The sequence below is a fragment of the Bos indicus genome, chromosome X (assembly GCF_029378745.1).
Source record: "Bos indicus isolate NIAB-ARS_2022 breed Sahiwal x Tharparkar chromosome X, NIAB-ARS_B.indTharparkar_mat_pri_1.0, whole genome shotgun sequence".
Lineage (NCBI taxonomy): Eukaryota > Metazoa > Chordata > Mammalia > Artiodactyla > Bovidae > Bos > Bos indicus.
This window is the reverse complement of record NC_091789.1, coordinates 105,222,004-105,294,092: the sequence shown is the minus strand read 5'-3', so window position 1 is coordinate 105,294,092 and position 72,089 is coordinate 105,222,004. Positions and strand designations below refer to the sequence as shown.

The following is a 72,089-nucleotide window of genomic DNA, read 5'->3' as shown; positions in this document are numbered from 1 at the left end:
TTCCAGTCCATTTCAGTTCGCTGATTCCTAGAATGTCGACATTCACTCTTGCCATCTCTTGTTTGACCACTTCCAGTTTGCCTTGATTCATGGACCTGACATTCCAGGTTCCTATGCAATATTGCTCTTTACAGCATCGGACCATGGTTCTATCACAAGTCACATCCCTAGCTGGGTATTGTTTTTGCTTTGGCTCCATCCCTTCATTCTTTCTGGAGTTATTTCTCCACTGATTTCCAGTAGCATATTGGGCACCTACTGACCTGGGGAGTTCCTCTTTCAGTATCCTATAATTTTGCCTTTTCATACTGTTCATGGGGTTCTCAAGGCAAGAATACTGAAGTGGTTTGCCATTCCCTTTCCAGTGGACCACATTCTGTCAGATCTCTCCACCATGACCTGCCCGTCTTGGGTTGCCCCATGGGCATGGCTTAGTTTCATTGAGTTAGACAAGGCTGTGGTCCTAGTGTGATTATATTGACTAGTTTACTGTGTGTCTGGTTTTAGTGTTCTGCCCTCTGATGCCCTCTTGCAACACCTACCATCTTACTTGGGTTTCTCTTACCTTGGGTGTGGGGTATCTCTTCACGGCTGCTCCAGCAAAGCACAGCCGCTGCTCCTTACCTTGAACAAGGGGTATCTCCTCACAGCTGCCCTTCCTGACCTTCAACGTGGGATAGCTCCTCTAGGCCCTCCTGAGCCCGTGCAGCTACTGCACCTTGGACGTGGAGTTGGTGCTCCTGGCCACCGCCCCTGACCTCGGAAGTGGGGTTGCTGCTCTTGGCCGCCACCCTTCGGGCATGGGGTCCTCCCAGCTTCTGCCCCTGACCTCGGACGTGGGGTAGCTCCTCTTGATCGTGCTTAGTGCGCCGGTCGCAGCCGCCGCCGCCGCAGTGCTTAGCGCGCCAGTCGCAGCTGCCGCCGCAGCAGCGCTTAGTGCGCCGGTCGCAGCCACCAGCATACTTTTTGCTTTCCAATTTGGATGCCTTTTACTTCTTTTTCGTGCTTAATTGCTCTGGCTAGAATTTCTGGAACAATGTTGAATAGCAGCAGCAAAAGCAAACATCCTTGTCTTGTTTCTGATTGTAGGTGCAAAGCTTTTAGTATTTCACCTTGGAGTATATTATCTGCTTAAAAAAAAAAGCCCTTTATTATGTTAAGGAAACTTCCTTCTATTCCTTTTAAAAATTATTTTAATTGGAGGCTAATTGCTTTACAATATTCTAGTGGTTTTTGCCATACCTTGACATGAATCAGCCATGGGTTTACATGTGTTCCCCATCCTGAACCACCCTCTCACCTCCCTCCCTATTCCATCCCTCAGGGTGCCCTGAGCACCCTGTGTCACGCATTGAACCTGCACTGGTGATCCGTTTCAAACATGATAATACACATGTTTCAGTGCTATTCTCTCAGATCATCCCACCCTCGCATTCTCCCACAGAGTCCAAAAGTCTGTTCTGTACATCTGTGTCTCTTTTGCTGTCTTGCATATAGGGTTATCATCACCCTCTTCCTAAATTTCATGTATATGCATTAATATACAGTATTGTTGTTTTTCTTTCTTGCTTACTTAATAACTCTGTAATAGGCTCCAGTTTCATCCACCTCATTAGAACAGATTGAGATGTATACTTTTTAAAGGCTGAGTAATATTCCGTTGTGTATATGTACCACAGCTTTCTTATCCATTCGTCTGCTGATGGACATCTAGGTTGCTTCCATGTCCCAGCTATTACAAACAGTGCTGCGATGAACATTGGGGTACATGTGTCTCTTTCTGTTCTGGTTTCCTTGGTGTGTATGCCCAGCAGTGGGATTCCTGGGTCATATGGCAGTGCTATTTCCAGTTTTTTAAGGAATCTCCACACTGTTCTCCATAGCAGCTGTACTAGTTTGCATTCCCACCAACAGTATAAGAGCATTCCCTTTTCTCCACACTCTCTTTAGCGTTTATTGTTTGTAGATTTTTGGATCACAGCCATTCTGACTGGCATGAGATGGTACCTCATTGTGGTTTTGATTTGCATTTCTCTGATAATGAGTGATGTTGAGCATCTTTTCATGTGTTTGTTAGCCATCTGTATGTCTTCTTTGGAGAAATGTCTGTTTAGTTGTTTGGCCCATTTTTTTATTGGGTTGCTCATTTTTCTGGAATTCAGCTGCAGGAGTTGCTTGTATATTTTTGAGATTAATTATCAGTTGCTTCACTTGCTATTACTTTCTGCCATTCTGAAGGCTGTCTTTTCACTTTGCTTCTAGTTTCTTTCATTGTGCAAAAGCATTTCAGTTTAATTAGGTCCCATTTGTTTATTTTTGCCTTTATTTCCATTACTCTGGGAGGTGGGTCATAGAGGATCCTTCTGTGATTTATGTTGGAGAATGTTTTGCCTATGTTTTCCTCTAGGAGTTTTATAGTTTCTGATCATATATTTATATCTTTAATCCATATTGAGTTTGCTTTTGTGTATGGTGTTAGAAAGTGTTCTAGTTTCATTCTTTTACAAGTAGTTGACCAGTTTTCCCAGCACCACTTGTTAAAGAGATTGTCTTTTTTCCATTGTATATTCTTGCTTCCTGTGTCAAAGATAAGGTGTCCATAGGTGCGTGAATTTATATCTGGGCTTTCTATTTTGTTCCATTGATCTATATTTCTGTCTTTGTGCAAGTACCATACTGTCTTGATGACTGTAGCTTTGTTGTATAGTCTGAAGTTAGGCAGGTTGATTCCTCTAGTTCCATTCTTTTTTCTCAAGATTGCTTTGCCTATTTGAGGTTTTTTTGTATTTCCATACAAACTGTGAAATTATTTGTTCTAGTTCTGTGAAAAATACCATTGGTAGCTTGATAGGGATTGCATTGAATCTATAGATTGCTTTGGGTAGTATACTCATTTTCACTATATTGATTCTTCCAATCCATGAACATGGTATATTTGTCCATCTATTTTTGTTGTCTTCGATTTCTTTCATCAGTGTTTTATAGTTTTCTATATACAGGTCTTTTGTTTCTTTAGGTAGATATATTCCTAAGTATTTTATTCTTTTTGTTGCAATGGTGAATGGAATTGTTTCCTTAATTTCTCTTTCTGTTTTCTCATTGTTAGTGTATAGGAATGCAAGGGATTTCTTTGTGTTAATTTTATATCCTGTAATTTTACTATATTCATTGATTAGCTATAGTAATTTTCTGGTAGAGTCTTTAGGGTTTTCTATGTAGAGGATGATGTCATCTACAAACAGTGAGAGTTTTACTTCTTCTTTTTCAATCTGGGTTCCTTTTATTTCTTTTTCTACTCTGATTGCTGTGGCTAAATCTTCGAAAACTATGTTGAATAGTGGTGGTGAGAGTGGGCACCCGTGTCTTCTTCCTGACTTTAGGGGAAATGCTTTCAATTTTTCACCATTGAGTATAATGTTTGCTGTATGTTTGTCATATATAGCTTTTATTATGTTGAGGGACTGGAATGCAAAAGTAGGAAGTCAAGAAGCACCTGGAGTAACAGGCAAATTTGGCCTTAGAATACGGAATGAAGCAGGGCAAAGACTAATAGAGTTTTGCCAAGAAAATGCACTGGTCATAGCAAACACCCTCTTCCAACAACACAAGAGAAGACTCTACACATGGACATCACCAGAAGGTCAACACCAAAATCAGATTGATTATATTCTTTGCAGCCAAAGATGGAGAAGCTCTATACAGTCAGCAAAAACAAGACCAGGAGCTGACTGTGGCTCAGATCATGAACTCCTTATTACCAAATTCAGACTGAAATTGAAGAAAGTAGGGAAAACCACTAGACCATTCAGGTGTGACCTAAATCAAATCCCTTATGATTATACAGTGGAAGTGAGAAATAGATTTAAGGGCCTAGATCTGATAGATAGAGTGCCTGATGAACTATGGAATGAGGTTCGTGACATTGTACAGGAGATAGGGATCAAGACCATCCCCATGGAAAAGAAATGAAAAAAAGCAAAATGGCTGTCTGGGGAGGCCTTACAAATAGCTGTGAAAAGAAGAGAAGTGAAAACCAAAGGAGAAAAGGAAAGATATAAGCATCTGAATGCAGAGTTCCAAAGATAGCAAGAAGAGATAAGAAAGCCTTCTTCAGCAATCAATGCAAAGAAATAGAGGAAAACAACAGAATGGGAAAGACTAGAGATCTCTTCAAGAAAATTAGAAATACCAAGCAAACATTTCATGCAAAGATGGGCTGGATAAAGGACAGAAATGGTATGGACCTAAGAAAATCAGAAGATATCAAGAAGGGATGGCAAGAATACACAGAACTGTACAAAAAAGATCTTCACGACCCAGATAATCATGATGGTGTGATCACTGACCTAGAGCCAGACATCCTGGAATATGAAGTCAAGTGGGCCTTGGAAAGCATCACTATGAACAAAGGTAGTGGAGGTGGTGGAATTTCAGTTCAGCTATTTCAAATCCTGAAAGACGATGCTGTGAAAGTGCTGCACTCAATATGCCAGCAAATTTGGAAAACTCAGCAGTGGCCACAGGACTGGAAAAGGTCAGTTTTCATTCCAATCCCAAAGAAAGGCAATGCCAAAGAATGCTCAAACTACTGCACAATTGCACTCATCTCACATGCTAGTAAAGCAATGCTCAAAATTCTCCAAGCCAGGCTTCAGCAATATGTGAACAGTGAACTTGCTGATGTTCAAGCTAGTTTTAGAAAAGGCAGAGGAACCAGAGATCAAATTGCCAACATTTGCTGGATCATGGAAAAAGCAAGAGAGTTCCATAAAAACATCTATTTCTGCTTTATTGACTATGCCAAAGCCTTTGACTATGTGGATCACAATAAACTGTGGGAAATTCTGAAAGAGATGGGAATACCAGACCACCTGACCTGCCTCTTGAGAAACCTATATGCAGTTCAGGAAGCAACAGTTGGAACTGGACATGGAACAACAGACTGGTTCCAAATAGGAAAAGGAGTACATCAGGGCTATATATTGTCACCCTGCTTATTTAACTTATATATAGAGTACATCATGAGAAACGCTGGACTGGAAGAAACACAAGCTGAAATCAAGATTGCCAGGAGAAATATCAATAACTTCAGATATGCAGATGACACCACCCTTATGGCAGAAAGTGAAGAGGAACACAAAAGCCTCTTGATGAAAGTGAAAGTGGAGAGGGAAAAAGTTGGCTTAAAGCTCAACATTCAGAAAACAAAGATCATGGCATCCGGTCCCATCACTTCATGGCAAATAGATGGGGAAACAGTAGAAACAGTGTCAGACTTTATTTTTTTGGGCTCCAAAATCATTGCAGATGGTGAGTCCAGTCATGAAATGAAAAGACACTTACTCCTTGGAAGGAAAGTTATGTCCAACCTAGAAAGCATATGGAAAAGCAGAGACATTATTTTGCCAACAAAGGTCCATCTAGTCAAGGCTATCATTTTTCCTGTGGTCATGTATGGATGTGAGTGTTGGACTGTGAAGAAGGCTTAGTGTCGAAGAATTGATGCTTTTGAACTGTGGTGTTGGAGAAGACTCTTGCGAGTCCCTTAGACTGCAAGGAGATCCAACCAGTCCATTCTGAAGGAGATCAGCCCTGGGATTTCTTTGGAAGGAATAATGCTAAAGCTGAAACTCCAGTACTTTAGCCACCTCATGCGAAGAGTTGACTCATTTGGAAAGACTCTGATGCTGGGAGGGATTGGGGGCAGGAGGAGAAGGGGACGACAGAGAATGAGATGGCTGGATGGCATCACAGACTCGATGGACGTGAGTCTGAGTGGACTCCGGTAGTTGGTGATGGACAGGGAGGCCTGGCGTGCTGTGATTCATGGGGTCGCAAAGAGTCGGACATGACTGAGCGACTGAACTGAACTGTACTGAACTGAACTTTCCTTCTATTTCTGCTTTCTGCAGGGTTTTTTTTTTTTTTTTTAATCATAAATGGATGTTGAATTTTGTCAAAGGCTTTCTCTGCATCTGTGGAGATGATCATATTGTCTTTATCTTTCAATTTGTTAATGTGGTGTATCACATTGATTGATTTGCAAATATTAAGAATCCTTGCATTCTTGGGATAAAGCCCACTTCGTCATGATGTATAATCTTTTTAATATGTTGTTGGATTCTGTTTGCTAGAATTTTGTTAAGGATTTTTGCATCTATGTTCATCAGTGATATTGGCCTGTGGTTTTCTTTTTTTGTGTGTGTGGCATCTTTTTCTGGTTTTGGTATTAGGGTGATGGTTGCCTCATAAAATGAGTTTGGAAGTGCACCTTCCTTTGCAATTTTTTGGAAGAGTTTGAGTAGGATAGGTGTTAGCTCTTCTCTAAATTTTTGGTAGAATTCAGCTGTGAAGCTGTCTGGTCCTGGGCTTTTGTTTGCTGGAAGATTTCTGATTACAGTTTTGATTTCTGTGCTTGTGATGGGTCTGTTAAGATTTTCTATTTCTTCCTGGTTCAGTTTTGGAAAGTTATACATTTCTAAAAATTTGTCCATTTCTTCCAAGTTGTCCATTTTATTGGCATGTAATTACTAATAGTAGTCTCTTATGATCCTTTGTATTTCTGTGTTGTCTGTTGTGATTTCTCCATTTTCATTTCTAATTTTGTTGCCTTGATTCTTCTCCTTTTGTTTCTTGATGAGTATGGCTAATGGTTTGTCAATTTTATCCATCTTCTCAAAGCACCAGCTTTTAGCTTTGTTGATTTTTGCTATGGTCTCTTTTGTTTCTTTTCCATTTATTTCTGCCCTAATTTTTAAGATTTCTTTCCTTCTACTAACCCTGAGGTTCTTCATTTCTTCCTTTTCTAGTTGCTTTAGGTGTAGAGTTAGGTTATTTATTTGACTTTTTCTTGTTTCTTGAAGTAAGCCTGTATTGCTATGCAGCTTCCCCTTAGCACTGCTCTTACAGTGTCCCATAGGTGTTGGGTTGTAGTGTTTTCATTTTCATTTGTTTCTATGCATATTTTGATTTCTTTTTTGATTTCTTCTGTGATTTGTTTGTTATTAAGAAGCATGTTATTTAGTCTCCATATGTTGGAATTTTTAATAGTTCTTTTCCTGTAATTGAGATCTACTGCATTGTGGTCAGAAAAGATGCTTGGAATGATTTCAATTTTTTTGAATTTACCAAGGCTAGATTTATGGCCCAGGATGTGATCTATCCTGGAGAAGGTTCCGTGTGCACTTGAGAAAAAGGTGAAATTCATTGTTTTGGGGTGAAATGTTCTGTAGATATCAATTAGGTCTAACTGGTCCATTGTGTCATTTAAAGTTTGTGTTTCCTTGTTAATTTTCTGTTTAGTTGATCTCTCCATAGGTGTGAGTGGGGTATTAAAGTCTCCCACTATTATTGTGTTATTGTTAATTTCCCCTTTCATACTTGCTATTATTTGCCTTACATATTGCGGTGCTCCTATGTTGGGTGCGTATATATTTATAGTTGTTATATCTTCTTCTTGGATTGCTCCTTTGATCATTATGTAGTGTCCTTCTTTGTCTCTTTTCACAGCCGTTATTTTAAAGTCTATTTTATCTGATATGATTTATCTAATTTATCTGATATTGCTACTCCTGCTTTTTTTTTTGGTCTTCTTCTTGGATTGCTCCTTTGATCATTATGTAGTGCCCTTCTTTGTCTCTTTTCACAGCCTTTATTTTAAAGTCTATTTTATCTGATATGATTTATCTGATATTACTACTCCTGCTTTTTTTTGGTCTCTGTTTGTGTGAAATATCTTTTTCCAGCCCTTCACTTTCAGTCTGTATGTGTCCCTTGGTTTGAGGTGGGTCTGTTGTAGACAGCATATATAGGCGTCTTGTTTTTTTATTCATTTGGCCAGTCTTTGTCTTTTGGTTGGGGCATTCAACCCATTTATGTTTAAGGTGATTATTGATAAGTATGATCCCATTACCATTTACTTTGTTGTTTTGGGTTCGAGTTTATGCACCTTTTCTGTGTTTCCTGTCTAGAGAAGACCCTTTAGCATTTGTTGAAGAGCTGGTTTTGTGGCATTGAATTCTCTCAGCTTTTGCTTGTCTGTAAAGCATTTGATTTCTCCTTTATATCTGAATGAGACCCTTGCTGGGTACAGTAAATTGGGTTGTAGATTTTTCTCTTTCATCACTTTAAGTATGTCCTGCCATTCCCTTCTGGCCTGAAGAGTTTCTATTGAAAAATCAGCTGTTATCTTTAAGGGTTATTTGTTGTTTTTCCCTTACTGCTTTTAATATTTGTTCTTTGAATTTGATCTTTGTTAATTTGATTAATATGCGTCTTGGGGTGTCTTGCCTTGGATTGATCCTGTTTGGGACTCTGGGTTTCTTGGGCTTGGGTGACTCTTTCCTTCCCAATTTTAGGGAAGTTTGCAACTGTTATCTCCTCGAGTATTTTCTCATGACCTTTCTTTTTGTCTTCTTCTTCTGGGACTCCTATGATTCGAATGTTGGGGCATTTAACATTGTCCCAGAGGTCCCTGAGGTTGTCCTCATTTTTTTAAATTCTTTTTTTCCTCTCTGCTTCTTTTATTTCTACCTTTTTATTTTCTACCCCACTTATCCTGTCTTCTGCCTCTGTTATTCTACTGTTGGTTCCCTCCAGAGTGTTTTTGATCTGATTTATTGCATTATTCATTATTGATCAACTCTTTTTTATTTCTTCTAGGTCTTTGTTAAACATTTCTTGCATCTTCTCAATCCTTGTCTCCAGGCTATTTATCTGTAACTTCATTTTGTTTTCAAGGTTTTGGATCATTTTTACTATCATTATTCTGAATTCTTTTTCAGATAGACTGCCTATCTCTTCTTTTTTTTTTTTGGTCTTGTGGGCATTTATCATGTTCCTTTACCTGCTGAGTATTTCTCTGCCTTTTCATCTTGTTTAGATTGTTGTGTTTGGGGTGGCCATTCTGTATTCTGGCAGTTTGTGGTTCCTCTTTATTGTGGAGATTCCTCCCTGTGGGTGGGGTTGGACGAGTAGCTTGTCAAGGTTTCCTGGTTAGGGGAGCTTGTGTCAGTGTTCTGGTGGGTGGAGCTGGATTTCTTCTCTCTGGAGTGCAATGAAGTGTATAGTAGTGAGTTTTGAGATGTCTATGGGTTTGGTGTGACTTTGGGCAGCATGTATATTGAAGCTCAGGGCTGTGTTCCTGTGTTGCTGGAGAATTTGTGTGGTATGTCTTGCTCTGGAACTTGTTGGCCCTTGGGTGGAGCTAGGTTTCAGTGTAGGTATGGAGGCTTTTGGATGATCTCTTATCAATTAATGTTCCCTGGAGTCAGGAGTTCTCTGGTGTTCTCAGGTTTTGGGCTTAAGCCTTCTGCCTCTGGTTTTCAGTCTTATTCTTACAGTAGCCTCAAGACTTCTCTATCCATACAGCACTGATGATAAAACTTCTGTGTTAATGGTGAATAGATTCTCCACAGTGAGGGACACCCAGAGAGGTTCACAGAGTTACATGGAAAAGAGGAGGGTGACCAGAGGTGACCAGGAGGAGACGAGGGGGAATCAGAAGGGGAGAGAGCAATCTAACCAGTAAACAATTCCCTATGTGCTCTCCACAGTTTGAAACCCTCAGAGAGGTTAATGGAGTTACATAGAGAAGAGAAGAGGGAGGAATGAGATAGAGGTGACCAGGAGGAGAAGAGGGGGAATCAAAAGGAGAGAGAGAGATCTTGGCAGCACTCTGTTCCCTTAGGGTTCTCCACAGCCTGGAACACACACAGAGATTCACAGTTAAGTAGAGAAGAGAAGGGTAGGGAGGAGATAGAGGTGACCTGGGGGAGAAAAAAGGAGAGCCAAAAGTGGGAGAGAGTAATCAAGCCAGGAACCACACTCCTAAGTAAAAATGAATACTGAAGATTGGATTCTTAAATGTACAAAATATATAACAAATACCATAAAGATTAAAAATCTAGAGTAGAGGTTAGACTCTCAAAAATATAATATTAACAAAACAAACAAACAAAATCACAAAAAGTATAAGAAATATAATTGAAGTTTGCTTTAAAAATAGGGTCCTTTTTTTTTTTTTTTTTTTTGCAAGGTAATCAGTTCAGTTCAGTTGCTCAGTCGTGTCCGACTCTTTGAGACTCCATGAATTGCAGCATGCCAAGCCTCCCTGTCCATCACCAACTCCCGGAGTTCACTCAAATTCACGTCCATTGAGTCGGTGATGCCATCCAGCCATCTCATCCTCTGTCGTACCCTTCTCCTCCTGCCCCCAATCCCTCCCAGCATCAGTCTTTTCCAATGAGTCAACTCTTTGCATGAGGTGGCCAAAGTACTGGAGTTTCAGCTTCAGCATCATTCCTTCCAAAGAACACCCAGGACTGATCTCCTTTAGAATGGACTGGTTGGATCTCCTTGCAGTCCAAGGGACTCTCAAGAGTCTTCTCCAACACCACAGTTCAAAAGCATCAATTCTTTGGCATTCAGCTTTCTTCACAGTCCAACTCTCACATCCATACATGCAAGGTAATAGTAGGTTATAAAAATGAAAATTAGAGTAATAGAGGACTTAAAAAATAGAAAAAAATTTTTTTAAATTAAAAAAAATGATAATAGTAAAAATATGTCTAGGAATTTCTCTGGAGCTGTTGCAGGTAGTGTGGGGTCAGTTTAGTTTCAGATAGTTCCTTGTTCCAACTTACACTTCTCAAGATCTATAGGCCCCTTCCAATGTAGTTGGTGTTAACTACAGGGATTTCAATCTGTTGCACCTGTCACTTCCTAAACGGTTCCCTCTGTTTATTTGTCTTCTTCCGTTTGCTGGTCTCTTCAGTGTCTAATTTTCGCCCTAACAGAAGGGGGCAAAGGTAGTCTCTTGTTTAGGCTCACTTGTTCAGTTGTGCTCTGGGGAGGGAGGAACAATGCAAACACATATCACTGGTGTGCGTGGGGAGTGCTCGCAGTATCTCGGCCACACTGGGTTTGCTCCCTCTTGGGGCGTGTGTGCTTTCCCAGTCTACACTGCACAGGCTCTAGGTTGCTCTGCAGGGAGTGGGCCCTGCACTTCCCAGGTCTAAGCCACCCAGGTTCATGTTCTCAGGTACTCCACAAAGGTGCAGACTTGGTTGGGCCTGCATTTTGTGCCCTTCCCCAGTCTGAGCAGTTCAGGCGACCAGGTGCTTGGTGAGCACACTCTCCCCAGGTGGCAGGCGAGTGCGTCTTATCATCTTTCCAGTCCCAGCTGCTCAGATTCCTGGGTGGCAGTGGGCGCGCCCATCTCCAGTGTGCTGTGTATCTCTTCTGGGGAGCTGATCTCTGGCTGTGACCCTCCTGGCGGATGCCAACCATCCAAAATCCCAGGAAGTCTTGGTTAGAAACTGGAAGCCTGTTTGCAGTTTGATAGGTGATGCCATCTCTGGGGCCGAGTTTACCCCTTTCTGGCTCTGGCTGGCGCCCGCCTATCCCCTGCCTCCATCGGGGGATGGACCTGTCCTCAGCCTGCTAGCTCTCCTCTGGTATTTGCTCAGTCCTTTGTTCTGTGAGCGGGCCCGCAGTGCCTTAGGTTAGGGCTTTTCATGGGATAGTTCTCTCTCTCTCTCTTTTTTTCCCCTCCTCTCTCTCTCTGGCTACCCACAGTTTAGGTTGCTATATCACCTTAGCTCCCTCAGATTGCCGTCAGGGCATTCAGGCCTGGTCTTTACCCTAAGCAATGCAGCCTGCTCCTCCCTATTTAGCCACCGCTTGCTGGTGGTGGATGCGAGCATCTGGGTCACTTCTCTGCTGGGAGTTGCCGTTAGGCACGTAATCTGTGGGTTTTATTTATTTATTTATTTTTCCTCCTGGTTATGTTGTCCTCTGAGATTCCAAAACTCCCCACAGACCTGCCAGTGAGAGGGTTTCCTGGTGTTTGGAAACTTCTCCTCTTTTAAGACTCCCTTCCTGGGATGGATCTCCATCCCTAACTCTTTTTGTCTCTCTTTTTATCTTTTATATTTTGTCCTACCTCCTTTCAAAGACAATGGGCGGCTTTTTTGGGTGCTTGATGTCCTCTGCCAGCGTTCAGAAGTTATTCTGTGGAATATGCTCAACATTCAAATGTTCTTTCAATGAATTTTTGGGCGAGAAAGTGGTCTCCCTGTCCTATTCCTCTGCTATCTTAGAACCACCCTTCTATTCCTAATTTACTGATTTTTTTTTTTCATAAAAGTGTGTTAAGTTATGTTAAATGCTTTTTCTGTATCCATTGAAATTATCATGTGTTTTTCCCTTTATTTTGTTATTATGTCATATTACATTGACTGAATTTCATGTGTTGAATGGCTCTAAATTCTGATTAGTCATGGCGTGTAACCCTTTTAATATGACACTGGATTTTATTACTAGTATTTTGTTGAGAATTTTTCATCTATATTCGATAATGGTCTGTAATTTTCCTTTCTTGGAGTTCCTTTGTGTCCAGTTGGTATAGAGAGACTTAGGAAGTGTTACCTCATCTTCTATTTTTTAAACATTTGGAGAAGAATTGGTGTTATTTATATGTGTTGTAGAATTAACCAGATAAGCCATCTGATCATAGGTTTTCCTTTGTGTGTGTGTGTGTGTGTGTGTGTGTGTTTATACTATAAAAATATTTTTCTTTCTATTAATTACTTTTACAAACTCTTATGTCAAGGGCTGCCTTTTGATAGGTAGCAGTGAAGGAGCTTCTCTGTTACATTTGGAACTCTGACTCAGAAGCAGGTTTAGCTAATGATTTAGCACCAGGTTCCACACCAGGTTCACCAAGAACAGAACAGTTGCAGCCACCTTTCTGGATGCATTCTGAAGAGGCAGCCACCTTTCTGGATGCATTCTGTTTCTGAGGACAGAAGGCACTCCACAATGGGCCCTACATTGAACACATGACAGGCCACAAGGGGATGGTGGGGGACCAACTATCTGAGGCCAGCTGGGGCTCTGGACTTTTCTTTTATTAAAGTTTTTGATTACTGATTCAATCACTTGGTTATTTACCTGTTTGGATTTTTTATAGTGTAGTCACTTACCTAGAGACAGACATCCTGGAGTGTGAAGTCAGACATCCTGGAGTGTGAAGTCAATTGTGCCTTAGGAAACATTACTACAAACAAAGCTCGTGGAGGTGATGAATTCCAGCTGCTGCTGCTAAGTCGCTTCAATCGTGTCCAAATCTGTGCAACCCCATAGATGGCAGCCCACCAGACTTCCCCGCCCCTGGGATTCTCCAGGCAAGAACACTGGAGTGGGTTGCCATTTCCTTCTCCAATGCATGAAACTGAAAAGTGAAAGTGAAGTTGCTCAGTTATGCCTGACTCTTAGCGACCCCATGGACTGCAGCCTACCAGGCTCCTCTGTCCATGGATTTTCCAGCCAAGAGTACTGGAGTGGGGTGCCATTGCCTTCTCCGGAATTCCAGCTAAGCTATTTCAAATCCTAAAAGATGATGCTGTTTGAGTGCTGCACTCAATATGTCAGCAAATATGGAAAACTCAGCAGTGGCCATAGGACTGGAAAAGGTCAGTTTTCATTCCAATCCCAAAGAACAGCAATGCCAAAGAATGTTCAAACTACCATACAGCTGCTAATTTTACATGCTAGAAAGGTTATGTTTAAAATCTTTCCAGCTAGGCTTCGGCAGTACATGAACCGAGAACTTCCAGATGTACAAGGTGGGATTAGACAAGGCAGAGGAACCAGAGATCAAATTGCCAATATTCCTTGGGTCATGGATAATGCAAGGGAATTCCAGAAAAACGTCTACTTTACTGGCTACACGAAAGCCTTAGACTGTGTGGATCACAACAAACTGTGGAAAATTCTTAAAGAGATGGAAATACCAGACCACCGTACCAGCCTCCTTCAAAATCTTTATGCAGGTCAAGAAGCTACAGTTAGAACCAGACATGGGACAGTGGACTTGTTCCAATTTGGGAAAGAGTACGTCAAGGCTGTATATTGTCACCTTGCTTATTTAACTTAAATGCAGAGTACATCATGCGAAATGCTGGGCTGAATGAAGCACAAGTTGGAATCAAGTTTGCTGGGAGAAATATCAGCAACTTCAGTTATGCAGTTGATACCACTCTAATGGCAGAGAGCAAAGAGGAACTAAAAAGCCTCTTGATGAAGGTGAAAGAGGAAAGTGAAAAAGCTAGCTTAAAACTCAACATTCAGAAAACTAAGATCATGGCATCTGGTCCCATCACTTCATGGCAAATAGGTGGGGGAAAAGTGGAAACAGTGACAGATTTTATTTTCTTGGACTCCAAAATCACTGTGGATGTTGACTGCAGACATGAAATTAAAAGACACTTGTTCCTTGGAAGGAAAGCTATGAAAAACCTAGACAGCATATTAAAAAGCATAGATATCACTTTGCTGACAAAGGTCCATATAGATAGAGCTATGGTTTTTCCAGTAGTCATGTACAGATGTGAGAGATGGACCATTAAGAAGGCTGAGCACTGAAGAATTGATGCTTTTGAATTGTGGTGCTAGAGAAGACTCTTTAGAGTCCTCTTGGACAGCCAGGAGATCAAACCAGTCAATCCTAAAGGAAATCAACCCTGAATATTCATTGGAAGGACTGATCCTGAAGCTAAAACTCCAAGACTTTGGCCACCTGATGTGAAGAGCTGAATCACTGGAAAAGACCCTGATGCTGGGAAAGATTGAGGGCAGGAGGATAGGGGACGACAGGAAAAGATGGTTGGATGGCATCACTGGCTCAATGGAAATAAACTTGGGCTAACTCTGGAAGATACTGAAAGACAGGGAATCCTGGTGTGCTGCAGTTCATGGGGTCACAAAGAGTAGGAGACAACTTAGCTACTGAACAACAACAACAGTTTATATATCATACAATTTACCCATTTAAAGTGTACAATTTAATGGTCTAGTAACACCACAGAGTCATACAACTATTACCTACAATCAACTTTAGAACGTTGTTATAAACACAAAAAATAAATCTTGTACCCTTTGGCTGTCACTCTCCCAAAACTCCACTGCCCTCCCCCAGCCCTAGGCAACAACTAATCTGCTTTATGTCTTTATTGATTTGCCAATTCTGGAGATTTCAGAAAAATAAAATATAATAATATAATATTTGGTCTTTTGACTGGCTTCTTTCACTTAGCATTATGTTTTTAAAATTCATCATGTTGTAGCAGATATCAACCATTTTTCTTTTTATGACTGAGTAATATTCCATTGTATGGATACACCATATTTGTCCATTCATCAGCTGATGGACATTTGTTTCCACTTTGGGCTAGTATGAATATTGCTGACATGAATATTCATATACAAGTTTTTGTGTTGACTTGTGTCTTTATTTCTCTTGGATATATGCTTGAAGTTGGGATTGCTGAATCAAATGTTAAGTCTGTGTTTAACTTTTTAAGTTCAATTAGGTCCCATTTGTTTATTTTTGTTTTTATTTCCATTACTCTAGGAGGTAGAGCAAAGAGGATCTTGCTGCGATTTAGGTCAAAGAGTGTTCTGCCTATGTTTACCTCTAAGAGTTTTACACTTCCTGGCCTTATGTTTAGGTCTTTACTTGTGTTTAACTTTTTGAGGAAAGACCAGAATGTTTTCCAAAGTGGCCACATGTAACTTCTGATTTCTGCATATCCTTGCCAACACTTGTTTCTATCTGAGTTTGATAATGGCCATCCTAGCTGGGGTGAACTGATATCTCATTGTCATTTTTATTTGCATTTCCCTGAAGGATAATGATCTTGAGCATCTTTTCATGTACTTATGTGACATCTCTATACCTTCTTTGGAGAAATGTTTATTCAGATCCTTTACCCTTTGCCTTTAGTTTTGAAAGATGGTTTTGCAGGATGTAAAATTCTGGGTAATATTTTTTTTCTTCTGCCACTTTATTTTTTTGGTCTCACCACATAGCATGTGGGATCCTAGCTTTCCCTGACAAGGGATTGAACCTGAACCCCCTGCTTTGGAAGCATAGAGTCCTAACCACTGGACCACTAGGGAAGTCTCTCTTCTGCCCCTTTAAATAAATCATGTCACCACCCTCTGGCCTTCATTATTGCTGATGAGAAGTCACTATGATTCTGTTATATATGATGTGGTTCCCTTTTCCCTGATAAGTCGTTTTTCTCTTGTGGCTTTCAGGATTTTCTCTTGACTTTGAATAGTTTGAATATGATATGTTTAGGTATAGAGTTCTTTGTGTTTATCCTATGGAGAATCCATTGAAATTATCATATATATAGATTAATGTTTTTCATCAAGTTTGGAATGGTTTAGCCATTATTTCTAAAATGATTTTTCTGCACCTTTCTTTCCTTCTGTCCAATTTCCACAGTCCTAAAGAAGTTGGTGGGACTCTTAATGTTTGGTTGGCTTTGTTTTTTTGCAATTTTGTCAGTCTTAACATTGTTTTTTGAGGAACAGATTTGTTGATCTTCTCACTAACTCATTTTGGAAGTCCGATGTCTACAGTAGCTCATTTTAATACCTAATGCTTCTGTGTCAAGGGCTAACAGCAAACAATACTTTGGTCACCTTATGCGAAGAACTGACTTGTTGGGAAAGACCCTGATGCTGGGAAAGACAGAAGGCAGAAGGAGAGGGGGACGACAGAGGATGAGATGGTTGGATGGCATCTCTGACTCGATGGATGTGAGTTTGAGCAAGCTCCGGGAGTTGGTGATCGACAGGGAAGTCTGGCAGGCTGCAGTCCATAGGGTTGCAAATAGTCGGACATGACTGAGTGACTGAACTGAACTGAATAGCAAACAGCTGAAAACAGAAGGCAAGTGTTCCTGAGAAATAGCTGCTTGTTAAAAATTTTTAAAGGGTACTTGAACTGAATTGCCCACTGAATAAAACCTATCCTCTAACAAATCATAGTGGTAAGGAATATTTACTTGTACGATGTGGAAATTCTTCACCAGCTGAACTAGTGTAATCATCTTACTAAAAGTCCTATAGTTCTAAGTTGTTAATCATGTTGACTATAAATAACACTTTGCACAACAAAGTTGAATTGCACATAAATTGTCCATAAGAAACAACAAGCTAAATGACTAAAGTAGACTTGTGTCTATTTCCTTTCTTCTTTACCTGTGTCTTGAAATCATTTACAAAAAGCATTTATCAAGAAGTGACATATGTGAAAGTGGTCTAAGAATAATAAAAAAAATCATAACTAATACATGTAGTACAGATTTTCAACTTCTTCAATGCTGATGTTTCATAGTGTTTTTAATCATTTTAAATGAGGTATTTTCTCATTTGACACCAGGGCACATCTGCCTGCCTATATACAAAAATAGAATAACAGGGACAGTGTTGAAGTGGATAATTTGCGTTTAAATAATGTCCACCTCTGATTTATCTTTGTTTCTTTCTTCCATGCAGGTCCCTTATTCCTCTCTGTTTGACATATTAGTTCTTTAGAATCACTTCTCCCTTTCTTTAAACTCAATACATTAATGTTTGCTTCTCTAGTTTCTAATCTACAGTATAGTATCTAATTAAAATTCATTATTAGGTGTATACAATTTATTATTGTTGTGTCTGACTCTTTTGCAACCCCCTGGACTATATAGCCTGCTGGGCTCCTCTGTCCATGGGATTGCCCAGGCAAGAATACTGGAGTGGGTGGCTATTTCCTTCTCCAGGGGATCTTCCTAACCCAGGAACAAAACCCACTTCTCCTGCATTGGCAGGCGGATTCTTTACCACTGAGCCACCGGGGAAGCTTAATGTACTAACTATACTAGGGACAGTAAATTCACTAGTTCAAGCCAAACATCAATTGAATATATATTCCAAGTTTTCTTGTGGAGCTCAGAGTCCATCTAGTAAGGGAAACAACCTCAAAGAGTTGATAAGAGTTGTTTTAGTGCATGTGTGCACAAGATGCCATGGGAACCCAGAAAGTGAGTCATTAATTCTGTTGAAGGAAATTTATATGTGAGCTTCAAATCTGAGTGCAATATCATAGACTTTGATGTGGGCAAAGGACACTTTCAGGCAGAGAGAACAACTTGAGCTCAGTTTTAGAAGCATCAAACTGCTTGGCATTTTTGCTAAACCCAGAACAGTCTGGTTCTAATATACAGCATAAAACACAGTGGGCCATCAGAACTGGAATGGAGACTGGGAGAGGAAGAGGAAGGAAGTGGTGGAAAGGGAGACTGTAGATATTGGTTTTAGCCAGACTGTGAAACCCTCAGAAGGCATGCTAAAGAGTAATGACAGCTCTATGAAAAAACTTATGAGGTGTGTAGGTAAAGGAGTGTGGACTGGACCTTGTGAGCCTCAGAGAGATGTGTTTTAAAGGTGCTGAGGCAGAGAGGGATGGAAGAAGTGACCAACTGAGAGATGATGAATTACACAAAGTCTGAGAGGAAAAACAGTGTGGATTAATGAGTGGTGGAACCTTACAGGGAAATAGGTCAATGATGAAGGTCTTGGTACACTTCCGGGCTGAGGAAAATAGCTGGATGTCGTGACTGAGAAAACAGGAGAGACATGCACAAGGATGATGGTGATGTTTCTAATTCTGCCATCTTGGTGTGGAAAGATCAGTCAGTTCAGATCAGTCGCTCAGTCGTGTCCGACTCTTTGCGACCCCATGAATCGAAGCACGCCAGGCCTCCCTGTCCATCAACAACTCCCGGAGTTCACTCAAATTCACATCCATCGAGTCGGTGATGCCATCCAGCCATCTCATCCTCTGTCATCCCCTTCTCCTGTCCCCAATCCCTCCCAGCATCAGAGTCTTTTCCAGTGCATCAACTCTTCGCATGAGGTGGCCAAAGTACTGGAGTTTCAGCTTTAGCATCAGTCCTTCCAAAGAACACCCAGGACTGATCTCCTTTAGAATGGACTGGTTGGATCTCCTTGCAGTCCAAGGGACTCTCAAGAGTCTTCTCCAACACCACAGTTCAAAAGCATCAATTCTTTTTTTTTTTAAATTTATTTATTTTAATTGAAGGCTAACTAGCTTTACAATATTGTAGTGGTTTTTGCCATACATTGACATGAATCAGCCATGGGTGTACATGTTTTCCCCATCCTGAACCCCCTTCCCACCTCCCTCCCTATCCCATCCCTCAGGGTCTTCCCAGTGCACCAGCCTTGAGCACCCTGTCTCATGCATCGAACCTGGACTAGTGATCTATTTCCAATATAATAATATACATGATTCAGTGCTATTCTCTCAAATCATCCCATCCTTGCCTTCTCCCACAGAGTCCAAAAGTCTGTTCTTTACATCTGGGTCTCTTTTGCTATCTCACAGATAGGGTCATCATTACTATCTTTCTAAATTCTCTATATATATGTCTTAATATACTGTATTGGTGTTTTTTTTTTCTGACTTACTTCACTATGTATAATAGGCTCCAGTTTCATCCACCTCATTAGAACGGATTCAAATGCATTCTTTTTAATAGCTGAGTAATATTCCATTGTGTATATGTACCACAGAAAAGCATCAGTTCTTCAGCGCTCAGCTTTCTTTATAGTCCAACTCTCACATCCATACATGACTACTGGAGAAACCATAACTTTGACTAGATGGATCTTTGTTGGCAAAGTAATGTCTCTGCTTTTTAATATGCTTTCTAGGTTGGTCATAACTTTTCTTGCAAGAAACAAGCATCTTTTAATTTCATGGCTGCAGTCATCATCTGCAGTGATTTTGGAGCTCCCAAAATAAAGTCTCTTACTGTTGCCGTAGTTTCCCCATCTATTTGCCATGAAATGATGGGACAGGATTCCATGATCTTAGTTTTATGAATGTTGAGTTTTAAGCCAACTTTTTCATACTCCTCTTCAGCTCAGCACATATATTTTTGAATAAATATTGAGATATGAAAAAAATACAAGGGAAAGTCCAGCCATTTTTGAGGAAGTTTGGTCTCCAGGTCCAGAATTTTTAAAGTATTGGACTTCCCTGGTAGTGCAATGGTTAAGAATACACCTACCAATGCAGAGGATATGCGTTCAATCCCTGGTCCAGGAAGACCCCACATGCCATGATGCTACTAAGCTTGTGTGCCACAAGTACTGAGCCCACTCGCCTGAGAAGAAGCCATTGCAATGAGAAGCCTGCACATCATAACCAGAGAGTAGCCCCCACTAGCCGCAACTAGCAAAAGCCCATGTGCAGCAACAATGACCCAGTGCAGCCAAAAAATAAATGAATAAATGCAAATAATAAAGTATTAAAGATGTGATTTCAGCACCCCTGTTTATAATGTTTGAAACCTCATGAAAAAGAGAGAATCAAAAGAAATAATTTTTTCTTTCCCCCTTCTCAACCATTGGTCTCATTTTCCCTCAGCCAGGCCTGCAGATTCTGTTCTCACACTGTCTCTCCATCCCTTCCTTTCCTACTGCCATCTACTTCAGATTCTCCTCCCCTTTTGCCCCAGTACATCTTCTGCCTCCATCTCAATCCACTAGACTCTAGCAAGACTATTTTTGGAATTTTGTTTCTGCTAATATAGTCAGTGGTTTGCTTTCAAAAACCAGATATAAAAGTGCTTCCTCCCAGAAGTCAACTATGTGCTTGACATCATGATAAGTTCTGGCATTCAAGACCTCTAACCACACAATTTACAAGCTTCAACGACTTGAGTCTTTACCCAAAGACCCATTGGAAGCCATGATAGACTCCAAGGTCAGGAGTGACAAGACTGAAATAAATCACTGATTCAAAATCAGAAGAAAGCAGAGTGGAGACAGAGACCAGCTAAGCAGTTTTTACAGGGGACAGAGGGTGCAAACCTGGGCTAAGGTGGGGATAGTGGCAATGAAGAGAAGTAAACATATTAAAGGGCCTTGAAGGGACTTCCCTGGCATCCCAGTGGTTAAGACTCGATGTTTCCAATGCACGGGTGCAGGTATGATCCCTGGTTGGGGAACTAGGATTCCACATGGCATGCAATGTGGCCAAAAAATTTTTTTTTTTAATGAGCTATAAGGAAGTAAAACCAGTCTGCCTTGGCTGATGGATTGGACTGAAGCAGGAGGCAGGACTGAGAAAGAGAGAAGTACCAAGACCAACTCCTATGTTTTTGACTGCATAATAGATAGTTTTCCCATTCACATATTAAACTTGAGATGACCTTGAGGCAACCAAGAGGAATTGTCAAATTGGCAACTAGATTTCTAGGTCTGGAGCTCCAATGAGAAATCTGTGCCAAAAAAAGTCAACCAGGGGTTACTGAACAAACCAGAGAAGAAAAGGGGCCTAAGACTGAGCCTGAAGGAATTCTAAACATTCTAAAACATTGAATAACTAGCCAGAGGAGGGTAAGCTTCTCATGACAATGGCAGTAACTCAGAATACTTGAAGCTTACTCCACATCATGCAATGGGTTTCTATCTATAGCTAGCTAGCTAGCTGTATTACATGATTTAATTCTTACAACAACCTTGCAGTGTAGGTACTATTAGGGTCATGGATATACAAAGCCCAGTCTCCCGAGTGCTGAGATCTTAAAGTGCAGCAGTGAAATGAGAGGAGAGCCAAGCAGGAGGTGATATCATCAAAGCTGAAAGAACAGAGAGTTTGAAGGCAGAAGCTGTCAACAGTGTAAACACTACTGCAAGGTCAATTAGGTGAGACATTGAAAATGTCTCCTGGATTCAAGAATGCAGAAACCATTAACACGTTTTGAAAGAGCTGTTTAGGTAGCAGTGCTGGGTTGGAACCCAGAGTGGACTGTGCTGAGAATGAATAGGAGATGACAGCAGGAAGGGAACAAGTACAGACAACTCCACCAAGAAGTCGGGCTGTGAGGAGCGGGCAGAGAAACTGGTGACAGCGGGACCAGGGTGTGACCAGGATGTCTGACAGGAGGACACAAGAGCAAGCTGGAATCCAGCCAGGCTCTGCATTCTGGATGATAATGTGGGCCTGGGCCTGCAGGCTGAAGGCAGGGGTGCTTTTTACAATGTGGTCAGCCCCCCTTTCTGCAATTCCTCCATCTGGAGGGGCACCTTCTGATTCCCATAAGGGAGTTGAAGGTAAAGCTGTGCTAGATGAGGCTGTGACTCAATGGGACTTTAAAGAGAGACATTTAACTATGCTGAATTCTTACACTGGTGAGAAAAATCTGGCTGAGAGAGTGTGGTTGAATTAACAGGAAAGAGAAATAGGGACTGATAGGGGGACCAGGACCTACACTATTGTAGCAAAATGAAGAAAAAGGGGGTGGCAGTTTCACTAACTTTTTTGTTGTTCAGTTGCTCGGTGATGTCTGACTCTTTGTGACCCCATGGACTGCCACACGCCAGGCTTCCCTGTTCTTCACCAACTCCCAGAGCTTGCTCAAACTCTTGTCTATTGAGTTGGTGATGCCATCTAGCCATCTCATCCTCTGTTGTCCCCTTCTCCTCCTGCTTTCAATCTTTCCCAGCATCAGGATCTTTTCCAATGAGTCAGCTCTTTGCATCAGGTGGCCAAAGTATTGGAGCTTCAGATTCAGTATCAGTCCTTCAGTTCAGTTCAGTTGCTCAGTCGTGTCCGACTCTTTGCCACCCCATAAATCGCAGCACGCCAGGCCTCCCTGTCCATCACCAACTCCCGGAGTTCACTCAGACTCACGGCCATCGAGTCAGTGATGCCATCCAGCCATCTCATCCTCTGTCATCCCCTTCTCCTCCTGCCCCCAATCCCTCCCAGCATCAGTCTTTTCCAGTGCGTCAACTCTTCGCATGAGGTGGCCAAAGTACTGGAGTTTCAGCTTTAGCATCATTCCTTCCAAAGAAATCCCAGGGCTGATCTCCTTCAGAATGGACTGGTTGGATGGATCTCCTTGCAGTCCAAGGGACTCTCAAGAGTCTTCTCCAACACCACAGTTCAAAAGCATCAATTCTTCACTGCTCAGCCTTCTTCACAGTCCAACTTTCACATCCATACATGACCACTGGAAAAACCATAGCCTTGACTAGACGGACCTTTGTTGGCAAAGTAATGTCTCTGCTTTTCAATATGCTACCTAGGTTGGTCATAACTTTCCTTCCAAGAAGTAAGCATCTTTTAATTTCATGGCTGCAGTCACCATCTGCAGTGATTTTGGAGCCCCAAAAAATAAAGTCTGACACTGTTTCCACTGTTTCCCCATCTATTTGCCATGAAGTGATGGGACTGGATGCCATGATCTTCATTTTCTGAATGTTGAGCTTTAAGCCAACTTTTTCACTCTCCACTTTCACTTTCATCAAGAGGCTTTTTAGCTCCTCTTCACTTTCTGCCATAAGGGTGGTGTCATCTGCATATCTGAGGTTATTGATATTTCTCCTGGCAATCTTGATTCCAGCTTGTGTTTCTTCCAGCCCAGCATTTCTCATGATGTACTCTGCATATAAGTTAAATAAACAGGATGATAATATACAGCCTTGATGTACTCCTTTTCCTATTTGGAACCAGTAGTTTGAGCATTCTTTGGCATTGCCTTTCTTTGGGATTAGAATGAAAACTGACCCTCAGCTTCAGCATCAGTCCTTAGGTGGGATAAAAATCACCTTGTAGAAAAAACTTTATGGTTTTGTTAATTGCCTGCTGGGGTGAGACAAGTGACCTTGATGATTCCTAGGGTGTCATAGGATCACTGGGTTTTGGTCCTCATGGTTGCCCTTGAGATGTTGCCATCACTGTCTCTGTGACCCTTGTGCTGCCTCCCACCTATGCCTGGGGCCCAGGAAGGTTTGGGACAGTGCCTCTGATCATCTCTGTAAAAATGAACATGTAGCCACTCCTCCTTGAGTCCTGCTCTTCCTTCATGCATAGCTAGGAAGAACTCACGTTCTCTCTTCTGTGGGGCCATAGACTTTTCTCTCTCCCTTCCTCCATGCCCAGCCTAGGGGAGGAGCCCATGGAGCACTGCTCTTTCCTCTGCTTTTCCAAGATGTTTTATCTAAGTTCTCATACTTCTGTATCAGCTAGCTTTTGCTGTGTAATAGTATCTTAAAATCCACATTTATTATTGCTCATAGCTCTTCCATGGTGGCTCAGATGGTAAAGAATCTGCCTCCAATGCAGGAGACCCGGGTTTAATCCCTGGGTCGGGAAGATCCCCTGGAGAAGGGAATGGCTACCCACTTCAGTATTCTTGCCTGGAGAGTTTCCTGGACAGAGGAGCCTGGCGTGCTACAATCCATGGGGTCACAAAGAGTCGGACACGACTGGGCAACTAACACTACTACTACAACATAGTATGGGTCAGCTTGGTGGTTCTCCTGATTTAGGTCAACTCAAACGGGGCTGGAGCATGTCCAGCCATCCTGCGTGGCATGTGGGATCTTAGTTCCCCAACCAGGAGTTGAACCTGGGCCCCCTGCAGTGGAAGCACAGAGTACTAACCACTGGACTGCCAGGGAAGTCCCTGTCACATCTTTGCAAAGCACACTTCTCAGACCAGCAGCACCCAGGAACTTACTGGAAATGTAGGTGCTCAAGTCCCACTCTAGGCCTAATGAATGAATTTCTGGTTTTTGGCAAGATCACCTGGTGGTTTATGTGTACACTATAGTTTGAGAAGCACTGATCTAAGATATCCTCCCTCACCTGTGTGGCGTTAGCATGCTGGTTGGTCTGGGAGCCTCCGCTGGGATGGCTTACTCTCTGAGCCATGTGGCTAGCCCAGGTTTCTTCACACAGTGATCCCAGAGTTCCCAAGGGCAGAAAAAGGGCAATCCCCATGGTGGAAGCATTTTTTTCAAGACTTTGCTCATATCATATTTGTTAATGTCATCTTGGCCAATGCAAGTCACAAGGCCATCCTAGAGTCAGTGTGTGAAGGCACTACCAAAGGACATGGAAAGAGGAGGGGGAGATTTTGTGGTTGTTTTAAAATACCTACCATACTCTCCAGTACCAGAGTTTAGGCTTTTGGAAGGAGACACCAGCGACCTTGTACATTCTGTCTAGCCACATCCCTCCCTACCAGTGAGCGCAGAGCTCCCTACTTGATTAAAAAAGGGGAGAAAGGAAAAGTGAAAACATAAATAAAAAGTTATAGATTAATATTGGAAAATAATATCCTTGCAAAGGAGAAGATGGGTACAGAAGTAAGTGGATACATGGGTCTGATAGTTGAAAAGTGAGGTTGTCCAGCCATTTCACTTTCTCTATGAAGGAGGAGGTAAGATCATCTGTTTAGAATGGAGAGGCATGTGGAGGGCAAAGAGGGATAACAGAGTAGACCTCTATCCAGAGAAGGTTTTAAATAAACACAATTAATTTGAGGCTGGAACTGGATGGACATGAAAAACATAGGCTATTGGGGACCATTTGAGGTGATGATTATGACTTTATCTTGATGATAATCTGTCCTTTGGGAAAACTTCTTGCAATACTGTTTGTGGGCGCACAGTTCAGTTCAGTTGCTCAGTAGTGTCCGACTCTTTGCGACCCCATGAACCGCAACATGCCAGGCCTCCCTGTCCATCACCAACTCCCGGAGTCCACCCAAACCCATGTCCACTGTGTCGGTGATGCCATCCAACCATCTCATCCTGTGTCATCCCCTTCTCCTCCTGCCCCCAAGCTTTCCCAGCATCAGGGTCTTTTCAAATGAGTCAGCTCTCCGCATCAGGTGGCGAAAGTATTGGAGTTTCAGCTTCAACATCAGTCCTTCCAATGAACACCCAGGACTGATCTCCTTTAGGATGGACTGGTTGAATCTCCTTGCAGCTCAAGGGACTCTCAGAAGTGTTCTCCAACACCACAGTTCAAAAGCATCAATTCTTCGGCACTCAGCTTTCTTTATAGTCCAACTCTCACATCCATACATGACTACTGGAAAAACCATAGCGTTGACTAGATGGACCTTTGTTGGCAAAGTAATGTCTCTGCTTTTTAATATGCTGTCTAGGTTGGTCATAACTTTGCTTCCAAGGAGCAAGCCTCTTTTAATTTCATGGCTGCAATCACCATCCACAGTGATTTTGGAGCCCAGAAAAATAAAGTCAGCCACTGTTTCCCCATCTATTTGCCATGAAGTGATGGGACCAGATGCCATGATCTTCGTTTTCTGAATGTTGAGCTTTAAGCCAACTTTTTCACTCTCCTTTTTCACTTTCATCAAGAGGCTCTTTAGTTCTTCTTCACTTTCTGCCATAAGGGTGGTGTCATCTGCATATCTGAGGTTATTGATATTTCTCCCAGAAATCTTGATTCCAACTTGTGCTTCTTCCAGCCCAGCGTTCCTCATGATGTACTCTGCATATAAGTTAAATAAGCAGGGTGACAATATACAGCCTTGACGTACTCCTTTTCCTATTTGGAACCAGTCTATTGTTCCATGTCATGGAAAGGACAAAAGCTGGGTTTGTCGCTAAGTGAATAATGAAAAGACAGAGGGCCAGAAACTTTAGATTATTGGTAGAAATGTTATAAAAAATAATGGTCTGGGAGTCTCTTAGCTGAATATGAAAAAATTAAGAAAGTGGGGGTAGTGGTCAATGAAATTGGAAAATAGGATTTGAACCAGTGTCTGAAAGGAAAGGGAATTGTGTGCAAGAAACAGGATGCTTGAGCTAGTGATTTCAGAGGTGGAGTCATTTCTCTGATGAAAAAGACCACAGCAGAAGAACTTTGGAGATGTTCTCACTTATCCAGTCTGCACACCTTCCCCTGGTGGAGATGAGTAGTTTTGCTTTCCATCCTCGTTAATCTTAAGACACTTGGAGAAAAGGGACTGTTCATTATCCTCCTGAAACAGGGTAAAAATTAGCCTTCTTAGTTCCTTTTTGGATTTCAGGCCCTCAAAGCTTAATCTGCCTCTTGGACTTCCTGCCACTTTTTCATGCATCCTTGAGTACATGTTCCTCCTTATGGGTTCTGTTAAACACTGAGCTTCTGATAAATTCCACCATCCTACCACTCTGGTTCTATAAATGTATTTTGCCCACGTGTGTCAAAATAGGCTAGGTTATGCTGTGCTAACAAAGGACCCCAAAATCTCAGGCACTAAAACTTATCTGCATTTTACAAATGAGTAAACTGAGGAACACAAGGGTAATGATAGCAATATAAAAAATGTGAATGGCATGCTCCGTATTTTTCCAAAATAGCTCCGGGTCACTGTTTTATATACTCTGTCAAAACAAAAGCATCATTAGAGCCACAGTTCTCCTGTGAGAGGGCCTTCGTGTTGAACCCAACACATTAGCTCAGCAGCGGAAGACTCCTAGTTCTCCGTACTCTTCAGGGATGAGTCGTGTGGCAGTGGAAAAGGCACTTGGGCTAAACCAGCAGTTTGCTTGCCTAGACCCAAACTCATCAGATAATCAGAATGGAGGAAGTATAGCCAGCAAAGGGTGCTATATTCCTCCTCACCTAAGGACCAGAGAAGCTACTAAAGGATTCTATGATAAAGACAGTTCAGGGTGGAGTTCTAGTAAAGATAAGGAAGCATACAGCAGTTTTGGTTCCCATAGTGATTCAAGAGGGAAGTCTAGTTTCTTCAGTGATCGTGGAAGTGGATCAAAGGGAAGGTTTGGTGATTGTGGATGAAGTGACTATGACAACTTTGGCAGTCGTGGTGGCAGAGGTGGCTTTGGCAAATATGAGCATGGAAATAGTCGCTGGTGTGACAAATCAGATGAAGATGATTGGTCAAAGCCACTCTCACCAAATGAATGCTTGGAACAAGAACTTTTCTGGAGGCAACACTGGGGTTAACTTTGAAAATTTTGAGGACATTCCAGTTGGAGCAACAGGCAACAATGGTCCTCCACACAGTGAAAGTTTCAGTGATGTTAGATGGGAGAAATTATTATGGGAAACATTGAGCTTACTCATCACACTCACCCAACTCCAGTGCAAAAGCATGCTATTCCTATTATCAAAGAGAAGAGTGACCTGATGGCCTGTCCCCAAACAGGGTCTGGGAAAACTGCAGCATTTCTCTTGCCCATCTTGAGTCAGATTTATTTTGTGGGTCCAGGCCAGGCTCTGAGGGCCATGAAGGAAAATGGAAGATATGGGTGCTGCAAACAATACCAAATCTCTTTGGTGTTAGTGCCAACTAGAGAATTGGCCATATAGATCTATGAGGAAGCCAGGAAATTTTCATACCAATCTAGAGTTTGTCCTTGTGTGGTTTATGGTGGTGCTGATATTGGTCAGCAAATTTTAGACTTAGAACGTGGATGCCATTTGTTAGTTACCACTCTAGGAAGTCTAGTGGATATGATGGAAAGAGGGAAAATTTGATTAGACTTCTGCAAATAGTTGGTGTTAGGTGAAGCTGATCAGATGTTGGATATGGGGTTTGAATCTCAAATACATAGAATCATTGAACAAGATATGCCACCAAAGGGAGTTCACCACACTATGAAGTTTAGTGCTACCTTCCCTAAGGAAATACAGATGCTTGCTCATGATTTCTTGGATGAATATATCTTTTTGGCCATAGGAAGAGTTGGCTCTCCCTCTGAAAACATCACACAGAAAGTAGTTTGGGTGGAAGAGTCAGACAAACAGTCATTTCTGCTTGACCTTCTAAATGCAACAGGCAAAGATTCACTGACCTTATTGTTTGTGGAGACCAAAAAGGGTGCAAATTCTCTAGAGGATTTCTTATACCATGAAGGATATGCTTGTACCAGTTTCCATGCAGACCAATCTCAGAGAGATAGAGAAGAGGCACTTTACCAGTTCTGCTCAGGTAAAAGCCCGATTCTCATGGCTACAATAGTAGCAGCAAGAGGACTGGACATATCAAACATGAAACATGTTATCAATTTTGACTTGCCAAGTGATATTGAAGAATATGTACATTAGTCTCTCAGTCGTGTCTGACTCTTTGCGACCCCATGGACTGTAGCCTACCAGGCTCCTCCATCCATGGGATTCTCCAGGCAAGAGTACTGGAGTGGATTGCCATTTCCTTCTCCAGGGGATCTTCCTGACCCAGGGATTGAACCTGGGTCTCCCGAATTCCAGGCAGATGCTGTAACCACTGAGCCACCAGGGAAGCCCGTGGACATATCAAACATGAAACATGTTATCAATTTTGACTTACCAAGTGATATTGAAGAATATGTACATTTTATTGGCTGTATAGGATGTGTAGGATACCTTGGCCTTGCCACTTCATTCTTTAATGAGAGGAACATAAATATTACCAAGGGTTTGTTGGATCTTCTTGTTGAAGCTAAACAGGAAGTGCCATTTTGGTTACAAAACATGGCTTATGAATACCACTACAAGGGTAGCAGTCATGGATGATCCAAAAATAGTAGATTCAGTGGAGGATTTGGTGCCAGAGACTATCGACAGAGTAGTGGTGACAGCAGTTCCAGCTTCAGCAGCAGCCACACCAGCAGCAGCCACAGTGCTGGAGGCGGCCATGGAAGCAGCAGAGGGTTTGGTGGAGGTGCCTATGGAGGCCTTTACAACAGTGATAAATATGGAGGAAATTATAACTCCCAGGGGGTTGACTGGTAGGGTAACTGAACCTACTTTGCAGTAGGTCACCCTGCCAAACAAGCTAATATGGAAACCACATGTAACTTAGCCAGACTATACCTTGTGTAGCTTCAAGAACTCACATTACCAACTGAGATTCTCCAATGAATTTTTTTTAAGGGAGCTCAAGGTCACATGGAGAGTCAAATGGAACAATCAGCAGCCATATTCATAAGGTGGTTTGAAGACTTCATTGCTGTAGTTTGGATTAACTCCCCTCCCAACCTCCATCCCAAACTGCATTTATAATTTGTGACTGAGGATCATTTGTTTGTTAATGTACTGTGCCTTTAACTTTATACATCTTTTTATTTTGATGTCCTCTTGGCTCAGTAATACTCAAGATATCAATTGTTTTTGACAAAATAAATTTAATGAACTTGGGCTAAAATCAAACCTTGGCACACAGGTGTGATACAGCTTAACAGGAATCATCAATTCATCCATAAATATTATAAGGGAAAAACCTATGCATTAGCCCCCATTAGGGTTTTTGGATATTTGCAGATTGAGGGGGAAACAGACAACAAATGTCTTTGAAGCATATTAATGGAATTAGTTTCTAATGTGGCGAACTATGTTAAGGTTCTGATTTGTTCACTCTATCCTGGATAGGTATTTAGAATCTGATAGTCTTTAAACAAGCCATTCCAGTCATGATGAGGTGATGTATGAATACATGCATACATTCAAAGCACTGTTTTCAAATGTAATGCAAGTAAATACAGCAATTCCTTTTTCAGTGTTTAGGCAGATCATTAATTATGAGCTAGCCAAATGTGGGCATAATATTACAGGGAAAGTTTAAAGGTCTGATAACTTGAGATAGGGTTTTAGGAGAATTCATCTACTTAAGACTTTTTAAATGCCTGCCATAAGTGAAATTGAAGTGGTAGAATGGCTGACCACAGCAATGACCAGCCCTCATCAGGGCCCTGAATGATTTTCGGTCTAATAACGCATGCTAGTGTTGATGTTAGGAGAAGGCAATGGCAACCCACTCCAGTACTCTTGCCTGGAAAATCACATGGATGGAGGAGCCTGGTGGACTGCAATCCATGGGGTTGCTAAGAGTCAGACACGACTGAGCGACTTCAATTTCACTTTTCACTTTCATGCATTGGAGAAGGAAATGGCAACCCACTCCAGTGTTCTTGCCTGGAGAATCTCAGGGACGAGGGAACCTGGTGGGCTGCCATCTATGGGGTCGCACAGAGTTGGACATGACTGACGCGACTTAGCAGCAGCAGCAATGTTGATGTTTTTTGGTCAAGAGGGTATGAACAGGAAGAATTAAATTCAGCAGGCTTTCTTTTAAATGCTGATTCATATTACCCTGTTCAAGCTGTGTTGAGATGCTAAACTGGCTTACTATAGACTTTGTAAAAACGGTTCCAGAAGAGTAACAAACTGAAATCTTTGAGATCACACAGGTTGGAAATATATACATAACTGCACAAGGTGTCAATTCTGCTACACAGTGCAGTTTTAGTCAGTTTTAGTTGCATGGGTTTCCATTGTATTTATAGTCTGTTTATGCTAAATCTGGCCAAAGATGAGCATTGTCCACCACTAAAATGCCTCTGCCACTTTTGAATTCTGTGCTAATTTTGTGGCCAGAATGTGGTGATCAAAATGCTCAATCTTTTAACAGTGGCATAAGAAGATGGCAAAAATTTCCTAAAGTGCAATAGATTTTCAAGTGTATTGTGCCTTGTTCTAAAACTTTTATTAAGTAGGTGCACTTGACAGTATTGAGGTCATTTGTTATGGTGCTATTTCAATTAGTCTAGGTTTAGGCCCTTGTACATTTTGCCCATAACTTTTTACAAAGTACTTCTTTTATTGCACATTCAGAGAATTTTATATATATATATATATATATATATATATATATATATAGATGTTTTGTGTGCATGTCCTTATACTTCCAATCTTATTTTGTCTCTTGGAGATTGTTGGACACAGCTTGTCTAGGAAGGGGATGGGACTAGATTCTAAAATCTATTTGGGACCATGGGAATTATAGTTGGGAAGAAAACTATTTGCACATGAGAGATTTCTACATAACTTTTTGCTGCTATTTTTATGTTATATTTATTGAACATTTTGACAAATGCTTATTTTTGTAAGCCTAAAAGTGATTCTTTGAAAGTTTAGAAAAGAAACTTGACCAAAAGACAGTACAAGAACATTGGCACTTGAATGTTAAATGTCACCGTATGCGTGGAATTATATATTTCAGGGTAGTGTGAGCTTTTAATGTTAAGTCATATTAAACTCTTAAGTCAAAATTAAGAAGACCTGGCACTGGCAGTGTAGCCATAAATTTCTGGTTTTAGTAAAAATAAATTTCTGGTGACTTTAAATTAAATCATGCCAAGGTTTTGATACACTTTTCTTAAGATATTAATGAAACACTTCAAAACACTGATATGAAGTGTCCGTATTCAAATATTGTGTGTTTTGTTTCATTGTGTATATTTTTTTTTTCAGTAGATGTCTGGCTCATTGCAATCCTAAAACATGTGGTTATCTTTGTTGTATTGGCATAATCAATGACTTGTACATTCAGTGATAGCATTTGAGCAAGTTTTATCAGCAAGCAGTATTTTTAGTTAATAAACAAGGTTTCAAAAATCATGTAAGAATGAATTTAAACTTGCTTAATGTAAAGATTGAACCTCAGGTCACTGTAGCTTTAGTAATTGCTTATTGTATTAGTTTAGATGCTAGCACTGCATGTGCTGTGCATCAGTTCAGTTCAGTTCAGTTGCTCAGTCATGTCTGACTCTTTGCAACCCCATGAATTGCAGCATGCCAGATCTCCCTGTCCATCACCAACTCCCAGAGTTCACTCAGACTCACGGCCATCGAGTCAGTGATGCCATCCAGCCATCTCATCCTCTGTCGTCCCCTTCTCCTCCTGCCCAGGATCCCTCCCAGCATCAGAGTCTTTTCCAATGAGTCAACTCTTCGCATGAGGTGGCCAAAGTACTGGAATTTCAGCTTTAGCATCATTCCTTCCAAAGAAATCCCAGGGCTGATCTCCTTCAGAATGGACTGGTTGGATCTCCTTGCAGTCCAAGGGACTCTCAAGAGTCTTCTCCAACACCACAGTTCAAAAGCATCAATTCTTCAGCACTCAGCCTTCTTCACAGTCCAACTCTCACATCCATACATGACCACAGGAAAAACCATAGCCATGACTAGATGGACCTTTGTTGGCAAAGTAATGTCTCTGCTTTTCAAAATATGCTATCTACTTTGGTCATAACTTTTATTCCAAGGAGTAAGCTTCTTTTATTTTCGTGGCTGCAGTCACCATCTGCAGTGATTTTGGAGCCCCAAAAAATAAAGTCTGACACTGTTTCCACAGTTTCCCCAGCTATTTCCCATGAAGTGATGGGACCAGATCCCATGATCTTTGTTTTCTGAATGTTGAGCTTTAAGCCAACTTTTTCACTCTCCTCTTTCACTTTCATCAAGAGGCTTTTCAGTTCCTCTTCACTTTCTGCCATAAGGGTGGTGTCATCTGCATATCTGAGGTTATTGATATTTCTCCCAGCAATCTTGATTCCAGCTTGTGCTTCTTCCAGCCCAGCATTTCTCATGATGTACTCTGCATATAAGTTAAATTAGCAGGGTGACAGTATACAGCCTTGACGTACTCCTTTTCCTATTTGGAACCAGTCTGTTGTTCCATGTCCAGTGCTAACTGTTGCTTCCTGACCTGCATACATATTTCTCAAGAGGCAGGTCAGGTGGTCTGGTATTCCCATCTCTTTCAGAATTTTCCACAGTTTATTGTGATCCACACAGTCAAAGGCTTTGGCATAGTCAATAAAGCAGAAAGAGATGTTTTTCTGGAACTCTATTGCTTTTTTGATGATCCAGCAGATGTTGGCAATTTGATCTCTGGTTCCTCTGCCTTTTCTAAAACCAGCTTGAACATCTGGAAGTTCACAGTTCATGTATTGCTGAAGCCTGGCTTGGAGAATTTTGAGCATTACTTTACTAGCGTGTGAGATGAGTGCATTGTGCGGTAGTTTGAGCATTCTTTGGAATTGCCTTTCTTTGGGATTGGAATGAAAACTGACCTTTTCCAGTCCTATGGCCACTGCTGAGTTTTCCGGATTTGCTAGCATATTGAGTGCAGCACTTTCACAGCATCATCTTTTAGGGTTTGAAATAGCTCAACTGGAATTCCATCACCTCCACTAGCTTTGTTCGTATTGATGCTTTCTAAGGCCCACTTGACTTCACATTCCAGGATATCTGGCTCTAGGTGAGTGATCATACCATTGTGATTATCTGGGTCATGAAGATCTTTTTTGTACAGTTCTTCTGTGTATTGTTGCCACCTCTTCTTAATATCTTCTGCTTCTGTTAGGTCCATACCATTTCTGTCCTTTATTGAGCCCATCTTTGCATAAAATATTCCCTTGGTATTTCTAATTTTCTTGAAGAGATCTCTAGTCTTTCCCCTTCCATTGTTTTCCTCTGATTCTTTGCATTGATCACTGAGGAAGGCTTTCTTATCTCTTCTTGCTATTCTTTGGAACTCTGCATTCAGATGCTTATATCTTTCCTTTTCTCCTTTGCTTTTCACTTCTCTTCTTTTCTCAGCTATTTGTAAGGCCTCCCCAGACAGCCATTTTGATTTTTTTGCATTTCTTTTCCATGGGGATGGTCTTGATCCCTGTCTCCTGTACAATGTCACGAACCTCAGACCTTTAGAACTAACACCCAAAAAAGATGTCCTTTTCATTATAGGGGACTGGAATGCAAAAGTAGGAAGTCAAGAAACACCTGGAGTAACAAGCAAATTTGGCCTTGGAATACGGAGTGAAGCAACTGAGCATATACACATGCATATATAATGTTATTATAGTTCTATTTAAAATTTGTTTTTATGTTCTCATTTTTTCTTTCTTTTCAATCATTTTTATCTGATTTGTTTTCTTGGCTTTATTCTTTATTTGGCACTCTGGTTTTGTTTTCTGTTTTGAGTTTTTATTAGTTTTGTTTATAATTGATTTAATTTTTGGTTGCTTTTGTTTGTCTTCTTGTTTTCTTACTTTTGTTTTTTAGTTCTATATTTGTTTCCTGTGTGTGTGTGTATGTACTTTTTTCAAATCTTGTTTTTGTTTGATTTTACTTTTACCATTTGCCTGCCATTTTTTCTTTAATCTCCCTATTGCTGTGATGAGTGACATTCGGGGTCTTGGTTCCCTGACCTGAAATCAGGCCTGCATGTCTAGAGTTACAGCACTGAATCCTGAATACTGGACAGCAAGATGATTCCTGGCCCCAGGGAATATTTATCCGTGATAGCTCCCACAAACACCATCATCTGAATCCAAGATCTTGCTCCTCCCAACTGCCTAAAACAAATAGTGATGGATAGCTCATGTCAAGAAAAAGCAGGACAGGAGCACAAACCCAACCATTAGCAGACAGGCTGCCTAAAGTCAAAGTAAGCTAACAGATACCCCAAATACACAACCTGACATGGACCTGCCTATCAGAGGAAAAAGACTCAACTCCACCCACCAGAAAGTAGGCACTAGTCCCTTCCATAACAAAATCTACACAAGTCACAGGACCAACCTCACCCACCTGGAGCAGAGACCAGAAGCCAGAAGAACTATGGCCATGAAGCCTGGGGAAAGAAGACCTGAAGCACAAGAAGGTAGACAAAGTGAAAATATAGAAGGATATCATGTGGACAAAGAATCAAGGTAAAAAATGATAAGACCAAGTAAAGGAAGAGGAATTAGGCAATCTGCCTGAAAAATAATTCAGAGTAATCATATTATAGATGATCCAAAATCTCAGATATAGAATGGAGAAAATGCAAAAAACAAAAATAAAGAGAAAAAACATAAAATTACCTAGGAGAAGTGAAGAAAAAAAGGGATGAACAACACAATAACTGAAATTAAAAATATACTAGAAGGAACCAATAGCAGAATAAATGAGGCAGAAGAACACATAAGTGAGTTGAAAGACAGAATGGTGGAAATAACTGCCAAGGAGCAGAATAAAGAAAAAAATAATGAAAAGAAATGAGGATATTCTCAGAGACCTTTGAGACAACATTTAAGTCACCAAGTTTTGAACTATAGGAATACTAGAAAAAGAAGAGAAATAGAAGGGTCTGAAAAAATATTTGAAGAGACCATAGCTGAAAACTTGCCTAACATGGGAAAGGAAATTGTCAAGTTCATAAATTCAAAGTGACCATATAGGATAAACAGTAAGAGAAACACACCAAGACAAATATTACTGAACCTAACAAAACTAAATACAGAAAAAATATTAAAAACAGCAAAGGAAAAGCAGCAAGTAAGATAGAAGGGAAACCCAATAAAGTTAAGACCTGATCTTTCAGCATAACATTGGCAGGCCAGAAGGGAGTGGAAGTGACAAAAGGGAAAAACCTACAACCAAGATTAGTCTACTTAGAAAGGATCTCATTTAGATTCAACAGAGAAATCAAAAGTATTACAGATAAGAAAAACCTAAGAAAACTCAGCTCCACAGAATGTGCTTTACAATAAATGCTAAAGAAATTTGTCTAGGCAGAAAAAAACAAGAGAAGGAGAGGACCTATAAAAGGAAACTGAAAACAATAAAGAAAATGGTTACATGAACACATGTATCAATAATTACCTTAAATGTAAATGGATTAAATGTTCTAACCAAAATAAACAGACTGGTTGAATGAATAGAAAAACAATACCCCTATGCATCATTTCTGTGGGATACACACTTTAGACATAGAGACACATACAAACTGAAAGTGAGGAGATGGGAAAAAGGATTCCATTACAATGGAAATCAAAAGAAAGCAGGAGTAGCAATACTCACATCAGACAAAATAGTCATTAAAATAAAAATAAAAACTATTACAAGAGAAAAGGAAGAGCACTATATAATGATCAAGGGATCAATCCAAGAAGATATAACAATTGTAAATATTTATGCACCCAGCATGTGAGCACCTCAGTACATAAGGTGAATGCTAACAGACATAAAATGGGAAATTGACGGTAACACAATAGTAGTAAAGGACTTTAACACCCCACTTCCACCAATGCAGATGGATATTTAATAAGGAAACTCAAACCTTAAATGACACATTAGACCAGAAACTGCAGAAATACAAAGGCTCATAAGAGACTATTATGAGCACCTATACCAATACTTTGGCCACCTCATGTGAAGAGTTGACTCATTGGAAAAGACTCTGATGCTGGGAGGGATTGGGGGCAGGAGGAGAAGGGGACAACAGAGGATGAGATGGCTGGATGGCATCACTGACTCGATGGACATGAGTTTGAGTGAACTCCAGGAATTGGTGATGGACAGGGAGGCCTGGCGTGCTGCAGTTCTTGGGGTTGCAAAGAGTCGGACATGACAGAGCAACTGAACTGAACTAATATACCGATAAAATGGACAATCTGGGAGAAATGGACAAATTCTAAGAAAAGTGAAACTTTTGAAGACTGGACCAGAATGAAATAAAAATATGAACAGATCAACTACAGACACTAAAATCCAAACAATGACAAAAAATCTTCCAACATACTAAAGTCCAGGGCCAGATGGATTCACAGGTAAGTTCTACAAAATGTTTAGAGAGGCGCTAACACCTATACTGCTCAAAAACTTTCAAACATGCAGAAGTAGGAACACTCCCAAACATATTCTATGAGGCCACCATCACCCTGATACCAAAACCAGACAAGCACATCACAAAGAAAGAAAATTGGAGGCTAATATCACAGATGAACATAGATGCAATGATCCTCAACCAAATACTAGCAAACAGAATACAAGAACACATTAAAAAATCATACATCATGATCAAGTGAGGTTTAACCAGGGATGCAAGGATTCTTTAATATATGCAAATCAAACAATGTTATACACCATATTAATAAATTGAATGTTAAAGCCCATATGATAATATTAATAAAAGCAGAAGAATTTTAGGTAAGGTTGAATACCAATTTTATGAAAAACTCTCCAGAAAATGGGCATAGAAGGAACCTACCTCAACATAATAAAGGCCATATTCAACAATCCCACAGCAAACATTATTCTCAATAGTGACAAACTGAAAACATTTCCTCTAAGATCAGAAACAAGAGAAGGGTGTCCACTCTTGCCATTATTATTCAACATAGTTTTGTATGTCCTAGACATGACAATCAGAGAAGAAAAATCAAAGTAATCCATATTGGAAAAGAAGTAAAACTCTCACTGTTTGCAGATGACATGATACTATATGTAGAAAATCCTAAACATGGCACCAGAAAACTACTAGAACCAATTAATGAATTTAGTAATGTTGCAGGATATAAAATTAATACACAGGAATCCCTTGCATTCCAATACATTAACAATGAAAAATCAGAAAGAGAAATGAGGACACAATACCATTCACCATTGCAACAAAAGAATAAAATATCTAGTATTAAACCTTGCTATGTATATTGTCACCTTGCTTATAAATTTATATCCAGAGTACATCAGGTGAGATGCTGGGCAGGATGAATCACAAGCTGGAATTAAGACTGTTGGGAGAAATATCAGTGACCTCAGATATGCAGATGACACCACCTTAGTGGCAGAATGTGAAGAGGAACTAAAGAGCCTCTTGAAGAAGGTGAAAGAGGAGAGTGAAAAAGCTGACTTAAAATTCAACATTCAAAAAAACTATGATCATGTCATCCAGTCCCATCACTTCATGGCAAATAGATGGGGAAACAATGGCAACAGTGACAGACTTTATTTTCTTGGGCTCTCAAATCACTTTGGAGGGTGACTGCATCCATGAAATTAAGATATTTGTTCCATGGAAGAGTAACTATGACAAATCTAGACAGTGTATTATAAAGCAGAGACATCACTTTACCAACAAAGGCCCATATAGTCAAAGCTATGGTTTTTCCAGGGACTTCTGTTGTCATATACAGATGTGAGAATTGAACCATAAAGAAGCCTGAGCGTCAAAGCATTGATGCTTTCAAACTGTGGTGCTGGAGGAGACTCTTGAGTCCCTTGGGCAGCAAGGAGGTCAAATCAGTCAATCCTAAAGGAAATAAACCTTGAATATTTATTGGAAGGATTGATACTGAAGCTCCAATTCTTTGGCTAACTGATGCAAAGGGCCAAATCATTGGAAAAGACCCTGATACTTGGAAAGACTGAGGGCAGCCAGAGAGGGTGACAGAGGATGAGACGGTTGGATGGTATCATTCACTCAATGGAAACAAGTTTGGGCAAACTCTAGGAGTTAGTGAAGGACAGGGCAGCCTGGTGTGATTCAGTCCATGAGGTCACAAAGAGTTAGACATGATTGAGCAGCAACAAAGGATACAAAAGACCTATATGCAGAAACTAGAAGATGCTAATGAAAGAAATCAAAGATGACAGATACAGAGAGATAATGGAGATGAAGAGATAATATCATGTTCCTGGATTGAATGAATCAATATTATGTAAATAAGTATACTACCCCAAACAGTCTTGAGATTTAATGCCATCCCTATTAAATAACCAATGACATTTTCCACAGAACAACAACAAAAAATTCCACAGTTTGTATGGTAATATTAAAGACCCCAAATAGCCAAAGCATTATTGAGAGTGAAAAATGGAGCCCAAAGAATCAAGCATCTTGACTTCAGACTATACTACAAAGCAGCAATCAGAAAGACAGACTGTGACAGGCATAAAAACAGAAAAATAGGTGAGTGGAATAGGCTAGGAAGCCCAAAGAAAAACCCATCCTAGGGGCACCTAGTCTTTGAAAAAAGAGGCAAGAATAAACAATGGAGAAAAGACAGCCTCTTCAATAAGTTGTGCTTGGAAAACTGTAGAGTTCAGTTCAGTCGCTCAGTTGTGTCCAACTCTTTGTGACCCCATGAACTGCAGCACGCCAGGCCTCACTGTCCATCACCAACTCCCGGAGTTGACTCAAACTCATGTCCACTGAGTCGGTGATGCCATCCAACCATCTCATCCTCAGTCATCCCCTCCCTTCTCTTCCCGCCTTCAATCTTTCCCAGCATCAGGGTCTTTTCCAAAGGGACAGTTCTTCGCATCAGGTGGCCAAAGTATTGGAGTTTCAGCTTCAGCATCAGTCCCCAATGAACATTCAGGACTGATCTCCTTTAGGATGGACTGGTTGGATCTCCTTACAGTCCAAGGGACTCTCAAGAGTCTTCTCCAACACCACAGTTCAAAAGTGTCAATTCTTCAGCGATCAGCTTTCTTTGTAGTTCAACACTCACATACATATATGACTACTGGAAAAACCATAACCTTGACTAGACAGACCTTTTTGGCAAAGTAATGTCTCTGATTTTTAATATGCTGTCTAGGTTGGTCATAACTTTCCTTACAAGGAGTAAGGGTATTAATTTCATGGCTGCAGTCACCATCTGCAGTGATTTTGAAGCCCTAAAAAATAGTCTCTCACAGTTTCTAGTGTTTCCTTATCTATTTGCCATGAAGTGATGGGTCTGGATGCCATGATCTTAGTTTTGTGAATGTTAAGCTTTAAGACAATTTTTTTCACTCTCCTCTTTCACTTTTATCAAGTGGCTCTTAGTTCTTCACTTTCTGTCATAAGGGTGGTGTCATCTGCATATCTGAGGTTATTGATATTTCTCCCTGCAATCTTGATTCCAGCTTGTGCTTCCTCCAGCCCAGCGTTTCTCATGATTTACTCTGCATATAAGTTAAATAAGCACAGTGACAATATACAGCCTTGACATACTCCTTTTCCTATTTGGAACCAGTCTGTTGTTCCATGTCCAGTTCTAACTGTTGCTTCCTGACCTGCATACAGGTTTCTAAAGAGGCAGGTCAGGTGGTCTGGTATTCCCATCTCTTTCAGAATTTTCCACAGTTTATTGTGATCCACACAGTCAAAGGCTTTGGCATAGTCAATAAAGCAGAAAGAGATGTTTTTCTGGAACTCTCTTGCTTTTTTGATGATCCAGCAGATGTTGGCAATTTGATCCCTGATTCCTCTGCCTTTTCTAAATCCAGCTTGAACATCTGGAAGTTCACAGTTCACGTATTGCTGAAGCCTGGCTTGGAGAATTTTGAGCATTGCTTTACTAGCCTTTGAGATGAGTGCAGTTGTGTGGTAGTTTGAGCATTCTTTGGCATTGCCTTTCTTTGGGATTGGAATGAAAACTGACCTTTTCCAGTCCTGTGGCCACTGCTGAGTTTTCCGGATTTGCTGGCATATTGAGTGCAGCACTTTCACAGCATCATCTGTTAGGATTTGAAATAGCTCAATTGGAAATCCATCACCTCCACTGGAATTCCATCACCTCCAATTCCTTCATAGTGATGCTTCCTAAGGCCCACTTGACTTCATATTCCAGGATGTCTGGCTCTAGCTGAGTGATCACACCATTGTGATTATCTGGGTCGTGAAGATCTTTTTTGTATAGTTCTTCTGTGTATTGTTGCCACCTCTTCCTAAAATCTTCTGCTTCTTTTAGGTCCATACCATTTCTGTCCTTAATTGAGCCCATCTTCGCATGAAATGTTCCCTTGGTATCTCTGATTTTCTTGAAGAGATCTCTAGTCTTTCCCCTTCCATTGTTTTCCTCTATTTCTTTGCACTGATCACTGAAGAAGGCTTTCTTATCTCTCCTTGCTACTCTTTGGAACTCAGCATTCAAGTGGGTATATCTTTCCTTTTTTCCTTTGCTTTTGGCTTCTTTTCTTTTCACAGCTATTTGCAATGCCTCCTCAGACAGCCATTTTGATTTTTTGCATTTCTTTTTCTTGAGGATGGTCTTGATCCCTGTCTCCTGTACAGTATCACAAACCTCTGTCCATAGTTCATCAGTCACTTTATCAGATCTAGTCCCTGAAATTTATTTCTCACTTCCACTGTATAATCATAAGGGATTTGATTAGGTCATACCTGAATGGTCTAGTGGTTTTCCCTACTTTCTTCAATTTAAGTCTGAATTTCAATTTAAGCCAATTTCTTCAATTTAAGTCTGAATTTGGCAAAAAGGAGTTCATGATCTGAGCCACAGGCAGTTCCTGGTCTTGTTTTTGCTGACTGTATAGAGCTTCTCCGTCTTTGGCTGCAAAGAATATAATCAATCTGATTTTGGTATTGGCCATCTGGTGATGTCCATGTGTAGAGTGTTCCCTTTTGTTGTTGGAAGAGGGTGTTTGCCATGATTAGTGCATTCTCTTCACAAAACTTTATTAGCCTTTGCCCTGCTTCATTCTGTATTCCAAGGCCAAATTTGCCTGTTACTCCAGGTGCTTCTTGACTTCCTACTTTTGCATTCCAGTCCCCTATGTTGAGAAGGACATTTTTTGGGGGGGTGTTAGTTCTAATCAACTTCAGCTTCTTCAGCATTACTGGTCAGGGCATAGACTTGGATTACCATGCTATTGAATGGTTTGCCTTGGAAATGAACAGAGATCATTCTGTCGTTTTTGAGATTGCATCCAAGTACTGCATTTTGGACTCTTTTGTTGAGTATGATGGCTATTCCATTTATTCTAAGGGATTCTTGCCCACAGTAGTAGATATAATGGTGATGTGGATGGCTACTCCATTTCTTCTAAGGGATTCTTGCCCACAGTAGTAGATATAATGGTGATGTGAGTTAAATTCACCCATTCCTATTTTAGTTTGCTAATTCCTAAAATGTCGACATTCACTCTTGCCATCTCCTGTTTGACTACTTCCAATTTGCCTTGATTCATGCACTTAACATTCCAGGTTCCTGTGTGTACAGGTGCATGTCAAAGAATTAAATTAGAACACTTCCTAACACTATACACAAAAACAAGTCAAAATGGATTAAAGACTGAAATGTAAGGCCAAATATTATAAAACTTTTAGAAGAAAACATAAGTAGTACACTCTTTGACATAAATGGCAGCAAGATTCTTTGTGACCCTCCTCTAACAGTAATTAAAATAAAAAATAAATTTGAAGCTAATAAAATGTAAAAGCATTTTCAGAGCAAAGGAAACTATAAACAAGTTGAAAAAACAGCCCTCAGAAAGGGAGAAAAATAATTGCAAATGAAGAAACTGACAAAGGATTAATCTTAAAAATATACAAGCAGCTCATGCAGCTCAATATAAAAAACACTAAAAATCTAATCAAAACTGATCAGAAGACATCAACAGACACTTCTCCAAAGAAGACATACAGATGGCCAACACATGAAAAGATGCTCAACATTTATCATTATTAGAGAAATGTAAGTTAAAACTCCAATGAGGTACCATTTCACAGAAGTCAGAATGGCCATCATCAAAATATCTACAAACAATAAATGCTAGAGAGGATATGGAGAAAAGGGAAGCTGCTTTCATTGTTGGTGTAAATTGATACAAACACTATGGAGAACAGTATGGAGGTTTCTTACAAAACTAGCAATAAAACTACCATATGACCCAGCAATTCCATTAGCCCCAGAAAGCTGTAATTCTAAAATACACATGTACCCCAGTGTTAATTGCAGCACTATTTACAATAGTCAGGACATGGAAGCAACTTAGGTGTCCACTGACAGATGACTGGATAAAGAAGATATGATACATATATGCAATGGAATGTTACTAAGCCATAAAAGGAACAAAACTGAGTCATTCACAGTGATGGGCATGAACCTAGAGTCTGTCACAAAGAGTAAATTAAGTCAGAAAGATAAAAACAAATATATTATTTTAATGCTTTTAGCTAGAAAATGTTATTTTTGATCTATTTTCTATATTACAAAATGTAATTTTTCTAGAATCTAGAAAAATCTTACAGATGAAACTATTTGCAGGGCAGGAATAGAGATGCAGACCTAGAGAATGAACACGTGGACAAAGGCAGGAAAGGGGAAGGTGAGACAAATTGGGAGATTAAGATTTACATATATACACTACCATGTGTAAAATAGATAGCTATCGGGAAGCTACTGTGTAGCACAGGGAGCTCAGCTCAGTGCTCTTTGATGACCAAGAGGCAGAGGATGGAGTGGGTGGGAGTGAGGTTCAAGGAGGGAGGGCACATATTTGCACACATAGCTGATTCACACTGGTGTACAGCAGAAACTAACACAACATTGTAAAGCTCTTATACTTCAATTTAAAAAAATATTAAAAATTGAAAAAAAGAAATGTGAAAAGAAGACAGATTAGATAAAATGTTTGCTAGAAAGAACTTTTAAGGATATGAAGAACTTCACTTTGCCCTCAGTAGCATGAGAACAATACCCAAGAAAATGGTAACCTGAAATAATACAAAATTATTATGCAAATACTGATTAATCAGATTACTGTCAATTCACTTTCTCATTCTAAATAAACTTCAAATATATGTTATTAATAATCATGATATAATTAACTTCAAGATTCGTATGCCTTGTAGAATATGAGTGAGTAAGTGAAGTCGCTCAGTCGTGTCCGACTCTTTGCGACCCCATGGACTGTAGCCCCCCAGGCTCCTCCGTACATGGGACTCTCCAGGCAAGAATACTGGAGTGGGTTGCCATTTCCTTCTCTAGGGGATATTCCTGACGCAGGGATCGAACCCAGCTCTCCCGCATTGCAGGCAGATGCTTTACCGTCTGAACTGAAGGGTTTAGAGGCCGTCAAATGGACATGACCTATAAAGGCAATTTTGATGGTTTTACATAGAAATGACCTCTAATGGAAGAGAACACAAATGGGAACTATTTGAGATACACTTCTGTGTAAAATGTAGTTTGCACATAATTCAGCATTTTAAATGAGCACTCTGCCAACCGAGACCAATATCAATCATCTCTTGAGGTTTTCTACTATGTACCAACATCAAATCTACATAGGAACAAATGTTACTCCTGCTTTTCTCTTCTATATCAAATGTCCTGAAGCCTTTGTGTCTCTCTGGAGCGAGGCCGAGTTTCCGAAGGCACATTCCAGTATAAACATCATCGATGGGATAGAGAAGGACCCGGTCAGTCACATTGTACAGTCTCAGGGCCAGGTGGCCGGAGTAGAGGAATTCGCCTCCTCCTGCATAAGGCGGGTAGACGCCAGTGTAAACAACTTCTGGGATGTAGTACTTGAGGTTCTTATCCCGATGAGGTCCAGCATTATGAATCACATCACCAATAAACAAATCTTTGGCTTTGTTCCTGGATAAGCTATTCAAGTAATTCAGGAGATGATGGGTGTTCACAAAAACATCATCATCGCCCTTGAACCCACCTGAGAAAGAGTAAGGCCTGGTAAACAAAAGTTAAAAAAGAGCTGTAGAAAGCACATTAAAGAAAATTACTCTCAATTGCATGCTTGGTACTCAAGAAGAGATATAATCAATATGTGTGTTCATAGAAAAAGGCAGTTATATTAAAAGCAATATAAAAACATTTGCATAAATATTCAAATATTAAATAAATATTATATATTCAAATATTAACATTTGACATTCAAGTATTAAATGAATATTTGAATGTTGCACTAGTCAGCTGGACAGACTGACTGGGCCTTCTCTTCCTAGCTCAGGAATTGTTTAGAAGACATATTTATAATGAAATAATTTTTTATGCTATTGGCTTCTATTTTGAAATAAATGTTACATTAAATACCCTGGCCTAAAATGGGTAATCTTGCCTTTCTCCAGGGCATCTTCCCAACCCAGGGATCGAACCCAGGTATCCTGCATTGCAGACAGATTCTTTACCAACTGAGCTATCAGGGAAGCCCGAATATCCTGCAAAGAATGAGTTCTGGCAAAAATGAGAAGTATGTCCAATATAAAAACAAACAGAAAGAATGAAGAAGATACTTTGAGATTACTGATATCTACATATTCATAGGAATAAATGATGTTTGTGGAAATCCATTTTAGTCTATAGTGCCTAGTTAGCCATTTCAAAAATTATTTCCCTTTGGTCTTTACAAACTTATAAATATATATGGGCATATACGTATATATACATATATAATGTTATTTGTATGTATTTAACATAATACATAAAATTATGTGAACTTCTTCTTCTTCTTCTAAGTCGCTTCAGTCGTGTCCGACTCTGCGCGACCCCATAGACGGCAGCCCACCAGGCTCCCCCGTCCCTGGGATTCTCCAGGCAAGAAAAATGGAGTGGGTTGCCATTTCCTTCTCCAGTACATGAAAGTGAAAAGTGACTAGTACTACATTTTTATATATTATGTAATTAATATATATAATGATATATAGTATGTATTATTATATTAACATATGATACATGTATAGTATGTCACATTGTATAACCTGACATTGTCTGATAATTTGTAACTCTATATTACAGAAACCAAAAAAGAATCTCTAATCTCAGGTTTTACTTCATGATTTATTTTCTCCTATAATACAGTGCTTCAAATAAAGCCACATTTGCACAATCATTTCCGCAAGGAAGAGAATTCTTTATTCTGTCTCAATATTGGTTAGAGTAAAATTTATGCAGCAAGTTAATTTCTTTTTGGTTCTTGGACATACAATCCATTGTTTCCATTTGGAGCATGCCTGTTGAATAGTAAATGAAAAGCAAAAGATGTCTTTTTGGTTTCATCACTGACTATTTGGTTTCACAGATATTTTCTTGGAATTGAACTTTTTCTTCACAGATACATAGAAATAAAATGAAGAGAGTAATTTATGATAGTTTCTACATTCAAAAGATTATTTTCTTTTGCTATTGTTCATCTTTATTGTGTTTAACAGTAGGCCATTAAATGAAATGAGACACCAGAAATTTTCAAAAGGCTAAGCTAGCCTAATTGACAATATCATCAATTTCCTGGATTTTCTAATGATATAAACAGGAAGTTGCAGAATATATATAAAGGGAAGCTCAAAGCTACGCTATCCAGTTTCATTACCATTTGTTCCTCATCCTTTTCAAAGGTAAGGATTTTATAACCAGTTGTTTTCCTGAAGCTCAGTTTTCCACTAGAACCAAAATATACCAAAGTTAATCTGAATGCAATATTTCTTTGAGGTTGTAAACAGATGGAGCCATCATATGGCTGACTGAAAGCATGTCGTTTGAAAATTATAAAATGGCTGGTGAAGACGACATACAAATGAACACCGAAATTGTAACCGGACCACTTCCAGGCATAGGTTCCATCTCTGACAATCCTTTTGCCACATCTCATGCTATATTCTTCAAGTTCGGTTTCAGTGATGTCTCTAGGACCAATTTCCCTGTATTGTTGTGCTCTAAGCAAGGTATACCATTGTCGTTTATAAACACACGATAACCATTCTGAAGGTATTAGAGCATCTTGTTCAATAACTTTTGTGGAGGCCAGGTCACAAATGATATGCTGAAACCTCAAATTTTTAAATACTGGTTGAAATACTATGCCTTGTTTAGTTTCAAGAAAGGAAATGCTACCATCATGTTCCTTGTGCCTGGAAAACCAGTTGTTTGCATTAACTAAAAGCTGTTTCATTGTGCCTTTCCAACCTGGGTTAAGGCGGAGGAACATCCACTGTTTGAGTGTAGTATATATATCGATTTCCTTTTGCATTACGAATAAATTAGAAGAAGAAATGACCAGATTCATAAGATCTGTACTGAGTTCCTTGTAAAGTTCAACGCTTGGATGAGTCATCAGATTGTGGAGAAGCCATTCAAAGCACCCTGTCTTTACAGAATGTAACCCATAGGTCTCTGCTGCCACATAGAAGCTACATACAGTTTTCACATTAATTGTTTCCTTCATGGTCTTATCACACTGCTGAATTAAGTCCTCTACTTGAAGCAGGCACGCGGTTGCCAAAACTCTTGGAACTTGAAGGGGCTTAATTAAGACATATTCATTCCTATACAACGAGCCTAATACAAATTGCAAAGATTCTACATTTATATTCTGGTCATTAATCTCCAGGTCAATAATATCTTTGTGACATTCTTTCCCAGAATCTCTAAACATTGTAGCAAAGTAGTCCGACTGACATAAAAACCTTTTGTGTAAACACCACACTTTCCCCAGAGCACGGATTTTAATGTCACTGGTTTCGCCATTTAAAAATAAAGTTTGGTAAGCATACTCAGATTTGATCTTAACTTTTTTACCCTGTCTTGTCCAGACGACTTGCTGTAGATCCTCCTCCTGGTTGTGACTCATCTCAGACTCTGGGCCTAAGCTGGGACCGGTGCTCTGTTTGCGTTTACGGCTTCCAGACACATAACTGGGGCCTGCCTGGGCTTCTGGCTGCTGCAGTTCCCCTGTGCCAGATTCCCTGCATTGCAGATTCCGACTGTTCAAGGGCCCCATAGATAAAGGCTCTTAGGGCCCCTAAAGAGACTGCTGCAGAGACTTCTCTGCCACAGCATTGCTGTGGCGTGCCACCTCCGCTTAGGCCCTAGTTTCACTTGGGCATTTTAGCACAGTCCCAAACGTCACAGTGGAGGCTCTGCATTCTTCATTCTCTGCTCCAGCCCCTCCCTCCCTGTGGCCCCGCCCACTGCCTCCAGTCTTCCATTCAGTCTAGCCTATTGTTCAGGGCCCCTGCCTCCAGGTTTTCCTTGAAAATACTTTCCTATAAGGGAAATGACTGAATCAAAGGCTTTTGGATCACAGTGTTAAAGAGTGTACATATTCACATTTCTACTGCAAGTGGGAGAATTCTTTTCTCAGCTGTCAGCAATATTGAATATAATTATCTGCCTTCAACTTTTAGTAATTTAAAAAAGATGAATAGTGGTATATCATTATTTTATTATTCCTCTTTCATTATAGAGAAGGCAAACTTTTATTTGATGTATGTGTGTATATGCATATATATGCACAAAATTATACACATATACAAAATTATATATGTATAATTTTGAAATATCAGTAAAGATAAAGAGATATTTCAAAATTTTCTGATAAGGTACATCTTCATATTCTTTGCTTATTTCTGTATGAAAAGTGTTAGTCACTAAGCTGTGTCTAACTCTTTGAAAGCTTATGGACTGTAGCCTGCCAGGCTCTTCTGTCCATGGGATTCTCAGGGAAGAATACTGGAGTGGGTAGCCATTTCCTTCTCCAGGGGATCTTCCTGAACCAGGGATCGAACCCTGGTTTCCCACATGGCGGGCAGTTTCTTCACTGTCTGAGCCACCAAGGAAGCCCCAAAAGAAAGTGTTAGTTACTTGGTCATGTCCAACACTTTGTGACCCCATGGACTGCAACTTGCCAGAGTCCTCTGTCCATGAAAGTCTCCAGGCAAGAAAACTGGAGTGGGTTGCCATTTCCTTCTCCAGGGAAATTCCTGACACATGGATCAAATCCAGTCTCCTGCACTGCAGGCAGATTCTTTATCCTTTGAGCTACCCGGGAAATGTTTATTTCTGTATAGATTTATATATATTTTCTCCTTAGTGATTGTCAAAAGCTTATTAGCTTCTTATAATGTAAGACTACACATATGTATGGTGTGCATGTGTGCCAAGTCACCTTCAGTCATGTCCCACTCTTTATGACCCTATGGACTGTAGCACACCAGGCTCCTCTGTCTATGAGGATTCTCCAAGCAAGAATACTGGAGTGGGTTGCCATGACTTCCTCCAGGGCATCTGTCTGATCCAGGTATCAAACCTGCATCTCTTACCTCTTCTGAATTGGCAGGTGGGTTCTTTACTACTAGTGCCACCTGGGAAGCCCATATATATGCATATATACATATAAAAATTAAAATTGTTAAAAGGTTATATTTTGTTGTTGTTCAGTCACTCAGTCGTGTCCAACATTTTGTGACCCCATAGCCTATAGCACCCCAGGCTTTGCTGTCTTTCATCATCTCCTGGAGCTTGCTCCAACTCATGCCCATTGAATCAGAAATGTCATTCAACCATCACGTCCTCTGCTGTCCCCTTCTCCTCCTGCCTTCACTCTTTCCCAGCATCAGGGTCTTTTCTAATCAGTTGGCTGTTCGCATCAGGTGGCCAAAGTATTAGAGCTTCAGTTTCAGCGTCAGTCCTTCCAAGGAATATTCAGGATTGATTTCCTTTAGGATTGACTGATTTGATCTCCTTGCTGTCTGAAGGACTCTCAAGAGTCTTCTCCAACACCACAGTTCAAAAACATCAACTCTTTGGCACTCAGCCTTCTTTATGGTCCAATCCTCACATCCATGCATAACTACAGGAAAAATCATAGCTTTTACTATATAGAACTTTGTCAGCAAAGTAATATCTCTGCTTTTTAATATGCTGTCTAAGTTTGTCATAACTTTCCTTCCAAGGAGCAAGTGTCTTTTAATTTCATGGCTGCAGTCACCATCTGCAGTGATTTTGGAGCCCAAGAAAATAAAGTCTGTCACTGTTTCCATTGTTTCCCTATCTATTTGCCATGAAGTGATGGACTGGATGCCATGATTTTAGTTTTTTTAATACTGAGTTTTAGGCCAGCTTTTTCACTCTCCTCTTTCACCTCCACCAAGAGGCTCTGTAGTTCCTCTTCACTTTCTGCCATAAGGATGGTGTCATCTGCATGTCTGAGGCTATTGATATTTCTCTCAACGATCTTGATTTCAGCTTATGCTTCATGCAGCCCAGAATGTTGCATGATGTACTCTGGATATAAGTTAAATAATCAGGGTGACAATATACAGCCTTGGCATACTCCTTTCCCAATTTGGAACCAGTCCACTGTTCAATATCTGGTTCTAACTCTTGTTTCTTGATCTGCATACAGTTTTCTCAGGAGGTAGGTAATGTACTATGGTCAGGTATTCCCATCTCTTGAAGAATTTTCCACAGTTTGTTGTGATCCGCACAGTCAAAGCCTTAGGAAGCATCAATGAAGTCAATGAAGCAGAAGTAGACTTTTTTTTAATTCTGTCTATTTCTGTGATCCAGTGGATGTTGCCAATTTGACCGCTGGTTTCTCTGCCTTTTCTAAATTCAGCTTGAACATCTGGAAGTTCTCAGTTCACGTACTGTTGAAGCCTGGCTTGGAGAATTTTGAGCATTACTTTGGTAGCGTGTGAGATTGTGCAGTAGTTTGAAAATTCTTTGGCATGCCCCTTCTTTAGGATTGGAATGAAAGCTGATTTTTTTCCAGTCCTATGGTCACTGCTTAATTTTCCATATTTGCTGGCATATTGAATGCAGAACGTTAACAGCATTATCTTTCAGGATTTGAAATAGCTCAGCTGTAATTCCATCACCTCCACTAGCTTTGTTAGCACTGATGCTTCCTATGGCCCCCTTGACTTCACACTCCAAGATGTCTGGCTGTAGGTGAGTGATCACACCATCATGGTTATCTGGCTTATTAAGGTCTTTTTGTATAGTTCTGTGTATTTCTTGGCACCTCTTCTTTATATCTTCTGCTTCTTTTAGGTTCATGCTGTTTCTGTCCGTTATTGTGCCCATCTTTGCATGAAATGTAAAGCTCCTCCCACTGCCCCCTTTTCTGGGCTTTATCTTCAATTTGTAAGAAACTGTCAAACTGTTTTCCAAAGTGGCTTTACCATTTGATGTTACCACTAGCATGTAAGATGGTGGAGTAGAAGGACATGTGTTCATCTTGTCCTGCAAGAACACCAAAATGGCAACTAGCTGCTGAATAACCATCAACAAGAGACTGTTGAATCCCACCGAAGAAAGATACCTGGATCCAAGGGCAGAGGAGAATCCCCAACTAGACAGTAGGAGGGGCACAGCTGCATTTAAAATTAAATCTCAGACCCAGTAGAGATGCTCAGAGGGCACAAACAAAACCTTGTGTGCACCAGGACTGAGGGAAAAGAGCAATGACACCCACAAGAGACTGAGCCAGACCTGCATTTAAGTGTTGGAGTGTCTCCTGTGGAGGCATGGGTTAGCAGTGACCTGCCTCGGGGACAGGGATTCTGGTTGCAGCAGACTTGGGAGGCACAGCGCGTGGCATAATCCTCTTTGAGGAGGTTATCATTAACCCCACTATAGAGCCACCAAGCTGATGACCCACAAACTGGAGAACAATTATGCCAAAGAAGTTCTTTCACTGTTTCAAAAGTTCTAGCGCCCACAACAGATTTCCCAACCTGGGAATCCAGCAAAAGGACTGAGAACCATTAGGGAAACAGACTTTTGAAGGGCACAACAAAACCTTGTGCACACCAGGAGAAAGGAGCAGTGACTCTGCAAGTGACTGAGCCAGACTTGCCTGTGAGTGTTGAGTCTCCAGTGGAGGTGTGGGTGGACAGTGGCCTGCTGTGCGGTCAGGGCCAATGACTACAACAGTCCTGAGAGCCGTGGCATGCTGGTATAAGTCCTTTTGTAGGAAGTCACCATTAGTGCCATTAACTGTATCATAGTTTGGACTCAGGCCAAACTACAGAGAGGGTACACAGCCTCACCCATCAGCAGAAAATTGGATTAAAGATTTAATGAGCATGGCCCTGCCCACAAGAGCAAGACCCAGTTTTACCCTCCCTTCACCAGGAAGCTTCCTTAAGTCTTTTATCCTCATCCATCAGAGGGCAGACAGAATGAAAACCACAACCACAGAAAACTAAACAAACATCCCATGGATCACAATGTGATCTAACTCAGTGATACTATGAGCCATGCCATGTAGGGCCACCCAAGATGGACAGGTCATGATGGAGAGTTCTGATAAAATGTGGTCCACTGGAGAAGGGAATGTCAAACAACTACAGCATTCTTGCCTTGAGAACCCCATGGATATAATGAAAAGGCAAAAAAAAAAAAAAAAAAAAAAGATTATATAGTTATATATAATAAAATTTTATGGGGCTTTTTTGTTGTAAAGATATTTTAATTCATAAGAAGCCAAATTAGATTTTCCAAATATTGATTTTGGCTTCACTGCTTAGAAAGCCTTACCTTATCTGAAATTCGATAAGTATTCTTCTATATTTTCTAGCTAAATATTCATTGTGTTAACTCTTATGTAACATCTAAATGTTGAAATTTTAATGCATTTCTAAATTCTCATAATTTGAAGTGACAGAAGCATTATGCAAAAGAGTATATACATTATAAACCAGATTTTTACAAACAAAAAATACACATGTATTTTGCATGCCTAATACTAAAAGTTATAGACACTATTCTACCATAGGTTGTCTTTGAATATTGATATTATGGATAGTATCTTAACTAAGCCCAGGCAGCAGGTACAGTGGGGCCTATAAAGAGTGAGTGGTTGGTTATATGGTGTTCTCCATCCTTCTTAGCTGTAGTTTGTGTGGGTTTTGCTTTCTCTTAATCCAGCACAAGCTCCTTTTCCTCTTCACAAAGCAGGACAATGCCTCTCAGTTTCCAAGAGTAGGAGTAATATGCAGGGACAAAAACAATGAAACGGCATCTAGGATTGTTTTTACAGAACAATATTTGTTTGCTTCATTCACTGTCAAAACTACAGCAACTAGAAGAGGGTATGCTAGATGTTTATTAAATATCTGTTGAAACACTGAACCTATACTTTGCAGCAGTTATTGAGTGAATGATTTATTTTGACATCTTTTTTACTACAAACCTAGTTATGCCAGCTTATATGAAATAATCCTTGATTTTCAAAGCTAGTAAAGCCCTTTTAGTCTCTGCACATCTTCAAAACTGACTTTAAGTGGTTCCTTTCATCTGAGATACATTGCTTCTCCACAGTTGCATGTCAATTGCCTCTGTAACTCATGAATTCTTTATAGACATGCTCAGAGGCTAGTTATTTCTTAACTTTGTCTACAAATTTGCATTATTCACTTTCTTGGTTGCTCTCAGCCATCTCTCCTATCCCTCTGATCTTGGCTGCACCTAAGTAGTATATGCAGGTCAGGAAACAACAGTTAGAACTGGACGTGGAACAACAGATGGGTTCCAAATAGGAAAAAGAATATGTCAAGGCTGTATATTGTCACTCTGCTTATCTAACTTGTATGCAGAGTATATCATGAGAAATGCTGGGCTGGAAGAAGCACAAGCTGGAATAAGGTTGCTGGGAGAAATATCAATAACCTCAGATATGCAGATGACACCACCCTTATGGCAAAAAGTGAAGAGGAACTAAAAAGCCTCTTGATGAAAGTGAAAGAGGAGAGTGAAAAAGTTGGCTTAAAGCTCAACATTCAGAAAACGAAGATGATGGCATCTGGTCCCATCACTTCATGGCAAATAGATGGGGAAACAGTGGAAACGGTGGGGCGCTCCAAAATCACTGCAGATGGTGACTGCAGCCATGAAATTAAAAGACGCTTACTCCTTGGAAGGAAAGTTATGACCAACCTAGATAGCATATTGAAAAGCAGAGACATTACTTTGCCAACAAAGGTCTGTCTAGTCAAGGCTATGGTTTTTCCAGTGGTCATGTATGGATGTGAGAGTTGGACTGTGAAGAAAGCTGAGTGCCGAAGAATTGATGCTTTTGAACTGTGGTGCTGGAGAAGACTCTTGAGAGTCCCTTGGACTGCAAGGAGATCCAACCAGTCCATCCTAAAGGAGATCAGTCCTGGGTGTTCATTGGAAGGACTGATGCTGAAGCTGAAACTCCAATATTTTGGCCACCTCATGTGAAGAGTTGACTCATTGGAAAAGCCCCTGATGCTGGGAGGTATTGGGGGCAGGAGGAGAAGGGGATGACAGAGGGTGAGATGGCTGGATGGCATCACCGATTCGATGGGCGTGAGTTTGGGTAAACTCCGGGAGTTGGTGATGGACAGGGAGGCCTGGCGTGCTGCAATTCATGGGGTCACAAAGAGTGGGACACGACTTAGCGACTGAACTGAACTGAACTGAACTGAAGTAGCCTTGCTTTGATGTAGGCCTGCCTTTCTAATTTCTGATGATAGATGAACAGAATAGTCTGTGAGTAGAGTGAAGAATTCACTACATTTAAGCTTACATGTTGCTGTACAGTTGCTCAGTCATGTCAGACTCTTTGCAGCTCCATGGACTGCAGCATGCCAGTATTCCCTGTTCTGCACCATCTTCCGGAGCTTTCTTAAACTCATGTCCAGTGAGTTGGTGATGCCATCCAACCATCTCATCCTCTGTCATCCCCTTCTTCTCCTGCCCTCAATCTTTCCCAGCATCAAGGTCTTTTCTTATGAGTCAGCTCTTTGCATCAGGTGACCAGTCTTACATGGGCCATGTTAATATTTCCCACAGTGTTAATATTAGCCTTAGTTCAGAGCAGCATTGTAGGCTACTACCAAGTTTTCTTCGTGGAGAGTTATCTCTTATCTGTAATGATTCTTGTTTCTGGTCTTTTCCCTCCAATCTGTACCCATGATGATAGTGCTTGAAGAAGTGAAATGAAAGTCGCTCAGTCACATCCAACTCTTTGTGACCCCATGGGCTATACAGTCCATGGAATTCTCCAGGCCAGAATGCTAGAGCGGGTAGCCTTTCCCTTCTCCAGGGGAATCTTCCCAACCCAGGGATCGAACGCAGGTCTCCCACATTGCAGGCAGATTCTTTACCAGCTGAGCCACAAGGGAAGCCCAAGAATACTGGAGTGGGTAGCCCATCCCTTCTCCAGCAGATCTTCCTGACCCAGGAATTGAACTGGAGTCTCCAGCATTGCAGGTGGATTCTTTATCAACTGAGCTATCAGGGAAGCCCTGGTAAAGGAGTGTTAAGAGAAAGGGATAATTTGTGAAAACTGGGGTACTGAGAGAAACCTTGAAAAGGAGGTAGAACTTAAGAGCTTGAAAAGTGAGTTTGATATGGATAGGAGTTGGAGAGAGGGAGGCAGGAGGTAATCTGATGAGAGTAAAGAATGAGAACATATAGAAAGGGCAAAGAGTGTTCAATAATAAGTCACTGAAAATGCCAACAGTATATATTTACATAATCAGGGCTGATAACATAGTTTTATAGCTATATATAGGATTCTCAGGTGGTTCTAGTGGTAAAGAACCCATCTGCCACTGCAGGAGTTGTAAGAGATGTGGATTTGATCCCTGGATTGGGAAGATCCCCTGTAGGAGGGCATGGCAATCCACTCCAGTATTCTTGCCTGGAGAATTCCATGGACAGAGGAGCCTGGCAGGCTACAGTCCATAGGATCACAAAGGGTCTGACACAAATGAAGCAACTAAGCAGGCACTCACACATGTATATATTTATAACAGTAAAACATAATATTAGATATATAACTTTATATAGTATATGTAAAATATATAATTTTATATAATATATAGTAATACAAAATAAAAACTAGATGGGTCAGATATAGCAATTGCAGTCCACAAAGCACTGTGAGCTTTCTGGGAATTAAAGTATAAAGTGTAACAATATCTACCATAATTGCTAAACCTTTGCTTCTCCCAGGTTTCATTGGTCATATGGACTAGAACCTTTTCTTATAGCATTTTTTAGGCCAATGATAATCTCTGCCTGTTTTATTATCAACCCACTGAAATCAGATTTCTTTCTTATAGCATATTTTAGGCAATGATAATCTCTGTCTGTTTTATTATTAACCCACTGAAATCAGATTTCTCTCTTTGAACTAATTCTTGAAATCTCTTATCAATTGGCGAACGCTTCCAAGTTCTTTTATAATATTAAGAGATTGTTGGTTTTCATACTTACAAATGTTTTATTTCAAAATATTCTAGAGAGAGACTGAAGGACAAAGCATATGGTTGATCAAAAATCTAGACCTGAAAACTGCTTGGTAATTTTATGATCATGAAATCCTTTTTTATTTTTATTTTTTTAAATATAAATTTAACCACACAGGGTCACTAGGAAAGTGGTAGGTTTTGGGCAGGTGGCAGAAGACAAGAACAGGGAGAAAGTAAAATTACAGGCCAGAGACTGTGTTGGGATTTCTGTTGGAAAGGCAAGGCACTGTGGAGGAAACAGTTTACGATTAGGTAGTCTCAACAATTTCTGTGGGCTTTGGGCTAGAGAAGTGATCTCTAGTAATCTTGTACTTAGCCCTGGGATGATTTAAGGCAGAGGAAATAATGGTTTGATATGTGAAACTTAGATAAGGAGGTGGCTGAAACTATAGACAGTATTGGTTGCTTTGTATGTGAAAGGCATCCTCTCTGCTAAGCCCTTTGTAATTGCTAAGAAAGGACTAGCCCGGGCCTGGTCAGTCTCTCACATTGTCTATAAGGTCCCAGAATGCCAAAGCAATGGAAATACATAAAATAAGAAAATATACTTAAGATGGATGTCAAACATATAATCTAAGAAAACACAGAACAGTTCTTATATGGGATGACCTTTAAAATGATTCACATAAACAGTACTTTTAAAAATAGTTACTATTTCAAAATAGTAATAAAGTTATAAATAATGGCTCTATCAATGAATCTGTGAACTTGAGTAAGTTATTGATTCTAGCTATCAAGATAGGAAATGCCTTAGAAGATGCTGTTGAAATTGGGATCTGGTGAATTTGTAGAGAATAGGAGAAGAGTAATTCAGGAAAAAGAAATAGCATGAATAAAGACAATGAAAGATATATACAAAGAAGCTATAACTGCTCACTTTATATAGGAGTTTAGTTGTGGCACTAATAACACAAAGCTTTCCCTTTCTTCCCCCATAATGATGGCTCAGTTTAGGCTCCAGGCAGGTAAGCTGCATTGATTTACAGCCTACCTTTGGATGTGAGATGAGAAGGAGAAGCTACCTCTTGGTAGCAATCTGAGATATACACAAATTGTCTTTGAGAATGCACAAAATTTACCAATTTAAAGAAGAAATGGTAACATATAAAGGTCAACCAAGTGATAAAAGATCTCATCATAGTACTTTAGTCACAGGAGATATCACAGATAAGAAAATAATATATGGTTAAAAAAATTAAGAACTACCCTTAAAAAAAAAAAAAAATCTGCTTTTGAATTGTTGTGCTGGAGAAGACTCTTGAGAGTCCTTTGCTCTGCGAGGAGATCAAACCAGTCAATCCTAAAGGAAATCAACCCTGAATATTCATTGGAAGGACTGATACTGAAGCTCAAATACTTTGGCCACTTGATACAAAGAACTGACTCATTGGGAAAGACTCTGATGCTGGGAAAGGCAAAAGGAGAAGAGGGTGGCAGAGGAAGAAATGGTTAGATAGCACGACCAACTCAATGGACATGAATTTGAGCAAACCCCGAGAGATGGTAGAGACAGAGGAGCCAGGCATTCTGCAATCCATGAGGTTGCAGAGTCGGATATGACTGACGGAACAACAACAATCAAGTCATCGTTTCTACTTACTCCTTTTCCTCTCTTTGACATATTCCTTCTTTTTCAGAAGAAACTTTTATTGTGAAATGTAACACATATACCGAAAAATGAATAAAACAGAAAGTAACAACCACTCAGGTCAAGAAATAGAACATTCACAATACAACTAGAAGCCTTCCCCATGTCTGTTCATTCCCAGTGACATCTGTCTCTCACCTACTAAAGAAGTATTGTCTGTCCTGAATTTTATGGCTATCATTTTCTAGCAGTTTTAATAGTTTTACCAACCTACGTATGCATCCTTAAATAATAAAAATGTTTGTCTGTTTTTTGAGATGTATACAAACAGGATCACAATGTATGTATTTTTTATGATCTTTCATTTAACATTAAACTTCTAAAGAGTAAATCAAGAGGTTGCATTGCATTTGCTTCAGGTTCATTCCTGTAAAATAATCCATTATATGAAAATAATGCAACAAATTTATCCATTGTAATATTTATAGGCATTTGGGTTACTTAAATTTGTCAGATATTATGAATAAAATTGGTGTAAGTTTTATCATAAGTATCTTTACATATGAAAGATAATGCCAAACTGTTTTCCAAAGCAGGTGTAAGATTTTCATTCCCACCAGATGTCTTTAAGAATTGCTTTTGTACCATATCTTTGACAAAGCATGGTATTGCAACACTTCAAGTTCAGTTAACATGGTTGTCTGTAAATGATAATAAACTCTTGTGCTTTAACTTTGTGTTTCTCTGATTAATGATGTTGAGCACTTTATCATATGTTTATATACTGCTGGAATCCCTTCTTTTGTGAATTCTCTGTCGAAGTCTTTTTGTCAATCTTCTTATTGAATTGTCTGCCTTATTGAATTGATAATTCCTATTGAATTATCTTATTGAATTTTTCCTTATGATTGTGAAAATGTACTATGTGTTCTCAATAACAGTCCTTTGTAATATGTATCTTATAGTCCATTTTCTAATTTGTAGCTGTTTGTTTCACTTTTTTGTGGTATCATTTAATAAATAGTTTTATACTTTTAAAATAATACAAAGTAACAATATTTTTATAATTAGCAATTTTATTGAAATTGGTAAAGGGTTATTTCCTTACAATGAGGTCACAATGATTTTACTCCTGTCCCACATTATTTAGCCGTTATTTTTTGGGCTATCATATTTAGAACTGTAATTTGCAAGAATTGTTTTTTGGCTGAGTGGTGTGATTTAGCCAGAGATTGAGCCCAATGGCAATTTCCAGCTGAAAAGCAATTTATACACTTGCATCCGCCCGCAGCTAGTGGGGGTTGGGTGCAGAGGCTCAGGCTGTGGGGATCAGTACTTAGGCAAAGGATTGAGGCTGAATGCCATGAAGATACTCTGAGGGGGCTAATGTGACCCAGCAGAGGCAGAACAGTGAAAATCCTGGGACCGCCAGAGAAACAAAAGATTACTCACACAGGAAGCTTCTAATGCTGCACTCTAACTTCCGACAGGCTCACAGAGCAAAGGACCATGCCCTAGTGAATACAGAAGGGGGGTGATCCAGCTGTGGTCTATGTTCCCAGAGCCAGAGAAGCAGGTGCACAACTGTCAGAGATGGAAGGCAAGGGACCTACAGCCTTAGACCCAGAGATCATATCTACTGCCAAGGCATTAGCTCCCTTGGGTTGCAACCCATGGCTTCTTGGTGTCCTCCGTGGCTTGGATCTGATAAACATGTCACAACGCAAGACCAGCTCTGCTGGGGAAGTATATGACACACCTAAGACTTCGGCAACCCCTGCATGGCCTGGCTAGGAGCCCAAACAGCTTGTTTCTGCTGAGGGTCTCCCAAACCAGGACCAACTTGCCTGGTAGATGCACAGCCCATCTTGGGCTGTGGCAAACCCTCGTGTGGTCCAGTCACAGAAAGCGATTCCCACACATACTGGCGGTGTTTCTGGTATCCCTCCCTTTCCACAGTACAACTGAGCAAATAAGCCCGAATAAGTGGCCACTCTGGGCCCCTTGTGTCAGGATTGAGACACACTGGAGAAAGACTTGCAAGACATTAAGTGGGTCAAAAAATCAAAGCAGAAGATTGAGTAAATAAAGAAGGGGAATCATCCTGGAAGTAGCATGTGCAGTGGATCAAAATCCCGCAGTTAACCTGAGACTGTGCACTTTAGGGTATACTATAGTCTTTGAGAGCAAGTACTTGCAGGAGCAAGGGAATATCTGAGTCTGAACTGAAACCACATGGCCTACAACAAGTCCAGAGACCTTCCAAGATGTATTGGAAGACCTTCTGAGTAGGCAAATCGACAAGAACAGGAAAACAGAGGAAACACATGGACATTCCTCTCACTACCACCCTACAAATACTTCCCGCTCCTTATTTATAAATTTTATGTGTTAACAAACCCCCATTTTTCATATTGTCCTAATATGGACCTTTATTAATCTTTAAAGTTCGTTTCTTATAACCTACTTTTAGCTTTTTCTAAAAAACTTTTAAAAACCCACTGGGGCTGGTGCACTGGGATGACCCAGAGGGATGGTACGGGGAGGGAAGAGGGAGGAGGGTTCAGGATGGGGAACACGTGTATACCTGTGGTGGATTCATGTTGATATTTGGCCAAACCAATACAATATTGTAAAGTTAAAAAATAAAATAAAATAATTAACAAAATAAATTCCTTATTTTTATTTTTGTGTTACATATTTTGTTGATATTGTACTTTGAAAATCTAATTTTTATTCTAGGTTTTAATTTTTACTTTTTAATATTTTGTTATTAATTTTGTACCCCTGAGCGTCTAATTTTTACTACCCATATTCACTTAGGGGTTTGGTTATTGGCTTGAGTGCTCTCTTCTTTTTGGACTCTCTATTTCCTCCTTTTTGTCACCTTTTTCTTTTTCCTTCCTCTGTTCCCTATTTAAGTCTGTGAATCTCTTTGGGTGTTCCTGGTTTGTGAGCATTGTTTCCCCATTAACCTAGGAGATTTGTTTTCTGTGCTATGTGGCCTTAGAAGTCTTGATGCTACTGTAAGGGGTCAGGCTTGAATCCCAGAGGCAAGAGATTCAACTCCAGGACTTTGGCCCATCAGAGAACTCCCACCCCCATAAAACTTTAATAGATGAGAGTGTCCCCAAACCTTCCATACCGACATTGAGACCAAGTTCCACCCAAGAGCCAGCAAGTTCCAGTGCAGGACTCCTCACCCTATCCTTTAGAAAAACAGGAATACAACTTTGTACATCATCTGACAGGCTGCCCAAAGCCATACCAAACCCATAGACACCTCAAAACACACTACTGGACACAGCACTGCCCTTCAGAAAGATGAGATCTAGCTCTATCACTGAGAACACAGGCACATGTCTGTCCAACCAGGAAACTTAAGACCAGGCAGTGGTCCAACTTAAGCCATGAGGGGTAGACTTCACAATTAAGAGGAAATATGGCCTTTCAATTGAAAAGCAGAGACATTCCTTTGCCAACAAAGGTCCGTCTAGTCAAGGCTATGGTTTTTCCTGTGGTCATGTATGGATGTGAGAGTTGGACTGTGAAGAAGGCTGAGCACAGAAGAACTGATGCTTTTGAACTGTGGTGTTGGAGAAGACTCTTGAGAGTCCCTTGGACTGCAAGGAGATCCAACCAGTCCATTCTGAAGGAGATCAGCCCTGGGATTTCTTTGGAAGGAATGATGCTAAAGCTGAAACTCCAGTACTTTGGCCACCTCATGTGAAGAGTTGACTCATTGGAAAAGACTCTGATGCTGGGAGAGATTGGGGGCAGGAGGAGAAGGGGACGACAGAGGATGAGATGGCTGGATGGCATCACTGACTCGATGGGCGTGAGTTTGAGTGAACTCCGGGAGTTGGTGATGGACAGGGAGGCCTGGCGTGCTGCGATTCATGAGGTCGCAGAGTCGGACATGACTGAGCGACTGAACTGAACTGATGGCCTTTCAGTCTGCAGAAATGAGACCCCCAAACAGTAAACTAAACAAAATGAAAAGGCAGAGAAATATGTAGTAGAAGGAACATGGTAAAAGCCTACTAGCCTCAACAAACGAGGAAGAATTAGACAGCCCACCTGAAAGAGCATTCAGAATAATGACAGTAAAGATCATCAAAAATCTTGAAAACAAAATGGAGACATGGATAGAGCTTGAGGCACAGGTTGAGAAAGATGCAAGCAGTGTTTAACAAGGACTTAAACGAATTATAGAATAAACAATCAACAATGAATAACACAATAACTAATACAAAAAATACACTGGAAGGAAACAGCAGTAGAGTAATTGAGGCCGAAGAATGGATAAGTGAGCTGGAAGATAAATGTTGGAAACAACTGAAGCAGAGCAGAATAAAGAAAAATAAATGAAGAAATGAGGACAGCCTCAGAAATCTCTGAGACAACATTAAGTGTCCCAACATTCAAATCATAGGAACCCCAGAAGGAAGGGTACATGAGAAAATATTTTAGCAGATTATGGTAGAAAAACTCCCTCAGATGGGTAAGAAAATAGACACCCAAGTCCAGGAAGCCCAGAGACACTCATACCAGATAAACCCAAGGAGAAACATGCAAAGACACATAATAATCAAACTAAAAAAATTAAACACCAAAAATAAATGTTAAAGCAGCAAGTGCATGTCCAACTCTTGCAACCTTATGGACTGTAGCCCACCAGGCTCCTCTTAGCATGGAATTCTTGAGAATACTGGAGTCGGTTGCCATGCCCTCCTTCAGGGAATCTTCCTGACCCAGGGATTGAACCCATGTATCTTGTATCTCCTGCATTGGCAGGTATGTTCTTTACCATTAGTGCCACCTGGTTAACCCCAAGGAAGCAATAAACAACATACAAGTGGGTCCCTATAAGACTAACAGCTGATCTTTCAATAAAAACCTGCAGGCTAGAAGAGAATGGCAGGATATACTGAAAGTGATGAAAGGAAAAAAATTACAACCAAGGTTACTCTATCCAGCAAGAAGCACATTCAAATTCCAAGGAGAAATGAAAAGCTTTACACACAAACAAAGACTAAGAGTATTCAGCACTACCAGTCCAGCACTTCAACGAATATTAAATGAACTTGTCTCGACAGGAAACACAGAAAAGGCTCATGAAACAAACCCCAAACAATAAACTCAATGGTAACAGGATCATACTTATCAATGATTATCTTAAAAGTAAGTGGGCTTAATGTTCCAACCAAAAGATATAGATTGGCTGAATGGATACAAAAACAAGACCTCTATATACGCTGTCTACAAGAGATCCACCTCAAACTGGGGGATGCATGCAGACTGAAAGTGAGGGGTGGAAAAGATATCCCATGCAAATGGATATTAAAGCAGGAGTAGCAATACACATATCAGATAAAATAGACTTAAAAAAACATTAGAAGAGATAAATAAGGACACTATATAATGATCAAGGGATCAATCCAAGAAGAAGTCATAACAGTTATAAATATATAGGCACCCAACATAGGAGCATCTCAATACATAAGGCAAATACTAATAATTATTAAAGGAGTAATTGACAGTAACACAATAATAGTGTGAGACTTTAAATACCCCACTCCCATCAATGGACAGATCATTCAGAAAAAAATATTAGTAAGAAAACAGAAGCTTTGAATGATACATTGGCCTAGTCAGACCTCATTGATATCAACAGGGTGTTTCATCCAAAAAAAGAATAGATTTCACTTTTTTTTCAAGTGCACATGGAAGATTCTCCAGGATAGATAATATCTTGTGCCACAAATCATGCCTTGATAAATTTGAAAAAATTGGGATCATTTCAAGCATCTTTTCTGATCACAACACTGTAAAACTAGTTATCAACTACAGGAAAAAAAAAACTATGAAAAACAAAAACATATGGAGGCTAAATAATATGCTACTGAGTAACCAACTGAAGACATTTCTTCAGTAGACACTGAAGAAATCTAAAAGGAAGTCAAAATATGCCTAGAAAAAAATAAAAATGAAAACATGACAACTCAAAACCTATTGGATGCAATAAAAAACAGTGTTAAGAGAGAAGTTTATAGCAATAGAAGTGTACCTCAAGAAGCAAGAGAGACATCAAATAACCTCACCTTATACCTAACGCAGGGCTTCCCTGGTGGCTAAGATGGTAAAGAATCCATGTGCAATACAGGAGACTCATGTTCAGTCCATGGGTTGGGAAGATCCCCTGAAGGAGGAAATGGCAACACAATCCAGTATTCTTGCCTGGAGAATCCCATGGAGAGAAGAGCCTGGTGGGCTAAAGTCCATGGGGTTGCAAAGAGTTGGACACGATTGAGTGACTAACACAACACTATACCTAAAGCAACTAGAAAAAGAAGAAACAACAAAAATTCAAAGTTAGTAGAAGGAAAGAAATCATAAAGATCAGAACAGGAATACGTGAAATAAATGAGGGAGATATAGCAAAGATCAATAAAACTAAAAGATGGTTCTTGGAGAAGATAAGCAAAACCGACAAACCCTTAGCCAGACTTGGATTTCCCTGGTGGCTCAGGTGGTAAAGATTCTGCCTGAAATGCAGGAGACCCGTGTTCAATCCCTGTGTTGGGAGGATACCTGGAGAGAAGAATGGCAACTCACTTCATTATTCTTGCCTGGAGAATTCTATGGACAGAAGAGAGCCTGTCGGGCTGCAGTCCATGGGGCCACAAAGAGTTGAAAACTTCTGAGTGACTAAACAAACTAACACAACTAACTAGCCAGACTCATCAAGGAGAAAAAGGGAGGAGGCTCAGGTCAATAAAATTAGAAATGAAAAAGGAGATGTTACAACAGAAAACACAGAAATACATAGGATCATAAGACTATTATGAACAACTATATGCAAATAAAATAGACAACCAAGAAGAAATGGACAATGTCTTAGGAAAGTAGAACCTTCCAAAACTGAACCAGGAAGAAATAGAAAATATGAACAGACCAATCACGACTATGGAAATTGAAATTGCAATGGAAAATTTTCTAACAAACAAAAGCCCAGGACCAGATAACTTCACAGGTGAATTCTGCCAAAACTTTAGAGGAGAACTAACATCCATCCTGCTCAACTCTTCCAGAAAATTGCCAAGGAAGGAAACGCCTGAAATCATTTTATAAGATTACCATCATCCTGATACCAAAACCAGACAAAGATACCACACACACACACACACACACACACACACAAAGAAAATTACTGGCCAATATCACTGATGAACGTAGATGCAAAAATTCTCAACAAAACTCTACAAAGAGACTCCAACAATGCATTTGGGGTATCATACAACGTGATCAAGTTGGCTTAATCCCAGGGATGCAAGGATTCTTCAATATGCAAATCAATCAATGGGATATATCTATTAACAAACTGAAAGATGAAAATCATGTGAGATGCAGAGAAAGCTTTTGATAAAATACAAACCTATTTACGATTTAAAAGCAAACCTCCCCAGAAATTAGGCATAGAAGGAATGTACATGAACATAACAAAGGCTGTATATGACAATCTGACAACAAACTTTAACCTCAATGGCAAAAATAATGAAAGAATTTCCTCTAAAATTAGGAACAAAAAACGGGTGCTCACTCTCACCGCTATTCAACATAGTTTTCAAAGTCCTAACCACAGAAATCAGAGAAGAAAAAGAAATAAAAGAAATTAAGATTGGAAAAGAAGTAAAACTCTCACTGTTTGCAGATGACATTTTTCTTTACATATGAAACCCTAAAGATGACACCAGAAAATTACTAGAGTTAATGAATATAGTAAAATTGCAGGATATAAAATTAGTACACAGAAATCCCTTGCATTCCTATACACCAACAGTGGAAAAGCAGGAAGTGAAATTAAGGAAACAACCTCATTCACCTTGGCAACAAAAAGAGTAAAATAATTTTGGAATAAATTTACCTAAAGAGACAACAGTCTTGTTTACAGAAAACTATAAAATACTGATGAAAGAAATCAAAGACGACACAACAGATGGGGAGATATACCATGTTCGTCGATTGGAAGAATCAGTATAGTGAAAATGAGTATACTACCCAAAGCAATCCTTATATCCAATGCAATCCTTATCAAACTACCATAGGCATTTTTCACAGAACTAGAAAAATAATTTCACAGTTTGTATGGAAACACGAAACACCCCAAATAGTCAAAGCAATTTTGAGAAAGAAGAATGGAACTGAAGGAATCAAACTTCCTGACTTCAGACTATACTATAAAGCTACAGTCATCAAGACAGCATAGTACTGGCACAAAAACAGAAACATAGATCAATGAAAAAAAAAATAGAAATATAAATTATCCTGGAGATAAATGCACACACTTATGGACATCTTATCTTTGACAAAGGAGGCAAAAATATACAATGTAGGAAAGACAGTCTCTTCAACGACTGTTGCTGGGGAAATTGGTCAAATACACGTAGAAGAATGAAATTAAAACACTTTCTCACATCATGCACAGAAACCAACTCAAAAGGGATTAAAGGCCTAAACACAAGACCAGAAACCATAAAACTACTAGAGGAAAATATAGGCAGAACAGTCTGTGACATAAATCACAGCAAGATCCTCCATGACCCACCTCCTAGAGTAATGGAAATAAAAACAAAGATAAATAAATGGGACCTAATTAAACTTAAAAGCTTTGGCACAATGAAAGAAACTATTAGAAATGTGAAAAGACAACCGTCAGTTTGGGAGAAAAAATAGCAAATGAAACAACTGACAAAGAATTAATCTCTAAAATATACAAGGTCAATACCAGAAAAACAAACACCAGAGTCAAAAGGGGGGCAGAAGACCTAAACAGACATTTCTCCAAAAAAGACGTGCAGATCACTAATAAACACATGAAAAGATGCTTAATATTGCTCATTATTAGAGAAATGCAAGTCAAAATTGCAATGAGGTATCATCTCATAGTGGTCAGAATGGTCATCATCCAAAAGTGTACAAACAGTAAAGGCTGGACAGGGTGTTGAGAAAAAGGAAACCTCTTACACTGTTGGTGGGAATGCACATTAATACAGCCACTATGGAGAACAATCAGTTCAGTTCAGTCGCTCAGTCGTGTCTGACTCTTTGCGACCCCATGAATTGCAGCATGCCAGGCCTCCCTGTCCATCACCAACTCCCAGAGTTCACTGAGACTCACGTCCATCAAGTCAGTGATGCCATCCAGCCATCTCATCCTCTGTTGTCCCCTTCTCCTCCTGCCCCCAGTCCTTCCCAGCATCAGAGTCTTTTCCAATGAGTCAACACTTCGCATGAGGTGGCCAAAGTACTGGAGTTTCAGCTATAGCATTATCCCTTTCAAATATGGAGAATCAAAAAAAAAAAAAAACAAACAAAAAAAAACAAACAAAAAAAGAACTAGGAATAAAACTGCCATATGACCCAGCAATCCACTACTAGCCATATACCCTGAGGAAAGCATAATCGAAAAAGACACATGTGCCCCAGTGTTCATTGTAGCACTATTTACAATAGTTAAGGCAGGTAAGCAAACTAGATGTCCATCGGGAGATGGATGAATAAGAAAATTGTGGTATATATACACATAGAGTATTACTCAGGTATAAAAAGAACACATTTGAGTCAGTTCTAATGAGGTGGATGGACCTATAACCTATTATACTGAGTAAAGTATGTCAGAAAGTGAAAGACAAATGTCATATATTAATGCATATATGAGGAATCTAGAAAGATAATACTGATGATCCTATATGCAGGGCAGCAAAGGAGACACAGATGTAAAGAACAGATTTTTGGACACAGTAGGGGAAGGAGCTGCTGCTGCTGCTAAGTCGCTTCAGTCGTGTCTGACTCTGTGCGACCCCATAGATGGCAGCCCGCCAGGCTCCCCCATCCCTGGGATTCTCCAGGCAAGAGCACTGGAATGGGTTGCCATTTCCTTCTCCAATGCATGAAAGTGAAAAGTGAAAGTGAAGTCGCTCAGTCGTGTCCGACTCTTAGCGACCCCATGGACTACAGCCTACCAGGCTCCTCCATCCATGGGATTTCCCAGGCAAGAGTACTGGAGTGGGGTGCCATTGCCTTCTCCTAGGGGAAGGAGAGGGTGGGATTATTTGAGAGAATAGCATTGAAATATACACACTACCACATGTAAAATTGATAGTCAGCGGGAGTATGTTGTTTGACACAGGGAATCCAAATCCAGTGCTCTGTGACAACCTATAGGGGTGGTAGGGCAAGGGAGGTAGGAGAGGGGTACAAGAGGGTGGGGAACGTATGTATACCTATATCGTATTCCTGTTGATGAATGGCAGAAACCATCACAATATTGTAAAATAGCTATTCTAAAATTAAAAATATAATATAAATTTTAAAAATGAAAATACAACCCAAAGAATGGGAGAAAATTTGGAAATGATACAATCAACACAGGATTAGTTTCCAAAATTTACAAAGAGCTCATGTGGCTCAGTACTATAAAAGCAAACATCCCAATCACAAAATGGGCTGAAGACCTAAATAGACATTTTTCCCAAAAAGATACACAGATGGAAAAGAGGCACATGAAAAAATGTCCAACATCACTAATTATTTGAGAAGTACAAATCAAATTTACAATGAGATATCACCCCACACCAGTCAGAATGTCCATTTTCAAAATATCTACAAGTAATAAATGCCAGAGAGGATGTGGAGAAAAGGGAACTCTGATACATTGTTGGTGGCAATGTAAATTGGTACAGCCACTATGAAGAACAGTTTGGAGGTTTCTTTTAAACCTGAAAATAGATATACCATATGACCCAGCATTATAACTCCTGGACATATCTCAGGGGGGGAAAAAAAAAAAAACTTGGTTTGAAAGTATAATGCATGCCAAAGTTTACTGCAGTACTGTATCCAATAGTCAAGACATGGAATCAACCTAAATGTCCATCAACAGAGGACTGGATAAAAAGATGGTTACATAGAATGGAATGTTCAGATCAGATCAGATCAGTTGCTCAGTCGTGTCCAACTCTTTGCGACCCCATGAATCGCAGCACGCCAGGCCTCCCTGTCCATCACCAACTCCCGGAGTTCACTCAGACTCACGTCCATCGAGTCAGTGATGCCATCCAGCCATCTCATCCTCTGTCGTCCCCATTCTCCTCTTGCTTCCAATCCCTCCCAGCATCAGAGTCTTTTCCAGTGAGTCAACTCTTCACATGAGGTGGCCAAAGAACTGGAGTTTCAGCTTTAGCATCATTCCTTCCAAAGAAATCCCAGGGCTGATCTCCTTCAGAATGGACTGGTTGGATCTCCTTGCAGTCCAAGGGACTCTCAAGAGTCTTCTCCAACACCACAGTTCAAAAGCATCAATCCTTTGGCTCTCAGCCTTCTTCACAGTCCAACTCTCACATCCATACATGACCACAGGAAAAACCATAGCCTTGACTAGACGCACTTTTGTTGGCAAAGTAATGTCTCTGCTTTGAATATGCTATCTAGGTTGGTCATTAAAATATGAAACAATGCCTTTTACAGCAAGGGGGATGCAAGTGAAAATTATCATATTACATGAGGTAAATTAGAGAAAGACACATATATGATGTCACTTATATGCAGAATCTTAATAAAAGATACAAATGAATATATTTACAAACAGAAACAGACTCATACACTTAGAGAAAAACTTATGGTTACCATGGTAGAAGTGTGTGTGTGGAGGAGATATATTGGGAGTTGGAAATTGACAGTAAACACTGTTTTATTTAAAGTAGATAATGAACAAGGACCTACTCTATAGCACAGCTTAATATACTATAATAATCAAAATGGGATAAGAATTTGAAAAGAGCAGATACATTTATCTGTATAACTGAATCACTTTGCTGTACACCTGAAACTAACACATCAACAAAGTATAAACTAATCAACTATACTCCAACATAAAAAATTGTCATATACCTCAATTAGCAGAAATTATAATAATAATCCAAACTTGCAAAATTATCTTTGAAAATTTAAGGAGAATCAAAATTTCTCACACAAACAAAAATTGAGGGAATCTGTTGCCATAGCTTGCAATTAATATTTAGGTGAATACTTTGGAGAGAAAGGAAATAATGCTTTTCAGAGAAAAAGAATTACACAAAAGGAAGAGTACGGACGAATGGATAGGTGTAGGTGAAATAAAAACTTTGCTTATTATTAATTGATCTAATAGAAAACAGTTTGTTCAGAATCATACCAACAATATGACTGTGTGACACACACATGAGTGAGCATATGCTCACATATACTTGCTTGCATTAGTTTTAGTGCATGCTCAGTTGTATCTAACTCTTTATGACCCACCTTCTAGACTGTAGCCCGCCAGGCTCCTCTGTCCGTGGGATTATCCAGGCAAGAATACTGGAATAGGTTGTCATTTCTGCCTCCAAGGGATCTTCCCAACCCAGGGATTGAATCTGCATCTCCTGCAGCTCCTATTACAGGTGGATTCTTTACCACTGAGCCACCTGGGAAGTATTATATGTGTGAAATGAATGACAGTAATATTACAAGTGATGGTGGGAGCATTTTGTTATTATATGGTACACTACCACGAAGTGGTACAGTGTTGTTTGAAAGCACACTTGGATTATATGTAAATGTATATTGTAAACTTTAAGGCAACCAGTAAGAAATGAAAAAAATAAAGTATAAATATTTTAAGAAAGGAGAGAAAATAGATTTACCAAAAAAATTGTTCTATTTAAAATCACTAAATGCAAAAAAAAAAATTGGCAAACAAAAATAGGAACAAAGGTGACAAAGGAAAAAATAACAAATTTGGTATATAATAAACTTCAGTTCAGTTCAGTTCAGTTCAGTCGCTCAGTCGTGTCCGACTCTTTGCGACCTCATGAATCGCAGCACGCCAGGCCTCCCTGTCCATCACCAACTCCCAGAGTTCACTCAGACTAATGTCCATCGAGTCAGTGATGCCATCCAGCCATCTCATCCTCTGTCGTCCCCTTCTCCTCCTGTCCCCAATCCCTCCCAGCATCAGAGTCTTTTCCAATGAGTTAACTATGAGTCAATGGCCAAAGTACTGGAGTTTCAGCTTTAGCATCATTCCTTCCAAAGAAATCTCAGGGCTGATCTCCTTTAGAATGGACTGGTTGGATCTCCTTGCAGTCCAAGGGACTCTCAAGAGTCTTCTCCAACACCTATATCAAAAATTAATAGGAATAGCAATAATCTAGATGCACCAAATAAAAGATAAAATTGTCAGAGGAATAACAAAACAAGACCTAACTATATTTCCTACAAGAACTCTTCTTTAAATATTAAAACACATGTCAATTAAAAGTAATCTGATGGAGAAAGTTACACTATTCTAATATATCCAAGGAAAGCAAGGATATACTATTAATTTCAGATGTACATACTTTAAAGCAAACAGAGTTGTGAAGGCTAAACAGGGAATGATATAGTGATAAAGAGATCAATTCTCTAAGAAGGCAGGTATTTACCAAACAAATTCTCAAATTATATGAGGCTGGAACTTGTAGAACTGCAAAGAGAAATACTAATACATGAATCCACAATCAGAGATGGAGACTTCAGCTCAGTTCTATCAGAAATGAACAGATCTGGCAGGCAGAAAATCATTAAGGACATAACTGAATTCAACAACACATCAATCAACTGTTTACAATCAACATCTATAGACTCTTTTATAGAAGAATATTCAAGCTCATATGAAACACTAAGACCAAATTCTGGGTCATAAACAACACTTTAACAAATTTAGAAGTAGAGAAACAACAAAAAAAAATGTCTGCTTTCAGACCACAATGGAATTAAATTTGTAATTAATTATGTAATTGTAAGTTGGCAATTCTCAAGTACATGGATAATAAACACACACTCATAAATGGTCCTGAGAAGAAATCTCAAGAGAAATTTTAAAAACATTTTGAGCTAAATTAAAACATAACATGCGGTTTGTGGGGTGCTGTGAAACCAGTGCTTAGTGGGAAATTTATACCATTAAATTAATATATCGGAAAATAAAGAAGATGTAAGATTAATAACCTAAGTTTTACCTTAGACAAAATAAAAACAAAGTAAATCCAAAGTAAACAGAAGAAAATAAAAAGAATTAGAGCAGAAGTCAATGAAATTTAAAACACAAATTGATAGACTATCAAGTAAACAAAAAGTTAGTCCTTTGAAAACATCAATCAAGTTATTAATGCTCTAGACAGTTGAATGAAGAAAAGAGAGAAGACAGAAGTTACCAATATCAGAAATAAGGACATCACTACAGATCCAAAGGATATAAAAATATTAATTACAATCATCAGCTATATGCCCACTAATCTGATGACCTATATAAAATGGGTCAATTCCTTGAAAGACACTACCTGCCGGAGCTCACGCAGGATGAAACAGACAATCTTAATAGGACT

At 39.9% G+C, this 72,089-nt stretch overlaps 1 protein-coding gene and 1 pseudogene across 1 annotated transcript; one reads left to right on the top strand and one right to left on the bottom strand.

The window, feature by feature from the left end:
* Nucleotides 1–12,977: 12,977 nt before the first annotated feature.
* On the top strand, nt 12,978–31,329 carry LOC139181303 (ATP-dependent RNA helicase DDX3X pseudogene; annotated as a pseudogene).
* A 14,487-nt stretch (nt 31,330–45,816) lies between these two features.
* Nucleotides 45,817–47,906, bottom strand: LOC139181304 (germ cell-less protein-like 2). Its single transcript, XM_070784303.1, has one exon. The coding sequence runs from the start codon at nt 47,759–47,761 to the stop codon at nt 46,265–46,267; it is 1,497 nt and encodes a 498-aa protein (XP_070640404.1). The 5' UTR covers nt 47,762–47,906; the 3' UTR covers nt 45,817–46,264.
* Between the last annotated feature and the right edge of the window lie 24,183 nt (nt 47,907–72,089).

Excerpts from the sequence above, each read along its gene's own strand:
- LOC139181304 (XM_070784303.1), bottom strand. The coding sequence starts at position 47,761 with ATGGGGCCCTTGAACAGTCGGAATCTGCAATGCAGGGAATCTGGCACA.